At 39.3% G+C, this 72,089-nt stretch overlaps 1 pseudogene; it reads right to left on the reverse strand.

Annotated features, from left to right (window-relative positions):
• Positions 1–5,363: 5,363 nt before the first annotated feature.
• LOC137245990 (DNA repair endonuclease XPF-like) lies at positions 5,364–29,666 on the reverse strand (annotated as a pseudogene).
• Between the last annotated feature and the right edge of the window lie 42,423 nt (positions 29,667–72,089).

Raw genomic sequence — 72,089 nt, forward strand, 5'->3', positions numbered from 1 at the left:
ATTTCGGCGTAAATGTCAGCGCCGAGTGTAAGCCGTATCGGTGATGAGCGGTAGAATTGCGGATCCGCCAGCCGCATGAACTCAAAGGGCGCGGCAATCTTGGGGTCCACATTGGACGGTGGACTCAAACGGAAATGGCTTTCGACGACGGCTGCTTGGGTTGTTATGCGCGTCGACGCTCCGAATTTGCCGCGCAGTATGAGGGTGCATTGTCCATGCCCTTGGCGCTCCAATTGTAAGTCGCGTACCAGCTCCGCATTGACGATCGTGCTGGTGGCGCAGGGATCAATAATGGCCCGAACCAGGTGTAAATGCCCGCGCGATTCGATTCGTACGATGGCCGTCGGCGCAATGGGCACGAAAGGCCGCATGATGGGCGATGGTGTAGCCTGGAGCAGCCGCCCTGTCCGGAAGCCTTCCGGCGTGTCGCGCGTTAGCTTCATTGTATTTTGGGCTTCAAGAGAGTATGGCGTCGATTTCTTTCGCCGTTGCTGCCTTGCGAGTTTGGACGATTTAGCTGAGTTTCGATGGGGTCCGACCGCACGGTGCCGCCAATTATTTTGTTGGTTTCGAGCTTTTTTCTCTTCCTCCGCCCTTCGTTCGTGCTGCAACAGCTGTCGGAAACTGCGCATTCCATTTCTGCTCGTTGACGACCTCATTTCCGCTTTCGCATGCTCTTTTTCCGCTCTCTCTCTTTGTTCTTCCATCTCTTCTTCTTCCACCTGCTGAGCCCAGGATTTAGCCGGTCCCGAGAGGTTGATTGACAACGCGTCGTCGGACGTGTTGTCTTCGCCATTTGTGGTCGTCTCGTCGCATACTCTCGACGCTCATCTAAATGAAGCGTGGTGTGGTGCTTCTCTTGGCACCTCTTGCAGCGATACTTGCTGTTACATTTGTCCACGCGGTGAAAGGGCGACAGACAGTTTGGACAATACTTATGCAGAAGTACTGCCCGCAACCTCTCTTCGGGGGATTTTTTTCGATATTCGGCACAGATCCTAAGGCTATGATCCCTGCCGCAGAGCTGGCAAGCAACGTCGAAACGTTTTGCGCCTCCCTCTGACTTGGCCAATAAGGTTTGGTAACGGGTCATGATCTGAAAGAATATTGGTATCATTGATCATGCCCAAATTGAGGTTGGCGGAATGTTGTTTTGGTGGCGTAAACAAAAAAATTATCTCTAATATATTTTCGTGGAGGGTGGGGCCGTGTGTAGAAGTCCACGAAAGTGGGGAAAGCTTCTGACCGCCATTCACCTGGGAATGGCCAGAGCGATTCTTTTGCATGCGGTTCAAGCAGCTCACTACTGCCGGTCGCTTGCGGCCAAGTATCCTCTGGGTAGCCGCTAAACACCCGTTTAGCGGTGAGCTAATGTGAGAAGGCGACAACCTGGCTAGGCCACTCTGACATAATCGGTTTAAGGGCTAGCCGGGGGAGATTTCATCGGCAGCGTCTGTACACCTCTAGGTGCGGCTGCAAGCGGGCGTCTGTCTTGGAGCAAGCGGCTCGCTATATAAACGTGCCAAGTAATATTTTCACCTCCGTTGAGCGGGTTGTGCGCTGGGCTTGGGACCCGCCACGTAAAACCATACTCCAATGAAATATAACAAGCCTCGGATAAATACACTCTCTATTGATGACGACCATGGCAAACGTTTGAAGGACAATGAATTGAGGGCATGCACCTGGAACGTCCGCTCCCTGAATGGGATTGGTGCAGATGCCCGGCTGGTTGATGTCCTCGTCAAAGCAAAATCTGACATCACCGCCATCCAAGAAATGCGTTGGACGAAGCAAGGAAGAAAGAAGATCAAAAATTGTGACATATATTGGAGTGGCCATGCGAATAAGCGCAGTTTCGGCGTCGGATTCGTGGTGGGAGAGAGACTTTGTCGCCAAGTGCTGGCGTTCACGCCTGTGGACGAGCGTCTCGCCGCTATTCGAATAAAAGCAAAATTTTTTAATATATCATTCATCTGCGCCCATGCGCCGACAGAGGAGAAAGACGATGAGGTGAAAGACACTTTTTATGAACAATTAGAACGCACATACGAGCGCTGCCCCCGTCATGATATAAAAGTCGTGCTTGGCGACTTTAACGCCAGGGTGGGCAAAGAAGGTGTTTTTGGCCCTACAGTCGGAAAGTTCAGCCTACACAATGAAACTTCTCCTAACGGACTGAGGCTGATTGACTTTGCCGGTGCTCGAAACATGGTCATATCAAGCACGAGGTTCATGCATAAAAAGATACATCATGCTACATGGCTGTCTCCTGATCGAAATACTCCCAATCAGATCGATCACGTTGTGATAGACGGACGGCATGCCTCCAGTGTTTTAGATGTGCGAACCATCCGAGGACCTAACATCGATTCGGACCATTATCTCGTTGCAGCCAAAATACGCACCCGCCTCAACGCGGCTAAAAACAAGGAACAAAAAACACAAGGAAAGCTAGACGTCGAAAAGCTTCAATCACAACAGACTGCCAATGATTTCGCAACTCGACTCTCACACCTGCTCTCTGAGGGCACAACTCATCCTGAAGGAATACAGGAGCAGTGGGAGCATATCTCCAAAGCACTTCATACTGCCGCCGAGGAAAAAATTGGTTACCGGCGGCCGCGAAAAAACAGCTGGTATGATGAAGAATGCCGCGTTGCAACCGAAAGAAAAGACGCTGCCTACAGGGCTACGTTAAAAGCGAGCGCGACAAGAGGAGTGTGTGAACGCTATCGTGAGTTGAAAAGGGAAGCGAGACGCCTTTTCAGGAAGAAAAAAGCAGAAGCAGAAAGGCGTGAGTGGGAGGAGCTTGAGCTGCTAGCCACCAGGAATAACGCCCGAAAATTCTACCAAAAAATACGGCGACAGACGGAAGGTTTTAAGACCGGGGCAAACTCCTGTAGGAATGAAAACGGCGACCTCGTAACTGATGTCCAGAGAGTGCTTAGATTATGGAGGGAACACTTCTCTGCTCTCCTAAATGGAGGCAGCAATTCACCGCGCAGAGATGAAGAACCCGATCCCGCAATCGATGATGATGGAATATATGTCCCCCCGCCCGATTATGACGAAGTTAGAATAGCAATAACCAGATTGAAAAACAACAAGGCCGTGGGCGCTGATGGATTGCCTGCGGAGCTATTCAAGTTCGGCGGCGAGGAGTTGGTAAGGCGCATGCAGCAGCTTCTTAGCAAAATATGGGCGGACGAAAGCATGCCCGACGGTTGGAATCTAAGTGTTCTTTGCCCAGTCCACAAGAAGGGGGATACTGCAAAATGCACCAACTATCGTGGAATCAGCCTTCTTAATATCGCATATAAGGTCCTTTCAAGTGTATTGTGCGAAAGATTGAAGCCCACCGTGAACCGGCTGATTGGACCTTATCAGTGCGGCTTCAGACCTGGTAAATCTACCATCGACCAGATTTTCACAATGCGCCAAGTCTTGGAAAAAACCCGTGAAAAGAGAATCGACACACATCACCTCTTCGTCGACTTTAAAGCCGCCTTCGACAGCACGAAAAGGAGCTGCCTATATGCCGCTATGTCTGAATTTGGTTTCCCCGCAAAACTTATACGGCTGTGCAAAATGACGTTGAGCAACACCATCAGCTCAGTCAGAATTGGGAAGGACCTCTCCGAGCCGTTCGAAACTAAACGAGGTTTCAGACAGGGTGACCCCCTATCGTGCGATTTCTTTAATTTGATGCTGGAGAAAATTATACTAGCTGCAGAACTTAACCGCACTGGAACAATATACTATAAAAGCGTGCAATTACTGGCATATGCTGATGACATTGATATCATCGGCCTAAACACCCGCGCTGTTAGTTCTGCTTACTCCAAGCTGGAAAAAGAAGCGGTAAAGATGGGTTTGATGGTGAATGAGGACAAAACGAAGTACCTGCTGTCATCGAGCAAAGAGTCAGCGCATATGCGCCTTGGCAACCACGCTACTGTTGGCAGCCATAATTTCGAAATAGTAAAAGACTTCGTTTATTTGGGAACCAGCATCAACATTAGCAACAACATCAGCACTGAAATCCAGCGAAGAATCAATCTTGCCAATAAATGCTACTTTGGACTAGGTAGGCAATTGAAAAGTAAAGTCCTCTCTCGGCGAACGAAAATCATACTCTACAAGTCACTTATCGTACCCGTCCTCCTATATGGGGCAGAAGCATGGACCATGACAACAGCAGATGAAGCGGCTTTGGGAGTGTTCGAGAGAAAAGTTCTTCGAAAGATTTATGGACCTCTACGCGTTGGCGATGGCGAGTACCGAAGAAGATTTAATGATGAGCTGTACGAGATATACGCAGACATCAACATAGTCCAGCGAATTAAAACGCAGCGGCTGCGCTGGCTAGGCCATGTTATGCGAATGAAAGATGATGCTCCGGCCAAGAAAGTGTTTCTATCGGAACCCGCCTATGGAAGCAGAGGTAGAGGGCGGCCCCCACTCCGTTGGAAGGACCAGGTGGAAAACGATTTAAACTCCCTTGGTGTGACCAATTGGCGCCGGTTGGCGGAGCGAAGGAGCGACTGGCGCGCCTTGTTGGACGGCCATAACCGTTTAGACGGTTAAGCGCCAATTAAGTAAGTAAGTAAGTAATATATTTTCGCAGAAGAAAAAAAAAATTTTTATTGAAATAAAATTTAATTGAAATAAAAAATTAAAGGCCATAAGTAAATACTTATGCGCGCAAAGAAAGGAAGAAAAAAACAAATTTCGCACGCATCCATGCGATGTGGCTGTTGCTTTAGCGCCTTTAGTACATTTTATAATTTATTTTATGTCGGTAGATGTCGCCGAAGTAGTCCTAACAAGTTATTTTTGAATTGTGGTGAACTTTGTTTTCACAACAAGTGGCCTGCCACCACACGGAACGGTTAGAAACCTGGCTGAAAAGGTATTACAGAGTATCACTTCCACCATTCAACATTATTTTTGACGTGTATTGTCGATAATGTTGAGATTCGTGGAATTAAGTTTTTTAAATCTCGACCAAATGAATGATTGATCGAGATATGTAATACGCGACATGTGTTGCGTGTAGCAACGCGTAAGGCATAATGTCGGTAACACAGTGCATTGACAGTCAGAAATGGAGTGTAGAGATTTTGACTAGCAGATGTCGCTCTTCCATTTCCTGAATGAAAAAAATGTCATTCATTTAACACGCGGCGGTGAGTACACTCATAGACTTGGTTATATTTTTATTAATTAATTGAGTTTCTTCTTTTCTTTCCAGATTTTCGCTTCATGGAAATATGTATAAACGGCCTTTTCGAATTATATATAGCATATTGGGATTATTTGTGCCATTCAATTCGACACGAAAATATGTTGGCTTTATATTACTCCCAAGAAAATGTGTTTTTGCTTTCTATTGGTTTGGCAGAATAACGTTGCATTTGTGCACATTGATTGTATAAGCGTCCGGGATTTAGTGAACCAATTAAGTCGGAGATTGATTTACGTTCAACACAAATATCTGTGTGAGTATATAGTCGCCAATCGTGATAGTAACTTGTTGCACCTCCATGCCTCGTTTATGTATTAAACATGGCAGATCAGAACGGAATTCACGCATATCTACGATAATTTGGCTGAAACAAAAGGTATGAGGCTCGCTTGACCGCCTGCTTCACGACCAGCCGCATTAGCCGCGTCCACGCCTTCAGTTTCTGCATAGGTTCTATACAACATGAAAGCTTCATCTGTTTTGCCATCTTGGTACTCTGGTATAACCATTACACGCTTCGTTTTAATAATCATTCTAAATGCTTGCTTCTCACGTCGCCAGCTAGTCAAATACGATTGTTCTTCTACGGTGTGCGCATGTAAAGGGAAGGATACATGCGTCCGATCTTTCGGAGCGCGCCGTTGACGCGCTTCCCATCTTTCAAATTGTCTTATTGCGGCCACATTACAATGATACATTATAACATACTGTGGTTGTATTTCATCGAGTATGCGATCGAGTGACATAGCACCCTCTCGTTCTGGTTTGAATGTTTGTATGCAGATTAGTGGTTGTTTACGTGCCGCCACAGCCGCAGTTATATCCAGGTGTTCTAGCTGTGGAAATGGCTCGAAACCGAGGTATCCATAATAGAGGTCTCCGTAGCCCCGCTTGCATTTGCATCGGCGCCAGCATAAGTTAAAGTTTCGTCAGCATCACTTAATTGTGTAATAGTTAGCATATAACTTTCTTGAAAATATTTTGCTGCAAGATCTTCATCACCATTAGCTTCAGTCAACAGCTGCGTCAGCTCATCCATAGGGGTACTTTGTTCTGAGTCCGAAGCTTCATTCTTTAGAACGTCATTCTCTTTCGCATTTGGTTGAGTGCTATTCCTCTTTTGTGTGCTTGTGTTTTTGCCGCTGAGAGTTTTCTCAAATTGCGTTAGTGCATTTACCATTTCCTTAACTTATAGCAATCAGCTAGTTTACCGATTGGTATCTCATGCTGCCTTGCAGCAAATAAGAGAAAGCGTTCACCACCTTGTGTGAGAAATAGACGCAATTGAAGGCAGGTACGTGTATCATGACAAAGTATTACGACTTTGGGTGGCACTTACGCAGTCGGGACGTGAACGTTTCATATCGCCCGGTATTTCAACTTTGAGTATTTCAGCTAAAATTTCCATTTGGGATAGGGTTCATGTTCAAACTCACCTTGTGCATTGTAAACGCGCTCTCTGGTTAAATTGAATATTTGCTCAGCTGAATCTAAAAACGTCCAACCCGAATTACGAAGCGCATACTCTGTAGTGTGATAACGTTTGGTTAGTGCATACGCGGCCACTGCATCATGATATGTATTGGAAATCATAAGATTGCGTAAAATTTTCAAATCAGCTACTATCAATGTAGTCTGCGAATTCAATTGATGCCAAATACAATCCAGTTGCGCTTGCTGTATATTATGAAATTTTTTGTTATACAATTCTCTACTGTGATCTCTTCCAAATCTTCCGGTCTGTTTATACGCTTAATTTCACGCACTAACAATTCATTATATTAAGCAGATGTGTTTGTATTAGCGTCATGGGAACAACTCAATAGTTTGTGCCTCATGAGGCTTCAGTGATTGTTGTACAATAGCATGAAAACGCGTCCAAATAACTAATTGTTTTACAAACAGATTACGCATAGTGCACTCAATATGACTAAATCCACTTGTGAAAGCTTCGGCGCTGTTGGAAAATGCTTTATAAAACCAGTTTTATTACTCATACGATACGAGACGTAAAGCAAATGCTTCTTGACAGGATTCAATAATGGTGTGTGCGCGTAGCACAACGATGCCCGTTATTAGCTCACTGGGTGAACGACGCTTTAAAAGATCAACCCCTAGAATTCGTGTGCCTATGAATTGAATGCCGTCTTCCAAGTAAACGCGTTCTCTGTCCGTAACTGTGTACGCTACTTCATGTACATATTTCTGTTCCAATTTAGATTTATAATAATGCTCCTCCCAATCTGAACAATTCATTACAAGCACTAAATTGCCTGGATCGCTGTACACCTTTAATGTATTTGTAAGTACGCTATCGTAGTGCAAACCCTTTGCGCAAACTAGCAAACCATCAGAGTTCACCATATCCAAAAAAAAAAATCAGCTGTTCATACTCGAGCCTTTGTACATATATCCTTATGTTGGAGGTATTCTTCAGCGGTCATCATATATGCTAAAGTTTCATCATCGTCTTGGAATCCAGATTCCTCTTGATTTGTAATGTTGTAAGATTTGCTAACCTTTTTTATTACACCGGCAATTTTGAACTCATGCTGACAGTTTGTATTAGATTAAAGATACAAAAATATAATTAAGTAGAACTAATGCAAAATTTTGTGATGAAACTTGACAACTTGAAATGGGCCTAATATAAAGGAAGTAAAATGAGGTAATTGGAAGTGTTTACGTTCTAAAGAGCAATTTGGTTTCTATTTTAATCCAAAATCTTGCACATAATGGAGCGCTGTCGAAAACAAGTTCCACGACTGATTTACATTGCTCAACCGAACTCAATAACTTAATCGTCAGCTTTCTATCGTCAAGCGATCTTTCACCACTTTTCTATATGCCACCGCTTTGGCATACGTCATACGAAGGCGAAACTTTGGGCACTTAAAAACGGCTTGCTATACCGGCAAAACGCTCATAACCATTGACAATTGATAAGGTGCTGTTGCAAGTTGTGCTGCTAAACATTCTTTATATCTAAGTGCCGGCCAGGACAACGCGCGCTAGAACCGGAGGTAGCGGGTGTCGATAGAGCCAAGTCTGTCCTACATTTGCCGGTGGATATCACACAAAGGAAGCGTAGGTGTGTATAAAATTACATCTTGGAGGTACTGAAGGCTTATTAATATAATTATATTCTTTTTTTCTGAGGGAAGATTGTGTAATCAACATGGCTAACTCATACAACTCTTTCGCTATTGCCCGACGATGGCAACGTACCAACGTCAGAAGCTGCAGTGCTGCATTATGAAATACAAGGAGCGGTTGAAGAGGGACGCTATTATATGGATATCGTTCAGGTGAGTAGTAGTAAATGACGATTCGAAATCTCTCGCGGTAATGAGCCATAATGTTGGTCAGATACGCCGTCATCTCGTTGCAAAGATCCTGAGCCAGATTAATTTGTTGATTTCTTGCATTTTACATGCTCTCTACGCATAACTTTTTTCCAAAAATTAGAAAAGAACCATGAATTTAAATAAAATGGCCCAAGTCGGGCATGCTTCAAATTGACCTCAAGTTGTTAAGTTACCCGAGATGGGTGCAGCTTTTCTTCTTTTCAAAAATTCTTTATCCCGATTTACTGAAAGAATAAACGAAGTCAGCGATGCCAAATTCTTTAGTAGGCTCCAGGGGTTTAGCTACTCTCTTGAAATGATTCTCAAAGCATACTTAAGTTGAAGATAGATGTACGTATGAGTAGGGTTTGAAAATGCATTTTATTTGCTTAACTATAAAATAGCGTCTGAAATGTTGATTTTGATGCTTAATACTTCAACACCCAAGTCTCCCGGTTCTAGTATGTTCCAAATAGTTTGCGAAATTTCTTTGGTTGGAATGCAATGCACATAAAGGATAGTGTGCAGAAATCTGAGTTAATACCCTTTTGTGTTAGTCACTTTATTTTAGTTTAATGTTCCGCTTTTAATTGTCTTATGTGGAAAATATTAGGATATTCAAATTGGGATTTAAGTTATTCGGACCTGTTCTCCGGAATCGAAAGTATTTAGCCCATTAAGCACAGATCATTACATTATTTTCCCCACAAATAAGTTTTATTAAATTATTCATTTTATTTGGAAGATTTCTTACAACGTTTTGCTGGACTATTTGTTTATTTAGTATAATAAATCTCAATTTGAAAACTCCTATCAAGAATTGTCCCACCCAAGCAAAGCGATTCCGGTCGAAAGCAAGCCGACGTGTTCTCAATTTCGATCGATCGATCCTTTAGCGTCTTTTATGCAAAATTGCAATTGTCTTGTTGCCTCTGCATTTCCGAAAACCATTGGTGCTGGCATTTTGTTCAAATTTTTGCACAATTTTAATTTAACTAAAACCAAAATAAATAAAAACAGCTGTTTCGCTTTATTATCGACTCGATATGAAAACGATACGAAATCAGCTTCGAATCGATTTGTTTAAATCGGAACTGAGGACACCAAAAAGAAATCGACTCGGAATCAACCCCGCCTGACCTTTCAAAGCGAGTCGGAATCCAGAACAGGCCGGATTGCTATTCAGAACACCACCTTGTGTTTCTTACAGCCAACCCAATATAAACGCACGCAAGTAATTTTCTGTCAAAAAATGTCTCATGTACATACAAGTTATATGAGAGCAACCCAAGTTGAATTTGCTGCGTGAAAACCTAACTCGATTTCCAATTTTTGTTCTGCGTGACATTTAGATTCGACGTTTGCACACATGCTTTACATTGTCGCAACGCATGCTTATTTGGGTTAGGGCAAAGAACGCCGTGCGGTTTTATTGGGCCGGCTTGTTAAACATTTATTTGCACTTTTAAACCTTTACGACGTGTACCTTAATTTTATATTCGAAAATACTTTTAAGTTTGAATGTGTGGTTCATATGGCAATTGATGTTTGGGGTGTGATTGCTAATTCAATTGTATTCTGGGGCAGATAGTGAGTCTGCGTTAGGGTATGTTGGCCTTGTTCAGGGGAATGAGAGCAGGGTTATCGGTGTGTTGGCCTCGTTCGGGATGAATGAGAGCTGGGTTATTTGGAATAAAGGGATATGGACTATTAAAGTTCATTTTCCTTGTCGTTGGGCGGAAGTAGTACCAATTTCGCGATTGGTCTCGTAATTTGTCCCTTCATTGTATGAACGTCAACAACACGTACACGGTTATCGGAACCTGGGTGTGTGTTGACGACTCTCCCCATTTTCCACTCGTTCGGTTGTAGGTTATCCTCCTTGATGACGACTAGGTCCCCGGGTTTTAAGTTGGATTGTGGATGTTTCCATTTATACCGTTTCTGGATCTCGGTGAGATATTCCGATTTCCATCTTTTGCAAAAGGTTTGATGAAGGGCTTTCATCTTTTGCCATCGGTTTACAATTGAGGCAGGGTTTTCTCTACAATCGAGTTCAGGTGGAGCTAAAAGATGCCCGCCTACGAGAAAATGGCCTGGAGTAAGCGGCTCCAGGTCGGAAGGGTCGTTAGATGAGGGACTTAGAGGTCTCGAGTTGAGGCAGGCCTCAATTCGACATAAGAGGGTTGTAAACTCTTCTAAAGTATATTTATGGTCGGACGCGATCTTTTTAAAGTGTGTCTTAAAACTTTTTACCCCCGCTTCCCACAAACCTCCCATGTGAGGAGCGCTTGGCGGTATAAAATGCCATTCTAAAGTGTGATGGCTATATTTATTCAATGTTCCGTCCCTTGCTTCACGCAGAAATGCTTTAAACTCGGATCGTAAAGATCGAGAAGCTCCGACAAAGTTAGTACCATTGTCGGAGTAAACGTTTTTCGGACAGCCTCGTCTGGATATGAATCTGGCGAAGGCAGCTAGGAAGGACCCGGTACTAAGATCGTTTGTCGCTTCTAGATGGATGGCTTTCGTCGAAAAGCAGACAAACAGGCAAACGTATCCTTTTGAAATTCGACATCCCCTCCCTCGGTAGGATTTTATATCGAATGGTCCCGCGAAATCTACCCCAGTGTTAGTGAAGGCCCTAGTAAGGGTGGTGCGCTCTTTCGGAAGGATCCCCATAAGTTGCGTTTGCGTCCGCTTCCTGTAAATAGTGCAGACTTTACAGTTGTGGATAACCGACCTTATCATGACTTTAACGCGTGGGATCCAGTACTGAGTGCGGATATGACGTAGCATCAGCTGGTTCCCTCCATGCAGGGTGGTCTCATGAGAGGATTGGACTATAAGTCTGGATAACCTGCAAGTATAAGGAAGAATAATGGGATGACTTTCATTATGGGACATGTCTTTCGATGCCCCAGTCCGCCCCCCAGTTCGAATGATGCCTTCGTCATCTATATATGGGTTCAGGGGTAAAATCTCACTCTTCCCATTTATTAGTTTTCCTGACTTCAAATTTGCGTACTCTTCTTGATAATGTTGCCTCTGGCATATTGTTATCAATCTTCGTGTTGTTTTTTCTATTTCGTCAGGAGCTATTGAATGAGAATCCCTTTTAAAAGAGGCTTTAGTTGTTGGGTGCGTATTCTGGAAAAACCGAAGAATATAGGATATTATCTTGTTTGGTTGATTTTCCGACAGGGTGGATAAATGATGTATATTGGAACGATTTTCCGTCATCCCTTGTCAAATTTGGTTTTGAGACAAACCGGTTTCGGCGTTGTGCCATCATCAGTGTCGATTTTCGTTCTGATCTGTTGTTGTCATTTGTCCTGTATTTATAGTTCGTAGGTATATGAGCAGGTATTGTCAAATTGATGCTTGTGTATATTTAGTTATGTGTATGTGCTGTGTGTTCGTTCAGAACCGAGGGTGGTTTACTAATCGATTTGTGTGGCTGACTGGGGTAGGTAGAAATCTGTGATTTTAGTCGTTTGACCTTCTTTGTCGGTTTTTTGTTTTGGTGTGTTAATTGTTTTGTGTTTATTTGTTGTTGTGCGTTTGTCTGTTGTACCTGTGTGATTAAGTTGTTTCCTGTAAACAAGTTTTAAAGGCTCGAATATTGTGTCAGAAATGGTGTTTATCTGTTCGTTTATTATTCTACCGTCGAATGTTTTCTGTTTGTAGATTTCCATGTTTTCGAGTACGTTGAGACGTCGGCCCTTTTCTTGTATGTGAAGAACCCTAACTGTTTTATTGATGTTTGCTGGGGAACATTCATTCTCGACCATGTGATTCGCGAAGTTAGACTCGGGTATAATGTTTGGATTCCGTATTTTTTTGTTGTAATCTCTAATATGTTCTCTGAACCTCGTTCTTATTTGCCGTCCTGTTTGTCCTATGTAACTATGCTGGCATCCGCAGGTAAGCTTGTATACGCCGTGGCTGCTAAACGGATCCTCTGAGTTAATGTTAGTTCTTAGTTTTCGCCCTAGATTGTTCGATGTTTTGAATGCTGTGTTAATGTTGTATTTTTTAAAGAAATTTGCCAATTTATATGTTGCTTTTCCAGTATATGTCATAGTCGTCCAGCTATTATTTTCTTTTTCATTATTTCTTTTTGGTTCTCCATTTGTCCTTCTGAGCTTATCTACTAGTGCTTTTTTATATCCGTTGTTTGCAGCGATATTATATATGACCTCAAGTTCTCTCTTATATGCCTCTTGTGTAAGAGGTGTTCTTTCAAGTCTATGTACCAAGTGCCTTAATGCTGCATTTTTATGATGTTGAGGGTGATTTGAGGTATTGTGTATTATTGTGTCGGTGGCCGTTGACTTTCTATATATGTCATAGTTAAATCTTTTGGCTTCTTTATCAATATTTATCGTGAGGTCTAGATAGTTGATTCCTCCGTCTTTTTCGGTTTCCATTGTAAATTTTATATTGCCGTGCTGTTTGTTGAGGTACTCCAGTACGAGCTCTTCGTTATTAGTAGTTAAAACGCATATTATGTCATCCACGTATCTAGCATAAAATGACACGCCTAATTTGGACTTCAGCTCCTGTATGTACTTTTCTTCCAGATTTTGCATGAACACTTCCATAAGAATTGCTGATGTGGGGCTTCCCATTCCAAGGCCGTTTGTTTGTCTATATATTTTATTGTTGAATTTAAAATAGTTTTGACGTAAAGTGGTTCTTAGCGTATTTGTGATTTGCATACTTTTTACTTTGTTTTTTGTGTTATGAACTATTGTTGAGCTAACTATGTCCAAAGTCTCCGATAGTGGTATAGATGGGTATAGATCTTTTATGTCAAAAGATACCAATTTGCTGTTTCTTGTTAGCTCTACGGTCTCGAGTCTCTCTATTAGTTCTGTTGTGTTAGCTATTGCATATTCGTTCCTTAGCTCCAGAGTGTCTATCAATATCGTTTTTAAATATTTGGACAGTTTGTAACATGGTGCCGATTTAAAATTAATGATGGGCCTCATTGGCGTGTCCGGCTTGTGGATTTTTGGTAGCGCAACCAGTGGAGGAGCCGAAGGGTTCATTTGGACCAATCTATGTGCCATGTTAGAATCTACTATATTTGTTGCATTTTTTATAGCAACTTTGATTTGTTTTTGGTATTCATCTGTGGGATCCTCTCTCATTCTACGACATTTCATTTCCTCTATGAGATCCTCGGTTTTGGATATATATTTCTCTTTTTCGATTAGCACAGTGGTGTTTCCTTTGTCCGCTTTCGTTGTGACAATATTGTTTTTCCTTAGTTTATGCCGTAGATTCTTTATTGTTTTCTCCTCTGTATTCGGTTTTTGTCCTTCCTGTGCTTTCACCTCCTTTCTTATGATTTCTCTGCACATGTGTCTTGCGTGCTCCTGTTCTTCCTGTGGTATCAATGATATTGCGATCTCCGTATCTACAATCGCTTGCTCCGTTTTTCTTACTGTATTCTGGTCCATGATATTGTGCTTCAGGCCCTTTTCGAGAAGTTGTGCCTCTTCCTTGGTAATGTCCACTGTTGTGAGGTTAACGAACTTGTCATGAAACTGGTGAGTGTTTTGGTTTTGGTTACCCTCTCGTCGTCCTGCCAGCTTGTCCAATTTTCGGTTCAGCGACCTGTATTTTTGTTGTAGTTCCTGATCGACCTCTGTCTTAATGCGGTCGAAGCATTCCATTAATACTGTCGTAGGTAGTTGTTCTGCCAATCTTAAATGGATAGATAATAACTCGGCATTTATCTCATCCTTCTTCGAGTATAAGCTTTCCAACTCATATTTTAAAAAATCCTTTTCCGCTTTTCTAACTGTTTTCCTGCTAGATTTGGTATTTGCCTTTATTGTTATTTTTGCGAATTTCGGAGTAACATTCAATTCCAGGCATTGTTTGTTGAACCAAATGCTCGCCTTTGCTTTATATATTTTCAGTAGGCGTCGCTTGTAAATTGTTAGTAGTCCGTTCGCGTTCAAGTTAAAAGCCTGACAAGCAATAACTGACTTATCTTGTTTGGTTGATTTTCCGACAGGGTGGATAAATGATGTATATTGGAACGATTTTCCGTCATCCCTTGTCAAATTTGGTTTTGAGACAAACCGGTTTCGGCGTTGTGCCATCATCAGTGTCGATTTTCGTTCTGATCTGTTGTTGTCATTTGTCCTGTATTTATAGTTCGTAGGTATATGAGCAGGTATTGTCAAATTGATGCTTGTGTATATTTAGTTATGTGTATGTGCTGTGTGTTCGTTCAGAACCGAGGGTGGTTTACTAATCGATTTGTGTGGCTGACTGGGGTAGGTAGAAATCTGTGATTTTAGTCGTTTGACCTTCTTTGTCGGTTTTTTGTTTTGGTGTGTTAATTGTTTTGTGTTTATTTGTTGTTGTGCGTTTGTCTGTTGTACCTGTGTGATTAAGTTGTTTCCTGTAAACAAGTTTTAAAGGCTCGAATATTGTGTCAGAAATGGTGTTTATCTGTTCGTTTATTATTCTACCGTCGAATGTTTTCTGTTTGTAGATTTCCATGTTTTCGAGTACGTTGAGACGTCGGCCCTTTTCTTGTATGTGAAGAACCCTAACTGTTTTATTGATGTTTGCTGGGGAACATTCATTCTCGACCATGTGATTCGCGAAGTTAGACTCGGGTATAATGTTTGGATTCCGTATTTTTTTGTTGTAATCTCTAATATGTTCTCTGAACCTCGTTCTTATTTGCCGTCCTGTTTGTCCTATGTAACTATGCTGGCATCCGCAGGTAAGCTTGTATACGCCGTGGCTGCTAAACGGATCCTCTGAGTTAATGTTATAGTAATATAGGATATAACCCGCAACGCCCTCGGTAGATCGGAAAACCTATCCAGAATATCAAAGTTATTTTTGACCGAAGTTGTATGAACTTTCACCCTCTTTTCCTCCATATTCGTATTGTAATCTTCTTCTTGTGTTGGCCAATTTTCGTTGTCTTCGTTGTCTTCGATGTATCGACAAAATAAACATCGATGATAAAAAACATCGGAAGAAAAACATCGATACATCGATGTTTACCGATGTTTTTTTCGGTAGAATTCAATTTAGGAATAACTACGTGGCTCTAGTGGGTGGGGTGATATTTACAGTCGCCTAGTTTTTGACATTAGCTCGCACACCCCGAAATCGAGGAATTTTTAAGAAAATCCGACCAGAAATGTATTTTAAAGGCCCCTTTACAATGTGCAGAGATTTTATTATATATGTATGCTAGGGCGGGTCGATTTAAAAATCGCTTATTGCTCTGTGAAAATCGTATTCTAGGAATCAATATAAGAAATTTTGCCGAAGGAACCATACCTCTAAAACGAATTCTGATGTCCCCCCCTTTGGGTCGAACTTTTGGGTAGGGGTAATTTCAATTCTACCTGCTGTGTCTTGTGGTGGCTTAAAAAAAACAACAGAAGCAATTTTACGATCTGAAATTGTGTCACAGTGATACCTTCATTTTTTAAAACGGTTGAATAAAAAACCCACACAACTATGTTTACGACATGCAAATGCATCACAGTGATGCCTTGGTTTTAAAAGTGGGTTGTAAAAACGCTAATTTCTAATAATTTTTTTTAATTTCTTTTCTATTACTAAGTTAAATTCAAATTTTCATTTACATATGTTCTGACTAAATAAATTTCTAAAGAGAAAAATAAACTCCAAAAAGAAAAAAATAGGCATTTCAAAGTGGGATTTTTCAAAATTTGCCCCTACGACCCAAAGGGGGGGACATCAGAATTCGTTTTAGAGGTATAGTTCCTTCGGCAAAGTTTCTTATTTTGATCCCTAGAATATGATTTTCACAGAGCAATGGGCGATTTTTTTACCTCCTCACAAATCGACCCGGCCTAATGTATGCAGTTACCGGCCAAAGTCAAAATAGACACTTTGTGGAGTTCGCACTTAATTTTTTAAAATAGCGCCACACCTTACTTTTGTTCGGCATATTGATTTCGGCAAGAAGCTGGTGGAAAACAGAAATTTTTAAAAATGTGCAATTTTGTTTTAATTTAATATTAATAATTGCAAATGATAGCAGTGCAAGAAACTTCCTTTTAAAAGTAATCAAAAAGCAGCCCATTATTAAATAAAAACAATGTTGGTCAAAGTAGCTGAAAATAAAAACTATTTCGCTGTTACCAAAGGTAATCAAAGGCGATGTAAAAATTAATTATTATCCACATAATAAAATTATTCCAAAAGCAGGATACTACTTCACGATCTACATATTTACCTCACGCCTTTGCACTGGCCATACTGCACTTTCGATAAAGATATTCACCTATTTATTTAGTATAAAATATTCATTAGAAGTCACATCATAATTTAAAACAATTGTTATTAATAACTTACCATTTTTACATCAGTTTGCAGCAACTTAACAAAAAAGAAAAGAACGGAGTCAATAAATGCAACTTTAGAGATGTGGATGTTCGAAACATCGTCAAAGTTGACATCGATGTATCGGCAATTTTTCGATATTGAGTAATTTTGAAACATCGATGGTAAACATCGGATTTTCATCCGATACTATCGATGTTTTAAAAACATAGATGTATCGTTTGCATCCCTAGGTGGGCCTACAGCGTGAAGTTTCTTAGATAGATCCCCCCACAATCGTTGAGATGTCGCCTTTCCTCGGGCACAATTTGGTATGATGTTTTTGGCTAGATTGGGGTGCTGCTGCATAAATTCTCCCATCATCTCCTTTTGCTTATAATTAAGCTTATTTAAATGCGTCCTTTGGCGAAACAAACATTTATTATTATAAATACTTTTAACTAATTTTATATTTATTTACATACATTATTAATCTCGAAATTTTCCTTTTTATAATTGTGGATTGATCAGAGTTCGATAAAATTTTCCTTTTTAGTTGTGCTAAGATCACTTTACTTTTTTAAAAACAAATTTAAAACGTAAGAACTATAAATTAATTCGTTTAATTTTCAAACTACAACCAATTTTAAATGCACTCGAACGTCTTTTTGCTATCGTATGAAATTTTTTGACGTTTACGATTTGTTGTGTACGTTCACTGAACACATAATACCGAATTTCGATAGCAGGTATTCATTCACGTATCACGTAATACCAAATAAGTACTTTTAAGAGACGAGTGTTCAGTTCACGAAATACGTAATTCGGGCCCAGAAACTCATTCGACGTGGTCGAACGAACATTTGCGACGGTAAGCTCCTGCTACACTGCTACAACAACAGCGGTATGCTCCTAAGAATGATTTTATGTTTAAAGTGTTGTTGGTTGCATAATGTTTGATTTTTAAATTGATGTCATTATTATATTGCTTTTAGAAGCTCTTTAATGTCTTTTAATATCCTTTTAAGGTGTGAAGTGAGTTCTTATAATTTTGCCTGCTATGAAACTTCAGCCGTTGTTGTTGTATTAACGATAAAGACGCCCCCTGAAGGTTTTGGGTAGTGTTATCATTGTTGATGGTCCTTTGTCGGATGTAGATCCGGTACGTTCCAGTAACAAAAACCATTAAGGTCTAGCCCGATCATCTCAGGATTGAAAATTACGAGGCGCATCGTATGCGTAACTATATTGACTCCTTCTGATGGAGAGAATCAACAAAAGTGGAAGTAGGGCACCATCCGTTGCCTCCCCCATTTAGTCCTGCTTGATTTGTATAATTTGTTTGCAATCATCAGCCATAGAGTCACTAGGGCTTGCTTGATACACATTTTAACTCAAATAGGTATGTACTTACTGCAACACTAAAAACAATACCAAAAAGCAAAGAAATATTACCTGTTCGATATATCATCGTATTCCCACCCGAACCGATGTATTACTTTGAGAAGCCATTCACCAGATGAAACTGTTTACGTATCATAGAATATACTACCCCAAAAATTGATCGATAAAGCAACCTGAACATGTATTTGTAAGTTTTAGACCAAAAAAATGCAAGTTTTAAAATGCGAATTATGAATTACTTGAAGTTTAATGTGTCTATAGCAACCGACATGTGCCGCAGTTGCTGAGGGCATGTGTATAAATTTCGATTATCTAAAGGTAACAAGTCAATGTCATGGAAGATAAAGCAGTCCCATGTAAATATTTTTAATGCTTCTAGGAAGCCAATATTCATCAGTTAAGCACGATTGAAAGCTTTTCCATTTGTTTGCTCGATAAGAAATTTCTATAAGCGATATGCTGTTTCATTAGGAATGGATGAATGTTTCGCAGGAAAACGGCCAAATGAGCGTAACTATCCCTAAACGGAACCACTATTGAAACGTGATGCTTCGGAACACAATCATTTGGCTCAAATGATCCACCTGGCTTTAAAAACGGAGCCAATACAGCTTCTACAATATCCAAGGACTCTAAAGTTGTTTTTGGAGTTATGGGACCTTCATCTAAAGAAATGAAAGTAGAGTATCAGGAATATATTTTAACGAATATAGATATTATCGTAAATTCGAAATAAAGTAGCTAATGCACTAATACGTTAAAGTTAGGGGTGTTGTTATAACATCGGTGTGACAATCATTGGCCGGAAATATCAGACCGATTCGCTGTGATACTTAGACCTGACTGTCATGTGTACTACATACATAACGTTTGCTCCTGAATAAAATAGTTAGCTTACTCTCATCGATCTTCGGTGCTTTACACGTTCTATTTAAAGAAGCAGCATAATGTGTCTTGTGTCCTTATAGGCCGCCAAGTATTAGGTATTGAATCCATATTTGATTTTCCATTGTCATAGCCAGTACTATTATTATCGCCAATTGATAAACTAGACAATTGGGACTCGATGTCTTGCGAAAATATTGTGTGATTAACGGACAACGATTCCTTTTTGTTAATTAACACATCACTGGAAATGTTATCCAATTTAGAAAACCTATGCATATGACGAATGCTATAAGAATAAAGCATATACTAAATTAAGGGGCACATACGAAAAAGCACAATCACCAAAATTGGCGGTTATTGATGTTGCATTGGCAGTGGTAGCCTCTGTGGTCCATCGTCGGCATCTAATATAGCTGCTGCGGATATAGAAGAGCCCTGCGGCTTAGAATCTGGATCAGATCTAAAACACCTTCATTAGTGGCATCAGTTATTACCCTGCCAACCAAAACTGCGTAAAAAACTGTATAATGACTGAGTAAAAAAGTGGATAAAAAAAATGGATAATTTTGTATAGGCAGTGCGCGGATTTTATCCACTTTCCCCTTGAGCGAGTCTTGTACGTGTGATCGCGCATCCTTCTTACATACCAAAGTGCCATAAAGAAAAATGCATACCCTACAAAAATTGTTGGATTACGTGTTCCATTTTCTTCATGTTGAAGTACTCTAACAATACTCCTTTGCAATGTGTTTGGGAACCACCATCAGCCGATCATTGCTCGTTTTTTAACGACCGTGATCACGACACGATGACGATCGAACAGAGTTCCCAAAAGTAAAATATTACATACAAATAACTGATAATAAAATTTTACTATGGCAACTCTGATAAAACGCAACCGCGCACTGGTTTTATGTATATATACTATAGTATAGAGAAATATTAGTTTCTTTATTCACGCAAATGCTTAATAACATAAGAATATTCGTAGTATAAAATATAAAAGTTGTATTGCCCCTCTTCATTTACTTTCATTTTAAATTAAATTCGCTTCGATAATTCTTTCCGACACAATTCCTCTTTAGTACTTTGGTATATGATCCTCTGTGGGTGCTGCATGGAGTACTACAGCGAAAGTACTTTGGAAAGTACTCTCACGTATGTACTCTATGGAATACTCACAAACAAAGCCAGAGTGGGATCACCAACTCCTCTCCTAGGATATCGCAATGTTAATTGGAGCACATTTTTTGTATGAATACAGATTAGTTTTGGAACACTCCTATACTCCTAAAGGAGTATTCCTTACACTATTTATGGAGTACTCGCGTTTTTTAAGGGTAGTTGCTCCTCTCTAACTTGAAAATTTCCCACAACACAGGGTTGTATTTTTGTAGGGATTCCATATCGGAAAAATTTTATGTCTAAAAAATGTGCAAAATGTTTGCTAAAATACCCAAAAAACACAAAAAAAAACTCCAAAGTACCCAAAAAATTTCCAAAATTTTTTTTATTTTTAATGAAAATGTTTATTTAATATTATAAAAATTCATTTACAATTGTTCTAAAAGCCGTTTTATTATAAAATGTTAAGAATACATCAGTTAAAAGGACTTTTTACATTAAGTGTGTCTTTATCGTACATAAATTTTAAGATAAACCGGTTTTAAAGTTATTAAATAGCATAAATAATAACTATTTGTAATCACAATTTTTTTTTTAAGTATTTACTAAATTATAATATTTTTTATATAAATTTAAAGAGAAATACAAATAACATTGAAATAAAATAATTTTGAATAAGAGCGTAATATTCGGATTTTTGACATTAAAATGACGTTTGTTTATTTATCAAAGTAATTAATTCGATAATTGATAAAGTATCAAAGCTGATTAGGTCGAGCTTTCAAAAGGGCAATTCCATTAAAAACCAATCAATCGATAAGCTAAATTTTTCAAATCAATTAATAATAAGGATTATTGAGATAAGTATCTTTTTAATTATATTATTTAATAAAGGAACTATTAGCTTTTTGATCACTCGATTTAATAAACTTTGATATTTATCAGAGAGCTAGTCAGTTATTTTTAACAAGTGAATGAAAAATACTTGTGTAACTTTGCAAACAAATTTCTTACTACAGAGGTGATCTTCTAAAATATACAAAATTTTGTGATACAAATTTTGATTCGATTGTCCGTACTATCAAAGGACAATAATTTAACTATATTTCTTTTGGTATATGCTTAAGCTTGAAACTCATTTGCAAGGAGTAAAAAACATACACTTTTCTTACAACTTTACAAAATTTACCAAGTTTTCCCTAGCTATATACATGTATCTCTTATTTTCCAGAAATTTTAAAAAATCGAATATAGATTTAAATGATAGTTGTACTGAAAGAAAAGTAATCAAATTACCTTTCTTTTGATATATACTAGCATTTATGACTCGTTTACAATGAGTGAAAAGTAGTCACTTTCGTTACAACTTTATAAAATTTCTCAACATTTTTACTAGTTACATATATGTGTATCTAAATTTGGACAAATTTTCAGAAATCGTTTATCAATTTTAACGATAGTAGTAACGAAAGAAAAGTAATCAAATTACCTTTCTTTTGATATATACTAGTCGTTTACAATGAGTGAAAAATAATCGCTTTTGTTAAAACTTTATAAAATTTCTCAACATTTTTACTAGTTACATATTAGTGTATCTAAATTTGAAAAAATGTTCAGAAATCATTTATCAATTTTAACGATAAAGAAAAGGAATCAAATTACCTTTCTATTGATATATACTAGCATTTATTACTCGTTTGCATTGAGTGAAAAATAGTCACTTTCTTTACAACTTTATAAAATGTCTCAACATTTTTACTATTTACATATATTTATTTATTTATTTAACAACAAACGCGGTTGTACATGTAAGACAGCAGTCTTTTAAGAGTACATCAACTAACATTAATTAACATAATAAAATAAAATTAAATAAAATGCATTAAACTTAAATTTAATTGAACTAATATCTAAGTAGAAAAATCAATGGGATAAGAGAAAAAAAGAGACGAAAAAGACAGAGATTGTAGTCCGATAGTAGGAAGTAGTTATATACAATCTCACTCATTATCTCGATTTAAAGTAGTTATGTATAATTTCCTTGTAGTTATTCCTGTTCAGCACGGATTTAACAGACTCTGGGATGTTGTTCCAGAGCCTCACAGCGTTGATGAAGAACAGTCTGGATGATGTCAGGTAGTTGTATTTCGGTATAACCAGATTATGAACCCTAACGGATTTTGTGGGATTTAAGTTTTCATACAAATAGTTTGGGGACTTCCATTCTAGTAATTTGAATATGAACATACAGTTTCTAGCAGCAAGTTAGTCATGAATACTACAACCTAGAATATTGTAACGAATTTACTTGCAAATCCTCTTATTTGCAATCCTCTGCTAAGTTCGAATCACTAAACTGTTGAATAAATAACTCCAATTTTTAATAATGCAAAATGGCCTTTATTAAAGTACTTCACAATAACACTCAAACTGTGCAACCAATAGCTTGCTTAATAACCAAACTGATTGATAGCTCAAATGAAACTCTACTATTCAAAATAATACTGCTCTTGCTCGCTAGATAGCGTCTTAGTCGAAACTGCTTGACAACTCAAATCAAACTGAATTCCAGCGCCTCTACAATTGCCGCCTTTTATACTCTTTCATTTCAACCTTCGCATCTTCCAGGATCTACTAGTCCAGCAGCTCTCAAACTTCTAAGCTGTAACTACAATTGCACAATTTTATAGTTTTTCTCATTGCATACTTATAGGAGTATCTCAGATATATGCCTGTGTTTGTGCATTAACTCTCTGCTGCTCGTATACGTACATGGTACATATGTGTAGACGCAATTATTGTTTCGTTTATGTAGATATATAATGATTGATCTATGGATGTGAATTCACGTCACTGCTTAGCATCGGCTTAGAGACGATAGCATCGCTCAGTGCTGCTAACCTTCGTTACACTGACCTCCACCTAAGTCTGATCGTCCCGATCAGACAAATCTCTCGATCTAAACGCCGCTAGCATCGCCAAATGTACCACTGTTCTATTTCGTGATTTCCCAATTGCTTTTATGCGGTAGATGACATCACTGATCGTCTTCACATCTCTGTACGGGCCTTCAAAACTGCACCGATATTTGGATGGAACACCTTTCCGCCGTACCAAATCTCCCTCCCGGAAACCTTCCGAATTATTTTCCTTGTCGTACCTGTGTTCCATTTTACTACTCATTATTCTGGATCGTTTTCTCTCACTCTGTTGCTTGGCCAATGAAGAACTACTTTGTAGAGCTTGTTCTTGACGGATTGGCTTCACATACTCAGTATCGTTCCGAAGTTTCCCAACAGAAGTGCGCGCTGGCTTGAAACCATCCTTGCATTCTTTCTGAAAAATTCTTTCAGTCATTTTAGTACATCCATTAGGGTTTGTCGATGCCGGTCTTTTTCTCGCAAGTACTTTTAATTTCGCTTTATTTGGCACATTCGGTCCATCAACCTTTCCTTTTGACTTTCGTGGTCTTTGTCGAGTCTTCTCCACCAGCACTCGCTTACTGCTGAATCCTTTTTCCAAACTGAAGTTAAGTAGCACATCTTGGTTCTCATAATGCATCACCCTTCTCTGCATATCGATTTTGATATCATGGTCAACCAAGAAATCCACTCCCAATATAACTTCATCAACAATCTCCGCCACAACGAATTTGTGTAAAACCATGACCTTCCCAATTAGGACTTAACAGATCACTTCTCCCCGGACTTGGTTATACTCGCCAGTGACCGTACGCAACCTCGCTCCAGGTAACGGTTTTACTCTCCTGTTATCCAAGGCAGATCGGATCAAGGAATGAGATGCGCCCGTATCTACAGTCAGTACACGCTCCTTGCCATCCACATTCCCTCTGACGGTAAGACTGCTTGATTTCCTTCCAATTTGCGACACAGATATCACAGGACATTCAAGATCCGGGGCAAGTTTTCGTTCTTTACATCCGACACGCTCTTGCTCATTTCCTCCAGCTTAGGACCAAAATCGCAATGACGTGCAATGTGACCGGACTTCCTGCACTTGAAACATTTAATAACTCCGGCATTCTTCTGTTGATCCCTTCAGTGCTTCCAAAATTGTATCTACCCAATCCGGTATTTCCACTTCTACACGATGAGCTTTGTATGCTGGTTTACTAAATAGTGAGGCAATTTCCTGAGTCAATGCATGTGATACCGTTTCTGCAAATGTTGGCTTTGGGTTTGCGTATGTGGCTCGCTTCGTTTCGACGCCCCGTATGCCATTTATAAAGCTCTGAATTTTTACCCTTTCGGTGTATTCCACGGGTGCGTCGGCATTCGCCAAATGTGCAAGCCTTTCGACATCTGACGCAAACTCCTGCAAAGTCTCATTAGCTTTTTGGTAGCGGTTTTGCAACTCTATTTGGTGTATCTGCTTCCTGTGTTCGCTTCCGAATCGCCTCTCTAGAGCGCTCATCAATTTTTCGTAGTTGTTCCGTTCTCCCCCGGGAATAGTCTGTAGGATTTCAGCAGCAGATCCTTTCAATGCCACGAATAGTGCAGCAACTTTATCTTCAAAACTCCAGTTGTTCACTGCTGCGGTCTTCCCAAACTGAATCTTAAACACCTGGAAAGGAACATAACCGTCAAAGGATGGTGTTTTTACCTTTGGATTACTCGTTGAAACAGCTGGGCGATTCATTTGCAACTCCTGTATACGACCTCTCAAAGCTTCTATCTCGGCATCAATTTTGTCCTCGAGCTGCACAATTTTTGTATCCTGTGTTTCCACCATTGATGTTACCCTTATTCCTGTGCCTCCAGCTGCGAGGATATGCGGGCCTCCTGTGCTTTCAACTGCTCAGCCAACTGAGATGTCATATATGTCTTTTGCTCTTCCAGTTGATTTTCCATCTTTGATGTAATCTGTGTCGACATTTCTGAAATACGTGTCTCATGTGATTCCAGCTGGGATGCCATATATGGCTTCTGTTCTTCCTCGGAATTTATTCAGCAATTCCTCTTCTGACACCAATTGTAACGAATTTACTTGCAAATCCTCTTATATGCAATCCTCTGCTTAGTTCGAATCACTAAACTGTTGAATAAATAACTCCAATTTGTAATAATGCAAAATGGCCTTTATTAAAGTACTTCACAATAACACTCAAACTGTGCAACGAATAGCTTGCTTAATAACCAAACTGATTGATAGCTCAAATGAAATTCTACTATTCAAAATAATACTGCTCTTGCTCGCTAGATAGCGTCTTAGTCGAAACTGCTTGACAACTCAAATCAAACTGAATTCCAGTGCCTCTACAATTGCCGCCTTTTATACTCCTTGATTTCAACCTTCGCATCTTCTAGGCGCTTCCAGAATCTACTAGTCCAGCAGCTCTCAAACTTCTCAGCTGTAACTACAATTGCACAATTTTATAGTTTTTCTCATTGCATACTTATAGGAGTATCCCAGATATATGCATGTGTTTGTGCATTGACTCTCCGCTGCTCGTATACGTACATGGTACATATGAGTAGACGCAATTATTGTTTCGTTTATGTAGATACATAATGATTGATCTATGGATGTGAATTCACGTCACTGCTTAGCATCGGCTTAGAGACGATAGCACCGCTCAGTGCTGCTAACATTCGTTACAATATCTTTCCTCCATTGGGATATTTGATCGCATTTCTTTAGACCATAAATATAACGGGTAACATTATTAAATAGGACATTAATTTTGTGAGCGGAAATTGAATCAAGCTTGCTGTAGACAAGTTCAGCATACGTTATGTGGGGAATGATAAGTTGTTTAGCTAATTTTCGCCTAGTTTCCTAAGGCGTGAACGACGCAGACATTCTCAGTCTACGTAAGGTACAATACACCTTACTGACAGTACCATTAATGTGATCACAGCAGGTCAGCCTAGAGTTGACGACAAAGCCTAAGTTTTTAGTTTTGTTTGTAATCTGTAGAGTACTATTACCGATAAACAGCTCTGGAATATCCTCAACATGCACTACTCTATTACATATTGGCAACACATATAACTAAGACGCATTAAGGCATAAATTGTTATCACTTGCCCATTGGGATATAGCTGACAGATCACTATTTACTTTAAAACATAAATCGTCAACAAGACCAATCCGACTAGACAAGTACACTTGGATATCATCAGCATATGCGTGTACATTAACATATTTACAAACTGAGAACACATCATTCAAAAATAAACTAAACAAAAGAGGTCCTAGGACAGACCCTTGCGGAACGCCCGCTGACACACCCTTAAAACTGGAATACGACTCCATTGACTTCACCTTTTGTACCCTGCACCTAAGATAGCTCATCATACGTTTCAAGGAATTGTTCGAGAATCCAAAATAATGCTTAAGCTTGGTGTGTAAAATATTATGATAACCATGTCAAATGCTTTAGAAAAATCCAGGAGGCATAGAAGTGTTAAGGATCCATCATCAAAATGTATCCTTATATCATCAGTTACTTTCAACATGACAGTAGAACAGCTATGCTTCTGCTTAAAGCCAGATTGTAGAGGGGATAATAAATTGTAGCGCTGAACATGTGATGAGCTTTGCGCTGCCATTAACGACTCGCATACCTTCGCCAATGCTGGTAATATATTTATGGACCTATAGTTACTAGGAGTTGTAGGCGTACTTTTCTTAGCTACTGATAGTATGACGGCTTTTTTCCACTCCTCTGGAAAACAAGATGTAAAGCAATGGCTTATTATGTGGGTAATAGTGCCCAGAATAAATGGCAGCACAAGCTTAACGAATTTTAGGGAAATGCCATCGTCCCTAACAGCGTCAGATTTGAAATTCAGTATTAATTGTATGACATCACCCTCACTTACACATTCAAACTTAAATTCATGTTCAAAAGCAGTACGAGAAGGTTCATTGCTTTTTCCTACTGCAAAGAAATCGTTCATTATATTGGGGTCTATGTCACATTCCGGCTTCAAACCACCATGAATTTTTAAGTTTTTTAAATTCCGCCATAGATTCTTAGAAGGAAGTGATGGATTCAATTTACTATTACAATATCTTCTTTTTTCTTGCCTTATGACAAGCGTAGTATAATTTCGAGTTGCTTTATATTGAGACCAAGCGAAATCTGACATAGTCCTCCTCCATTTCCTATACAAATTATTCCGAATTTTTAAGGATGTATTGACTTTGTTATTAAACCAGGGGCAAGATCGGTTTACTCGAGCCATACGTAGAGGAACAGCTTCTCAAATAAATCAGTCAAAGTTTTATTAAATGCTTTAAGTTTTTCATCTACAGAGTTGTAGAACCAACTATCATTCCAATCCACAATTGCCACACTTTGATACAACGCATTTACATTTATCGACTTGAAGTCACGATACATAAAACTACTTTGAAATGGACGACGATTGAACACAATATCTAAAGTACAAAAAATTAGGTCATGGTCAGAAATGAAAAATGTTTGGTCGAATTTTAAAATATGGTCAAGGTTTGAAGTTATAAAAAAATCTAAGGGACTTGGATTTGCATTATGGGCACATCTTGTAGGTGCTACTTCATTAACTATGGTAAGACCTGCTGCAGTTACATGATCGTTTAGTTTACGGGAAAAGGAGTCATTTGAAAGGAGGTTCACATTAAAATCACCACATATTACATAAAATTCATAGTCAATAATAAACATTGATATTTCCCTAAAAAAAAGAATCTAACGAACAACACTTACGGGGGTTATATACGCACGACACTAATATGCTTTTTGTACCATCAGAAACTTCAACTATGATAAACTCAGCATCCGAGGTATGGGATTTAGCTAGAACATGAAAGCTTAACGACGACTTGTAATAGATTGCAACACCACCCCCTCGTTGGTTACACCTGTCATGGCGAATAAGGCTGTAGCTTGGAATACTGTACACAACATCAGAAATAGTGGGAGTGAACCAGGTTTCGGAAACACAAACCACATCAACTAAAAAATCCTCAAAGACATTTCTAACGTAGTCCAGTTTATCACCACTAAGGCTACGGGCATTAAAGTGTACTACATTAAAACCACGAAACTGCTTCCATAAAATATCTAAAAAGATCTTAGAGTTATCATCAACACTGGGCACTTTTTTGCTAACTGGGTTTACCAACATTAAACTGTGTTTGAAGAGAGAGAACCACAAGTAAAAGTGCTCACTCCACATGCAAAATGAATAACATTGTAATTGTATTAAAGCAAAACACACAAAAAAAAAGTAATAAATAAACAAAATAATTATATGGGAGTAAATTAACAAGCTAATTCAAATGAGAATGATTATGATATTGAAAAGGGAAAAAAGAGTGTATAGAAGTAGGATTAAATGTAGAAATAAAGAAGATAAGACTGAGAGGAGTAAATGTAGAAATAAAGAATATAAGACTGAGAGAGGAGGTATACAAAAATGTATCCACGTATTACAATATAACTTTGTTACAGTACTAGCTTATTTGTGTGTTATGAGTGCGCTCTATTTCCAATAAGAGCATTAACCTCGGCTTTGCTGTTTACTAACTTGGGCTCATCGCTTGGCTTAAGACGAACAAACACTTTTCCACGCATCGAGAAGGCCGACGCCAACTGCTTCTTACGCCTTAGCTCTGAGGCATGTGCCATCACCTCTCGCAATTTTTTCGTTAAACTTTCATGCAAGAAGATTGATCCATAACCAGGCAAATCAATATCTGACAGCGCGAGCGATCTCTTTTTTGATTTGCAAAACAAAGCAACCGATTTTAAGAGTTGGTTGCGGTCAGTTGCAGAGAACAGTTTAACAATGATGGGACTGGCATTGGCGGGTTGCTTTTGGTTGTTATTGTTACTGCTGTTATTTATTGCAGCTCGCACTCGAAATGCATCGCACAATGGTGGTGTTTTGTGCTTAGCCACTCTGCATATTTTAGAAAACAATTCAGGCAAGCACTCACTACTGTCTGTGGGATGCCAGTTAAAATTAGGCCAGTGGCAACAGCGCTGCTTTCAAATGTATTTATCTGTGCCTGAGCTGAAATGAGTTCATTACGCAGAATTAGCACATCTGAGCACGCGTTTTCAACAACCGCCACTCTCCTAAATTGGCAATTTCAGCAGTCAACTCACCAAATTTCTGCATCATACGGTTTTCTGATTTCTCCATCACTTCAGCTAACCCTTTAATAATTATATGTCTCTGCTCTTCCATCTTCTCTTCGAATTTTTTCTCCAATCTCTCTAGTATAGATGCTGGTATGAGAGGGGTTTTAGGGGGGGATGCTGTTCCTTTTGCTGGATTTTTTCGCGCCATTGTTGTCTTTTTATTTAATTTAATTTTTGTTAGGCTATTAGTTTTATTAGGCTAATGTAAGTTCCAACACAAAACAAATGGATACCAAATAAAGTTCACAGCACAACCGAATACCGCCAAAACAAAAACATAGGAATATTACAATAAAGGTTCGAGGGTAAATGCAATTATTCTAGAGCGCGAAAAAACACGTCTTACTCAGTCAACATACTTGTAATATGTACCTAAATTTGAAAAAAATTTCAGAAATCGTGTATCAATTTTAACGATAGTAGCATCGACAGAAAAGTAATCAAATTACCTTTCTTTTTATATATACTAGCATTTATTACTCGTTTACAATGAGTGAAAAATATTCACTTTCCTTACAACTTTATAAAATTTCTTAACATTATTTCTAGCTACATATATAAGTTAAACTAATATGCAAAAAAATTGTTTTCTCCGTTCCCAGCAGATCCATATCACCGTAAGTGGTTATCATGCTGTTCCTTATGCTCCCTAAGATATATTTTCTACTGGAAAAATAGAAAAAATAAAAGACAAAATTAATTATTGATTCAACATAACTTTCAGAGACGGGCTTTATTTACCTTTTCCAAAATTTCTGCTTATTGAAGCTATGGTTGCATCCTGTGAATAAAGCAGGTTGAAGTATTTGATTTCTAAGAAGAAGAAAAGAAAAATAAATTCAAAATTAGAAATCAATTCAACAGAATTGTCTAAGTCTGAATCTTCCCTTTTTTTTACAGGTCGGGTTAACGAAAGACACTAGTGGTGAGGTGAATATTTGCATTGCCGAAATAAAATTAAAGACCAAAATTAATTATTGATTCAACACAATTTTTAAAAACTTGATCTTCCCTTTTTTTAAAGCTCGGGTTAAACAATAGCTTTTTGAATTGTGACAGTCAATTGCTGAGAAAAAAGGAAAAGTTTGTAAAAATATTCAACACAATTTTTTAAGAAGACTTCATGTTCCCATTTTGAAAAGCAAAAACAAATTAAACAATTAATTAAAAAATGTTAGTTCCAAAGTAGAATATATATATACATAATTTTACAAATAAATTAGAACTTTTTTAAATAAATATTATGTATAGTTTTTTTTTTGTTAATTCATATAATATTTTATTAAATATATATTAATACTAATTATATACAAAGAAATAAATAATAAAAGCAATGCAGGTTAATTGTGTACAAAATCAAAAAGGAAACGGAGAGACTTACAATAGTAAAAGGAAATGGTGAAATATATCTACAAACTACTATTTACAACGGCAATCTTAACTATATATAACCTATGCAAATTTATAAAATAAATTATGTAATAACGGAATTAAAATAAATCTAGGGCCTACAGGTATAGAATAATAATTAGGGACTAAATTTTCTTTGCTTATAATATGTATATCCTCATCTACAAGTTGAGCTACTAAAATACCTAATCCAGATGAGGACACAAGGGGATCTATAAAAACGTTTCCAACTTTTGTTAAAACTCGAACTACAAAACTATTTTCGTTTTGTTGGTTAACAATCTTTATAGAACCCAATGTACTACTTAAGAAGAAACTGTCCTTATCATTCTTAAAATTTATAATAACATTTTCATTTTTAAAAGTTTTACTACAATCCGTAAAATTTCTTCTTTCTTCTATTCTCAAAAACAATTACTGCAGTATCTTAGATGGATTGTGAATAAGGTTTTTAATGTATTGCATATAATTCTCAAACTTATATGCTGAAAAAAAATCTAACGGACCAAATTGTTTTATGCAATCGCTTAAATGCAAAAGGCCGTGGACATTGAAACTAATTAAATTCGCGCCAAAATAATTACTAAATAATTTAACAAACTCTTTTAACATTTCATTCCCAGCATTAGATTCTACTTTACAAGACTTCTCCCAGGAGAGAAGTCGAACAGCACAATGCAACAAAAGAAATTTAAAAGGTTATCCGGTATGCAGTCTTTCAAAACGAAAATCCCAGAATACAATAAAAACTGCCGATATTCTGTCGATTTCCAGTTGCTTAATTTGTCTAGATCACGGCTTCGTCTACAAAACTCAGAGGAAACGTAATTATTCAGAAGCATAAATTTTTCGTTCATTCTCGTTACGTTCCCTCTTTTAATAAGCAACTGGAGTAGTTTTCGTGTTACTCCTAAGTCCACTAAATGCATGGGTTCTAAGGGAAACTGAGAAACCATGCCAATATTTACTGATTCTACCAAAATCTCCCTCTGCTTATGGAATGACAAATCTAGCCTATTTTTAAATGAATCATCTATTCTTAGCTCGCCCACTTTTTGGGATATTCACACCCGATCTAAATGTTGCCCCATTTGCAAACGTTTCGAGCAGCTATTTCTTGCTATATGACCCCTTATCCCAGTTATAAATGACCAAGCTGGTGAACCGCAAGTAAATAGCTAACACTAAATTCCTTTAACAATTGCATATATCCCAATTTCACCCCATACTGAGCTAAAGTGCCTGTCTCCTCGCAAAATTCTTTTAAAAAATTATTTAGATCTGGGGGCTTATTCATCCCTGAATAACAAGCTATCATAAATGGTTCCGAATTCGGGAAATCTACAACGTGGCCCAAAATTGGCCATAATACCCTGTTAGAACTTTTGAAAACTTAACTATTCCAACATCTACTGAAATTCGCTCTAAACTTTCGAGCAAATCAAATTCTTTAAAGTAAAAATTATATTCAATCCCAAAATACAAAAACTTGCCCTTTGAAAAATGCATAACACTTACTAGTTCCCTGCTTGTACCCAGAACTGTTCTGGCATCCACTGACACTCCCATAGGTCCTGCTCCTTCCAAGGAGTTATCCAGTTTTGTTGTGCTCTTCTGCAGTGTGTTGCTCAAAAGAACTGGAAATAAAAAGTTATATTTTTTTGCATTTTTTTAGTAAATGGGGATTATAGTGGTTAAATAAATATATATCAATTCGAAGGTATTTTTAGAAGCTACTTTGGAATAGTAGTTTTGAAAATATTTCAATTTCAAAAAGCAATGGTTTGAACGTTTAACATGGAATTCCCCTAAAGCTTCTATTTGCACAAAAAAATATACCGTTGGAATCAATGGAAAATTCTCTTGAAAGCCCAATTTTGCTCTTTTCTTTATGACAAATGTATGTTTTATGCAATTGTTCCAACAAAATTTAAGTTATCCTTTTTAAAAAGATTAAGTAATAAAGCATTTTTAATTAGAATATTACGATCACTAAATGTCTTTTAATTACCTACAAATATATCTCGTAATAATATATATTTTACTAGCCTTTACCCGCGGCTCCGTCCGCAAAGAGAAAATTAAACATATGGGCTATTCACGTTAGCCTGTTTATCAGGTTATCTGCTTAAAAAAAAATTGTCTGTCTAATGTATTTTATTTTTGTAATAGAGTAACTAAATGAGCTGATAACCTGCTAGGGTCTCCAAATGATCGAAAGCCACGAAATGACCCCGACGGGATTACAAATAAGGTGAAGCTAATTATAAAAGCATGTTAATAAGGCATCAGTTGCGAATGAAGAGTTACAAACAAACATACAGATAAAGCTAAAAAAGCGAGTTAATAAAAACAATTAAAAGAGGGCGGATGGCGGGAGGAGACGGAGGGTGCCACTGCTCACTTTGTAAACCCTCGACTTATTTCAATGGTGAAGGTCAGTATACGTAAAGTTGTAATGTGTAAAAATAAACATAAATAGCTTCCATTTGATACCCATATTGTACAAACACATCCCCCAAATACATGATGTCAAGACCCTAGCCAGAATGGGATAAAAAGTATCCTATGTCCGTCTCCTGGTTCTAAGCTACCTCTCTACCAATTTAAGCTAAATCAGTTCATCTGTTCTTGAGTTATAAATAATACCACCTAACACCACTTTCTTTTATATATAGACTAATATTAAGATTACACCATACAATCTTCCTTGAAATTTGTCAGGTGCCTAGCACTGAACTCGTTTTGACATACACTATTATGCATACATGTGCAGGCGCATGCATATATATATTTTATGATAACACCATAAAATCTTCCTGAACCTTGTCAGGGGCCTTGCACTGAACCCGTTTTGACATACACTATTATGCATATATGTACAGGCACCTGCATATATATATTTTATGATAACACCACAAAATCTTCCTGAACTTTGTCAGGGGCCTTGCACTGAACCCGTTTTGACATACACTATTATGCATATATGTACAGGCGCATGACTATATATATTTTATGATAACACCATAAAATCTTCCTGAACTTTGTCAGGGGCCTTGCACTGAACCCGCTTTGACATACACTATTATGCATATATGTACAGGCGCATGCATATATATATTTTATGATAACACCATAAAAGCTTCCTGAACCTTGTCAGGGGCCTTGCACTGAACCCGTTTTGACACACACTATTATGCATATACGTGCAGGCGTATGCATATATATATTTTTTGATAACAACATAAAATCTTCTAGAACTTTGTCAGGGGCCTTGCACTGAACCCGTTTTGACATACACTATTATGCATATATGTACAGGCGCATGCACATATATATTTTATAATAACATCATAAAATCTTCCTGAACTTTGTCACCTGTGACACCACACAATCCTCCTGGTGTTTGTCAGAGACATAACACTTTACATATTTTGGTATTCATCATAATATATAGATGCGTCAGCGCAGTTGCATCTCTATATTATGTTGGACACCATAATATATTAATTTAAGATAATAATGCTCATTTTTTGGAGTACTTACGTATGGCGGCGATGAAAATGATGAAACCGCAGTTTTTTATGTAATATGGTCGTCTGCAGGTTTCGTTCCACTTTTAGGCACTCTTTTCACTTTTTTGTTTGATTTTTTTCACAATTAATAATTTTAGCAAAATTGCCAAAATCACGCTTGAACTTTTTGAAATTTTCCACCGTCAATGGCACGTCAAATAATTTTTCTTTATTTCCCTTGTTTTGGGATATTCATAAGCAAGACACTCATGTTGTTTCATTCGCACTAATTCTATTTATGGGACATTTTTTCCGCCCTCAAAAATATCCCAAAAACTTGAATTTTTTGACACCAAAATGTTTGATGGTGTTGGAATTTCAGCGGAAAATGGTTAAAAGTGGGTAGTCATGGTTGGCAGGGTATTGCTGCATCGCGTCTGTCACGTTAATATTGTTTTGAGAAATTGTGATAACTTACCCGCGAAATACGTTGCCACTCCGGCTCCCCCATGACCATCATACACAGCGAAAAATGAGGTATTTACATCCAATTTAAAAACGAATTTGTGAGCGTCCTACAAGTTATAAATTGTTTGCAAGTAAGACTAAATTTTTTTCTTTTGCTTTTTATTCTGATATTCCGAGCAAAATAAAGGAATGGGTTCCACTTTCATTCCCTTTTATTAAGACATTTACTCTTACTCCCGTGTGCACATACAAATGATATTCGTTAATGGTACGATAGATATGCTTCTTTTCTACACAATAGCTGGCATGTACGTTTACAGATGATATTTTTCCAGCTTTAGGTATGTATACTTTTAACTTTGCAGCATATTTGGTAATAAAATACAATGTAAAGTATTTGCATGTGTTGAGTAAACAATTACATGCAAAAGTAATTAAACGGAACAATAATTCTAACGACAGCATGACACTATTAATACTTGTCCAAAACATCAAGAGGGGTATCAATATACGCGTTTTGGCTCTAGCATAGCATAGATATTTTGCTCGGGTATAGTTTTGGTTTCCAAATCGTTGTTGGACCCACCCAAGTTAGTTTTTTGTAAGCGCTGCCGAAGGCCACTAATGCACAAAGGTGTTCTGCGGTTTTTCTTTAATATTTTTTGAACGAGCTAAATTTTTTTTCGCCCTCAGATTATCGCGTCCTTTGACACCTCTCTCGATATTTTTGGACGCGTATTAGCAGTGTCATGCTGTCGTATAAAATTACCAACAGAACTCATGTGAAAGTTCGTAAATCAACTTCAGTCTGCTACGACTACCCACATATATTTGGTTACGAAATATCAAATAAAGTATTTCTTTGTGTTGAGTAACCATGTAGAATTCACTAAAAAAGAACTTATGAGACAAGTAACGTTAGATTGAACTGGGCGGTCCGTGAAGACCTCACATAGACTGAATGGGTCCGTGGTGTTATTAGAAGTTTATTTAATGACCAAACTGAATAGCCTTATAAACCCAGAACCTATGTATCACTCCTAGTGCTGAATTCTGGTAAGCGCAGGCCGGGAGCACGATCGTTTCCTGCTCCAACCCGTGCTTCCTAAATCTGCTATCAATGACCAAGCCTAAGTTAAAGGACTGTGATGCCAGATGGCAGTGTCCAGTCAGAATACCCATCATGAGTCTACAGCCCTCTCTTTTTAATGATAGAAGCAACTTTGTTAGCCTAAGGTTGTAAGACCTACATATTATCTTCGACACTTTAGAGCCCGCAACTTATGTGACAGTGCTCAAATCAACTTAAGTTTGTCATGTATTCTAAGAGTTAAGTGTGATTACGGGGCGCTGAGCCCTAGGGCGTTACATAGATAAAATATCGAGAGAGGAGTCAAAAGACGCGTATTTACCTCGACAACAATAATCCGAAGGTGGGAAAGAGAAATCTTAACTCATTCAAAAGATATTAAAAACCGAAAAATGACCCCAAAACCGGGGTGGGTTCAAAATTAGATGCGTGCAAAATCCCTTTGTACCACATGAAAATTGCCAACTTCAACTGCAAATATCTGCGGACACAGATACAATTTTACTTTTTCGCCTTCGGATTGTTGTTATCGAGGTCAATACACGTCTTTTTACACCTCTCTCGATATTTTTGGATGCATATTAGCAGCCTACCACTCAAATAGAGTTTTACCGTTTGATATTTCATCACTATCTAGGGTAAACCCCAGGGTCAAGCGCCCCGTAGTCATACTCAACTCGTAGCATTTAAATGCGTATAGAATATTTATGATGTTATTATTAGAATTTATTAAGTTTTTTCCTTTAATTGCATACTTGTGTGGGGTTTCGCAAATATCTCGAGAAGTATCAGAGATGCAGGAAACGCGTCTCTGGGTACCACTTTCAAATTTTTGCGTCGCGTATTAGCAGTCGACCCCTCAACTATACTTTTACCTAAATGAGTTAAAAATAAAAATTTTTTTTTATATTAAACATTTTTCTTTATTTATTTATAAAAAAGTATATATATATAATTTTTCAATAAAACTATTTAATTTAATCCCTATTAGGGAAAGCCATTCTTATCATCCTACAGATTTCCTCTTCCTTAGTTGTAGGGTTTACTACATCTGCTAGGGTTGGTTCCCTAGTCATTCCTATAATCTTCTAGGTCACTAGTTTTTAAGGTGTTCTCATCCCATCATTGGAGGGGGTATTTTGAGAAGTCCCTCTGCATTCCAACTTACTGAAAATAGAAATTTCCTTCAGTTATATTAAAATTTTCTTTTAATTGTTAGCAAAATTTTTTTTTCTATTACAATAAAAATTTTCTTTCTTTATTTCTTGTTTCTTAAGTCTTAAATTTTTTCTTTTAGTTTGATTCTATCTGTAGTATTGGTAATTAAATTTAATATTTTACTTTTGGAATTGCTTAACTCCCCTCTTCCTTTTTCTCTATAATGGGGTAGGAATCTTTGGGATTTCTTCCTGTTTAATGTGCTTAATCCGTCGCCGATACTCTTCTATCTTAATCGGTGTCGGACCTTGCTTAGCTGCTTTACTATTTTTTAAAACTTCTTCGGAGATTTTTATAAATTCTCTAATTGTGTCTTCACACTTTTTAAAAACTTTATGAAAATCTTCTTCAGTTCTAATCTCTTGCATAGTAGGGAAATAGCTGCAACTTAAAAAATTTTTTTTTTACAAATTATTTGAAACTTTTATTCTACTCACATTGAAGGAGGTGTATGAGGACCAAACATTCCAATTTACTGATTTAACTGACATTTTTAATTTTTTATTTGATTTTTTAATATTTAATTAAATCCTTCTCTTTTTTTTCTAAAACAAAATTTTCATATTTAGCTTTTCAGTTTACTAAGGACCTTTTCTCAATTAACCTAGTCCTAGTTTAAAAAAAAAAATCCTAAGCAAAGAAAAAAATGTTTGCTAATGGTTTAGCGTCCATGAGCTGCTCAATTGATTCTAAATGCCACCGTGGTGTGATGTTTGCGTGCTCTGCCTACCACACCGTATGCCCTGGGTTCACACCCCGGGCAAAGCAACATCAAAATTTTAGAAATAAGGTTTTTCAATTAGAAGAAAATTTTTCTAAGCGGGGTTACCCCTCGGCAGTATTTGGCAAGCGCTCCGGATGTATTTCTGCCATGAAAAGCTCTCAGTGAAAACTCATCTGCCTTGCAGATGCCGTTCGGAGTCGGCATAAAACATGTAGGTCCCGTCCGGCCAATTTGTAGGGAAAATCAAGAGGAGCACAACGCAAATTGGAAGAGAAGCTCGGTCTTAGATCTCTTCGGAGGTTATCGCGCCTTACATTTATTTTTATTTTTTATACTTATAAAAAAATTGCTCCAGCTTGCTGCCAGTCAGGATTGTTGCCAGTCAATAGTTATCCGCCGTGCTGCTAGATATTTCTTTGTTTGCTAGTATGGCGATGTTATATTCCACTTCTTTTATTCGCCATTCACGTTTATTGTTGAGATCTTGTTGCTGTTATTTCGTTTTATTTTTCTCTCTTCGTCTGCTGCCCGTCCAGCATGTGTAAAGCAGTATTCCTCTCTATTATACAGCTAGACCTCCAGTCATTAGCCGTTTATTGTTGGATTGTTCTGTCTGCGCCAAGGCTGTTTAATAACATAGTACCATTTTTTGTTGTCCAAATGTCCTGGCTTTTTGCTGCGAAGGCTGGCTTTGCCCGCAAGTACGAATATTCGGTTAATTTTTGAGCGTGAAGACCAATGTTTGCTAGATAATAAAATTGTTCCTTTTGTCTTATTGGCAGGACTATTAAATTTTACTTTTCTTTAAATTTGGCGGGATCTCTTCCAGTCAGATCGTTTTAGCAGTTGTGCTGATGTTTGATCTGAACTGGTAGGATCGCCATGTAATATTTAACTAAATAAAAAGATTCTGCTTATATGTAGCGAACAAAAGTGATTGCCTTTATTAAAGAAATGCGTTTCTTTTTATACAAAATTATCTAATCTACACATACGTAATTACACTAATACTAATACACTAAAGGTATCTACATTCCTAACATATACATATATATTAGTACATAGTTTGACCTAATTTTAGATATTTTTCATTGTACAAATATTTTGGCAGGCATATTGACAAACTGTCATTGACGTTGGGTCACGCCATTAACAAATTGGTCAATGCGTCACTTAAATGTAACCGGTTATAGGTCTTGCTGTCGGCATTTGTATGTGATGTTGAGCTCCCGCTGTGTTGGGGTTAACATAATGTATATAGGTCAATATTGTAATATGAATGCAATATGACTGTGTGGGGTCTGCATAAAAAAAGCATTGGCGTAGAAGGGCATAATGCATAATGCTACAAACGCATTGGCATAAGAGGGTATAATGCCACAGTATTCTAAATTATGTACACTGACATTTAATAAATATCCAATATTTTGATATAATCATTGCACTTAAAATTACTCATGTTGATGGAATAATATAAGCAGACTAAATTTTTCTGATTGAACTCTTTAGCGCAGGTCGGAAATATATAGAAACTTTTAATTCTGAATTCCTGTTTTGTTCTGTGTGAGAAAAATTTAAAACCTCTCATCGAAGCATATCGCATAACATGAACATAAAACAAATTAGTCTCATTAATTCATTTAGTTTTCAATACAAGAATGCCTTTATCAGTGGACAACTCCGTCAAATTACTTTGAGATGTACGTGATTTGCAACAACTTTTTTAAGCTGAAACAGTGACAAAAGTCTATCGCGAAAAGTTTTTGATAAACGATCGAAATATCTACCCACCAAAACAAGATTTTCTGATTGACCGTTAGTTTCACCAACAATTAACGAAAACTGGTTTGTTTCAAGATCCAACACTTCTCCAAACTATCTGGTGAAGTGCCATTGTTATGCTACATTTTGTTGACATCAATTTTTTTGTAAGAAATCCATTGAAGTAAATTATATAAGGGTTAATGAAGGCGTGGAAAATTTTGTGGGCAGTGTTGAACATTTTTTCCTCACTGAAAACAGACAATCTTGATTACAGCCTAAAAAGGATCAAAATTGGAAAAAGGGACCAGCGGACCAAATGGGGTTGGAAAGGACCATTTTTGGTCCAAATGGACCAAAAGTGGCAAACGTGGTGGCTGACGGTCTGCTTCGTTATTGCTTGCGCGTTATGTTGCGTGTACTAATGTTTTGTGAGGGTGGTTTCTTTATGTTACCAATGTTGCTGTGTGTTGTCCTGACTTGTTGCCTTCCACCGTGCAGAATGTTGCTGGGCTACTTATTGCTGGGTTACTTACCAGTAATGTTGCAGAATTTTATGTTTATGTGTGCTGGTAGAAAATATGTTGTGTCGTGTTCATTCCGTTTGGGTTTTACCTTGTTTATGTGTTTGCGTGTATAAATGAAATATTCCTTGTGTTTTGCTCTGTTGATTATAGTTGTGTTTTGTTGTCGTATTACTACCCCCAATTTTGTGCCAAACCAATTTTGTAAATCCTTGTGTGTATAATTAAGTCTCTTGGAACCTGATCCTTGAATTCTGTATTGGTTTTTTTAGCTGTTGTTATTCCCTTTTTTCGTTCGTACTTGTCGCGGCCTATGGCTGCTTCGTGCATCTAAAGGAATACAAGAAAAATTTCCGTTTTGAAAGCATACTGCTTCTGATTTTCAAAAATATTTATCAAAGAAAAAAAAATGCAAGATTTTACACTTATATAATGCACACATTCCTTCATTCATTCATTTATTTAAATAAAAAGTTATTACAATGTGATTTAACATCTTTTATAGTACAACAGCAGCAAAATTGTAATGAGCTATATGTATCAAGTAACTAATAGACAGAGGTGTAAATATATTAATAAAAATGAATAAATAATATTAACACTAATAGTAACAATAATAATAATAACCTTAGTAATAACAATAGTAATAATACTTATAAGGCATCATTGATAACCTATAGATGGTCGGTCAGAATTTAAGTCCTAATTTGCGAAATAAGAAAATAAGATTTGCTTGAAATTACTTTTGTTTAACTTACCCCTAACGGAGTCAGGTGAATTCCAGGTTCTTATAGTGTTGACAAAGAACAAACTCGCAGATGCTATGAAATTAAAGGTAGGGACAATTAAATCACTGGTACGCTCAGACCTCGTGAAAACAAGTTTGTCAAACAGGTAAGAGGGACACTTAAAATACATAAGACAAAACAGAAGAATACAGCCTTTGGCTTTACCGTACTGGAAACTATCACATCCTAAAAGTTTATTTCTCGAGCTGGAGATGTGATCATATCTCTTAAGACCATAAACATACCGAATAATATGATTGAATAACACATACATTTTGTGGGCAGATTGTGAATCGAACTTATTATAGACTAATTGAGAGTATGAAATTATAGGTAGAAGTAGTTGAATCCGCCTAATGACAAAAGGTATAGAAGCACCAGTCAGCCTCAGACTTCTTAAGGAGGCATACACTTTACATACAGCTGAATTTGTGTGATCAGCACAGGGCAAGTTAGAATTAATCACGCAGCCAAGGTTAGTAATTTTACTAACAACCTCAAAGGCGTCATGTTCAAGTACAGCCGGGGCGAGGTCTTCTTCTTCTTCTTTTTCGCAATAGGTAGGACAAAAGATTTATTGGGATTCAGGCGCAGACTATTGCTTCCAGCCCAATTGGCAATCGACACCAGATCAGTGTTAAACTTTTGAGCAAGGTATCAATATTATTAAAGGATTCTGATAAATACAGGTGAATATCATCAGCATAGGCATGAAGACTTACATAGTAGCAAGACGAAAATATGTCGTTAATAAACAGGCTAAAGACAAGAGGGCCAAGTATTGAGCCTTGTGGATCACCAGTAGTAACTACTTCTAGTCCACAGATATCAGTACTGGACATTACTCTTTGACACCTACCAGCCGCATAAGCCTGACTGAATTTTCACTAAACCAAAAGTACCACCTAGCTTTGAACAGAGTAATAAATGATCAACAGAATCAAAGGCTTTTGAAAAGTCAAGTAGACAAAGCAGGGTCAGCTGATTTTTATCAAATGGCACGCGAATATCATCCAAGATATTTAACATCGTAGTGAAGCAACTTCGCCCAGCCCTGAAACCAGATTGGTATGAGGAAACCAAACTATTACTATGGGTATGAAGATTAATTTGATCACACAGAAGGCGCTGAAAGACTTTTGACAGGGCAGATAAGATGCAAATTGGACGGAAATCACAGGGGCTACACGTAGATTTTGTTTTCGCTACTGGTCCGACAGACGCAATTTTCCACAGGTATGAAAAGCAAGAGGTTGTGATGGCGTGGATGATGATGTGGGTTAAGGTACCAACAATAAAAGGTAGTAAAATCTCAGTAAATTTGATTGGTATACCATCCTCAACAGTAGCTTTAGATTTAATTTTGAGAACTGATCTAATCACATCACACTCGAATACAGAGACAAATTCGAACGGTGAGCCAACATAAACAGACGAATTACATGAAATAGGCGAGGCTTGGCTGGCAGAAGGAGAAAAACCTTTAATAAAGGCACTGTTTAGCAAACCTGCGCTCAGCTTACAGTCAGAGACATCACGGCAAATAGCAACATAATCCAGGAAATTTAACGATTCAGCAAATTCACGTTGAAATCCCCACACACTACAATATTGGTATTCTCCACAACATACAAAGACAGTACGTCGAATAAAGGCTTCAGACGTATATGCTTATACGTATATATCCAAATCTTCATCGCGTAAGATCTTCGCTGGCTGCTTGGCTTTATCACTATCCTTTCTGGCATGTAAGTAAGTAAAGACCGACTGCAACTTCCCCTCTCACCGAAGATTTGTTGCTGCTTCGAGAAGGATCGGGTGTTGCTTAGACAGGCTCTCAGAAATACTAAATTTTGCATGTATACCCAGTGATTCCAGGGATACGACGGTTTTCATACTCCTTCGATACTCGCAAACGTTCGGAGAGTTCTATTCCGATCCAAAGGAGAATAAAATCTGACCACAATCGCAACGTTGGCGCCTGCCCGGGATGGCTACTTGTGAAAAATTTCTCTAATTTGAGGCGACTGAAAGCCAGATTTTGTCCTTCCTTGTATGGGACACCGAAGATGACAGCGTCAGCAGCAAATTCAGGAGACGATCTCTGTTGCAGCCCTTGCACTAATTCCATCCTCATTCGCTCCACCTCAACAACTTACCAAGAAAAATCCAGCTCCAACTTATTTAAATCTGGTTGGCAGTAATTCTCAGAGATTTGTTTTTTCACTTTTTATATGTATATCGGCAACCCGCACTTTTAAACAAAACTTTCAATCTTTTGTTATTTTCAATAATGCGCCGTACTTTACACGCACTGTTTAAAATAAAACTTTCACTTTTTTACACTTGGTGCAAGCAGCACAGACCGCGACTTTCGACTTTTAATAATCAAACCGTGAAGCGAACCTCCTTTTATACCCACTTTTACCTTGCGGCGCTTATTGTGTAGTATTTGTGTAATGCAAGAAGGGAAAAATTTTGTATGCCATTGCATACACATCTGTGCATATACCCGGTTGCGTGAAAAGAACAATATTTCTTTTTAAATGTCAAAGGCTGTCGTTACAGGGTCGCATCTGCCGATGGTACCTGCATCATGGAACGTGCGCGTAAAAAAAAATTCATAACGCAGCCTTGGGTTTGGTTTGTGTATTGTGGGCCTACGTCTAGCCTCGACCCATTCCCTAAGTCGGGCTTCTTTATCCTTTTCCTACAATAATTCCTCCGGACATTTTTTCTATCTCACTTAAAATTTAACACATATTTACACAACTAGTATCAATGAGTCAGACGTATCACTGGGTTATAACTTACTATGCTAATATCACCGTTTGTTGTTCCTAAATCTTCATCAACATTAAATAAATAAATAATTTCAGTAAAAATTCTGTTCATATAGTCAAATCTATTCCTTCGTCATCCATGCATCAATACACAGCACAAATCACCTAACCAGATTGTGCATTCACGATTTCAAATTGATGTATATTGAACGATTTTCCATCACCCCTTGTGGTTTTGAGACATAACGGTTTCGGCGTTGTGTCATCATCAGTGTCGATTTTCGTTCTGATCTGTTGTTGTCGTTTGTCCTGTATTTATAGTTCGTAGGTACATGAGCAGGTATTGTCAAAATTGATGCTTGTGTATATTTAGTTATGTGTGTGTGCTGTGTGTTCATTCAGAACCGAGGGCGGTTTTTACTGATCGATTTGTGTGGCTGACTGGGGCAGGTAAAAATCCGTAATTTTGTTTTGTGTTTATTTGTTGATGTGTGTTTGTCTGTTGTACCTGTGTGATTACTTTGTTTCTTGCAAACAAGTTTTAAAAGCTCGAATATTGTGTCAGAGATTATGTTTATCTGTTCGTTTATTATTCTACCGTCGAATGTTTTCTGTTTGAAGATTTCCATGTTTTCGAGTACGTTGAGACGTCGGTATTTTGCTTTTATGAGAAGAACCCTGTTTTATTGATGTTTGCTGGGAAACATTCATTCTCGACCATGTGATTCGCGAAGTTAGACTCTGGTATAATGTTTGGATTCCGTATTTTTTTATTGTAATCTCTAATGTGTTCTCTGAACCTTGTTCTTATTTACCGTCCTGTTTGTCCTATGTAACTATGTTGGCATCCGCAGGTAAGCTTGTGTACGCCGTGGCTGCTAAACGGATCATATGAGTTAGTGTTAGTTCTTAGTTTTCGCGCTAGATTGTTCGATGTTTTGAATGCTGTGTTAATGTAGTATTTTTTAAAGAAGTTTGCCAATTTATATGTTGCTTTTCCAGTATATGCCTTAGTCGTCAAGCTATTATTTTCCTTTTCATTATTTCGTTTTGTTTCTCCATTTGTCCTTCTGAGCTTATCTACTTACTTACTTACTTACTTAATTGGCGCTTAACCATCTAAACGGTTATGGCCGTCCAACAAGGCGCGCCAGTCGCTCCTTCGCTCCGCCAACCGGCGCCAATTGGTCACACCAAGGGAGTCTAAATCGTTTACCACCTGGTCCTTCCAACGGAGTGGGGGCCGCCCTCTACCTCTGCTTCCATAGGCGGGTTCCGATAGAAACACTTTCTTGGCCGGAGCATCATCTTTCATTCGCATAACATGGCCTAGCCAGCGCAGCCGCTGCGTTTTAATTCGCTGGACTATGTTGATGTCTGCGTATAGCTCGTACAGCTCATCATTAAATCTTCTTCGGTACTCGCCATCGCCAACGCGTAGAGGTCCATAAATCTTTCGAAGAACTTTTCTCTCGAACACTCCCAAAGCCGCTTCATCTGCTGTTGTCATGGTCCATGCTTCTGCCCCATATAGCAGGACGGGCACGATAAGTGACTTGTAGAGTATGATTTTCGTTCGCCGAGAGAGGACTTTACTTTTCGATTGCCTACCTAGTCCAAAGTAGCATTTATTGGCAAGACTGATTCTTCGCTGGATTTCAGTGCTGATGTTGTTGCTAGTGTTGATGCTGGTTCCCAAATAAACGAAGTCTTTTACTATTTCGAAATTATGGCTGCCAACAGTAGCGTGGTTGCCAAGGCGCATATGCGATGACTCTTTGCTCGATGACAGCAGGTACTTCGTTTTGTCCTCATTCACCATCAAACCCATCTTCACCGCTTCTTTTTCTAGTTTGGAGTAAGCAGAACTAACAGCGCGGGTGTTTAGGCCGATGATATCAATGTCATCAGCATATGCCAGTAATTGCACGCTTTTATAGTATATTGTTCCAGTGCGGTTAAGTTCTGCAGGTAGATAATTTTCTCCAGCATCAAATTAAAGAAATCGCACGATAGGGGGTCACCCTGTCTAAAACCTCGTTTAGTTTCGAACGGCTCGGAGAGGTCCTTCCCAATTCTGACTGAGCTGATGGTGTTGCTCAACGTCATTTTGCACAGCCGTAAAAGTTTTGCGGGGAAGCCAAATTCAGACATAGCGGCATATAGGCAGCTCCTTTTCGTGCTGTCGAAGGCGGCTTTAAAGTCGACGAAGAGGTGATGTGTGTCGATTCTCTTTTCACGGGTTTTTTTCCAAGATTTGGCGCATTGTGAAAATCTGGTCGATGGTAGCTTTACCAGGTCTGAAGCCGCACTGATAAGGTCCAATCAGCCGGTTTACGGTGGGCTTCAATCTTTCGCACAATACACTTGAAAGGACCTTATATGCGATATTAAGAAGGCTGATTCCACGATAGTTGGTGCATTTTGCAGTATCCCCCTTCTTGTGGACTGGGCAAAGAACACTTAGATTCCAACCGTCGGGCATGCTTTCGTCCGCCCATATTTTGCTAAGAAGCTGCTGCATGCGCCTTACCAACTCCTCGCCGCCGAACTTGAATAGCTCCGCAGGCAATCCATCAGCGCCCACGGCCTTTTTGTATTTCAATCTGGTTATTGCTATTCTAACTTCGTCATAATCGGGCGGGGGACATATATTCCATCATCATCGATTGCGGGATCGGGTTCCTCATCTCTGCGCGGTGAATTGCTGCCTCCATTTAGGAGAGCAGAGAAGTATTCCCTCCATAATCTAAGCACTCTCTGGACATCAGTTACAAGGTTGCCGTTTTCATTCCTACAGGAGTTTGTCCCGGTCTTAAAACCTTCCGTCTGTCGCCATATTTTTTGGTAGAATTTTCGGGCGTTATTCCTGGCGTTATTCAAGCTCCTCGCACTCACGCCTTTCTGCTTCTTCTTTTTTCTTCCTGAAAAGGCGTCTCGCTTCCCTTTTCAACTCACGATAGCGTTCACACACTCCTCTTGTCGTGCTCGCTTTTAACGTATCCCTGTAGGCAGCGTCTTTTCTCTCGGTTGCAACACGGCATTCTTCATCATACCAGTTGTTTTTTTTGTGGCCGCCGGTAACCAATTTTTTCCTCGGCGGCAGTACGAAGTGCTTTGGAGATATGCTCCCACTGCTCCTGTATTCCTTCAGGATGAGTTGTGCTCTCAGAGAGCAGGTGTGAGAGTCGAGTTGCGAAATCATTGGCAGTCTGTTGTGATTGAAGCTTTTCGACGTCTAGCTTTCCTTGTGTTTTTTGTTCCTTATCTACTAGTCCTTTTTTATATCCGTTGTTTGCAGCGATATTATATATGACCTCAAATTCTCTCTTATATGCCTCTTGTGTAAGAAGTGTTCTTTCAAGTCTATGTACCAAGTGCTGTATTATTATGCTGTTGGGGGTGATTTGAGGTATTATGTATTATTGTGACGGTGGCCGTTGGCTTCCTATATATGTCATAGTTAAATCTTTTGGCTTCTTTATCAATATTTATAGTGAGGTCTAGATAGTTGATTCCTCCGTTTTTTTCGGTTTCCATCGTATATTTTATATTTCCGTGCTGTTTGTTGAGGTACTCGAGTACAAGCCCTTCCTTATTAGTAGTTAAAACGCATATTATGTCATCCCCGTATCTAGCATAAAATGACACGCCTAATTGAGACTTCATCTCCTGTATGTACTTTTCTTCCAGATTTTGCATGAACACTTCCATAAGAATTGCGGATGTGGAGCTTCCCATTCCAAGACGGTTTGTTTGTCTATATATTTTATTGTTGAATTGAAAATAGTTTTGACGTAAAGTGGTTCTTAGCGTATTTTTGATTTGCATAATTTTCACTTTGTTTTTTGTATTATGAACTATTGTTGAGCTAACTATGTCCAAAGTCTCCGATAGTGGTATTGATGGGTATAAATCTTTTATGTCAAAAGATACCAATTTGCTGTTCTTTGTTAGCTCTACGGTCTCAAGTTTCTCTATTAGCTCTGTTGTGCTAGCTATTGCATATTCGTTCCTTAGCTCCAGAGTATCTTTCAATATCGTTTTTAAATATTTGGACAGTTTGTAAATTGGTGCCGTTTTAAAACTAATGATGGGCCTCATTGGCGTGTCCGGATTGTGGATTTTTGGTAGCGCAATCAGTGGGGAGCCGAAGGGTTCATATGGACCAATCTATGGGCCGTATTAGAATCTACTATGTTCGTTGCATTTTTTATAGCAACTTTGATTTGCTCTTGGTATTCGTCTATGGGATCCTCTTTTATTCTACGACATTTCGTTTCCTCTATGAGATCTTCTTTATCGTTCTTGTCGGCCAACTATAATTTTAACATATCTAAACAAATATCGCCTAAACTTCTCTCACAATCGACAACATTATATATGTGATATATACTGGTTTTGCCAAGCAAAATAATTTTAATTATCGTACTGGTATGGAATCATTAATGGTTGTACCGATTTCTAAAGCATCAGCAAATCAGCGTGCAGGACGTGCTGGACGCACTGCACCAGGGAAATGTTTTCGCCTCTATACTGCTTGGGCTTATAAACATGAATCAGAAGGTAATACTGTACCAGCATCTTGAAAATGCTGTGCTTATGCCTAAAGCACTTGGTATAAATGATCTAATTCACTTTGACTTTTTAGATCCACCGCCACATGAAACGCTGTCTTAGCTTTAGAACAATTATACGCTTTGGGTGCTCTCAACTATAATGGTAAACTAACGAAATTGGGTAGACGTATGACCGAATTTCCAGTTGATCCAATGATGGGTAAAATGCTGTTGGCTAGTGAGAAATAATTTGGAAAAATTGCATTCCGAGTTTCAAATATTACTAACCAATGCGTATAATTTAGTTTGATTTCTTACTCGGAATTCCATACTTTGTGAACAGGATTATTAAATTTGAATTCCGTAATTTTAGGTACAAATGTTCCGTAGAATTGGTATTAATTCCTGCGATGCTTTCTGTGAATAGCGCAATATTCTATCGTCCAAAAGAGCCGATACAGCTCGTAAGAACTTCAATCATATGCATGGTGATCATTTTAGTTTGTTGCAAGTCTATAATCAATGTCTTAATTCAGATTATAGCACGCAATGGTACTAAATTATATTCAATATCGTTTATCCATTTAAAGAGGATCTAATAGCTGCAGTAAAAGAGCATCAGGTAAAATACAGCACAATTTGAAAAATTAAAAACTTAATATCTCATCTTTTAATTAAGGCACTATCCCGACCGTCTCGGAAACGATTAATATGACCACATTAAACCTTTTAGGCCATCCCGCCCCTTACCCTTAGTTCCCCATATATGTAACAGGATTACCCTCGCGTAGGCGAGGTTGACAATTGGGTTGCGTAAGTTTTGAAGCCACTGATACAACTTTGTATTGCGCTTTTCAACACCTTGAATCACATTAATGATGGTACATTACATAGAGAATTTTTAACGGAGCCTGATCTAGCGTCTTCTAGTATTATGATAATTCACACGGACATATTGTTTGGACTTGTGAAAGATATAAATAATAAATAAATTTGCGTGTAATTCATGTACAACTTCCTTTTTTCTTCTGTTTATTACTAATTTAAGTATTTCAAATTCCAGTTTAATTAATTTCGTGCACTTTGCATTCTTCTGTATTCGAAATTACGTATAGTCTGATTAATTATTAAATTCGTGGACTTATAAAAATAAATAAATGGATGATGATGTTTAGACCCTTTAATATCTTATCTTACATACATATCTTAGCTTACAAACGTTGATTTTACAAACGATGATTTATGCCTCAGCGATGCCCTCAGTTTGGCTTACATCCATTGAGCCAGCTGAATCATTCAACAACTTTTCTACCAGCTGCTTCCTTGAACGAGACTCAACTCTCTTTTGGCGTTTATTTGTCTCTTCTGCATTGGTTGAATATCTCGTTGGAAACGCAGTGGGTAGCAGCTTTGTGGGATTTTTGTTATATAAGTCTAAAATTTTAAATATTTATTGTAATAAAATGGATTATATATCAGAAATTTTATATACTCATCCATTTCATATTGCATATTTGTTTCGAAATCTTCGGAAATGAAAAGCACTTCACATATGCATGCTTCTTTGAGAATCACTACGTCCTTTTGGCGGCAAAAATGAAGCTATTTCTTAGCCACTATTGCATCCTACGGAAAATGGAAAGATCTCCATTTGTTTTCACTGGTTTTGCTGTTGTTGTTCTTACACCAAAACACAGAACAATGCATTTATAATAGATTTATTTCATCAAAACTCTCACAAATATACGTATATCAAAGCGCGGCTAAATGAAAATGAGCAAATCTTACGTCAACAAAAACAGCTGATCTAATGTTTACATGCGCAATGCGCAATCTTCTTGTGTGATTTGTGACTACACAGTAGGTCGTCTAAACGAATGTACACGATATACACAATGACATGATCACAACATTTAACATCTATGACAAGGACTACACATAACATGCAGCTACGCTGCGAACAAATCCTTGACGTGGTATATCCCTATCTTCTTGCCACTTACGTTGCCGAGCTCGTACCTTGCACTCCCTACCTCTCTCAACACAACACATTTCACCTGCTTTGGTCCAAGCTTAGCATTGAAGTTTTTAATCTCGGAGTTTGCCCAACTTTGAACACAACGTCCTTCGATTTCGTGTCATACGCCTTGTCGCTTCTTTCGTGCGCCAATTTCAACTCGATCGTTATGTTATTTCTCAGCATCTGAAATTTATCTTCTATTGGTACTACTTCACAATCAGCTTCCTTCAGCGCACTTAGTTCCGGTTCGGTTCATACGATGCTCCGTGTTGAATTATCGGTCATCCAAATACTGCCGCATATGTTGAAGTGTTTGTTGCAGTATGTACAACACTGCGTAAAGCGAATTCCGCATCGCTCACATACTTATCCCAATTCTTTTCGTTTTTCCTGAGAAATGACAGAACGATTTGCAGTGCGGAGATGTTAACCCTTTCAGCTGTGTTTGCTTGTGGTGAATAGTATGCCCTTCGGACGTGGGTTGTGCCATACTTTTCCAGGAATGATGTGATGGTGGCTTTCCGCATCGGCTTAAGGAACACAAACTAAGCAAAATGATCGACACATACAAACACATAAAAATTTCCGTGACAAGTAAGTGGGTAGGGACTCATAAAATAGATGAACAAATGTTGGAAAGGACGCTCAGTAATGCGTTAGGTTAGGTTAGGTTAGGTTGAATTGGCCGGTCCATGAGGACCGCACATTGACTGATTGAGTCCGTACTGTTACCAGAAGTTTTTTAACGACCAAACTGAAAACCCCTAACAAAAACCAGGACCTATGTTAAAAAATAACTCCGTCCGCTTGGCAAATACTAGAAGCTTTCTAGGACTTAAACCACTTGCTTCTTCTAGATCTGACAGCTGTATCACTCCTATTAGCTGGAGTCTTAGCCTGGCAAGTGCAGAGAACGAGCACAGAACGTGCTCGATCGTTTCCTCCTCCAACCCGCACTTCCTACATTTGCTATCACTGACCAAGCCCAATTTAAAGGCATGTGACGCCAGAAGGCTGTGTCCAGTCAGAATACCCGTCATGAGTCTACAGTCCTCTCTTTTTAATGATAGAAGCAACTTTGGTAGTCTAAGATTGTAAGGCCTACACATAATCTTCGACACTTTACAGCCCCTCGCTTGAACCCACGCCTTTTCCGCTTGGTCGATCATGTGCACCTCTCGCCTTCGCTTAATCTCGCCCACTCTAATTGGGATGTCTATGGAGCAAGCTTCAAGGGATGCGCCCTTTTTAGCTAGTTCGTCCGCTTTTTCATTCCCATCTATTCCCATATGCCCAGGGACCCAGTATAGATGTATGCTTCTTCCTGCCCCGATTCTCTTCAGAGACTGCTTACACTCTAACACGCATTTAGATGCTGTGCTATGTGAGACTATTGCATTAATTGCTGTTTGACTGTCAATATAAAAGTTAGTTAACATGGTTGCAGCTTAAGCTATTCTCTTCCAGGGGCTCTACTGTTTTGGTTACGGCTAATAGTTCCGCTTGGAAAACGCTACAGTAATCCGGCAGCCTGTATGATCTGCTTATTTCCGGATCAGCACAGTATATCGCAGACCCTACTCCTTCCACATGTATCGCCTCGTCCGCCATTTGCGCACCCTTGCGCCAACCGTCCACCTCTATTGTGGCCTTAAGATCTCCCTCGAAGCGCAGATGGGGAATCAGGTAGTCTGTTCGTCTTGTGATTGATGACGCTGTACTACTATGGCCATATGGTCGGCGCTCAAGATGCCCCGAGGCACCGAGCCTGGTTGCAGTTGTTAATGCTATGTTCTTTGCTACCAGGTCTACAGGTGGAATGTGCAGAATGGCATAAAGTGCAGCCATCGGGGTTGTTTTCAGGGCTCCCGCAATGCTAACCATCGATAATCTGTATACCCCCTCTAATTTTTTTAGGTATGTTGTTTTTTGTGTGGTTTTCCACCAAACAAGAACTCCATAGTATAGAATAGGGCTTACAATCGCTGTAAAAACCTAATGAGAAAGAGAGGGCGATAAGCCCCACATTCATCCCAGCATTCTTTTACATGCATAGAGTGTCCTTGAGGCCTTATTCACCCTCTCCTCCACGTTAAGCTTCCATGACAACTTACTGTCTAGGATGATTCCTAGATATTTTGTGCAAGGTTTCTCCTGTAAGGTCACCCCTCCTTACTTAGGCCTGGTAAAATTTGGGACCTTGTACCTCTTTCTAAACAAGACCATATCCGTCTTCTCCGCATTGACCTTCAACCCGACATTAGATGCCCAGGTATGCATATGCCAAAGCGCCCATCAATCAAAGAACAAATTATTGGAAGGCACCTTCCACTTATGACAATTGCAACGTCATCTGCGTAAGCCGTAAGTTTTACGGGTCCCTCATCGCATCACCTGAGCAGTTGGTTGATGACCAGCGTCCACAGCAGAGGTGATAGCACCCCTCCCTGCGGCGTGCCCTGCCCACTGATTTCGTGGCAATCCCCATGGTGACGTAATCTTCCTGCAATCTAACATGCACCCGATCCATCTGATTAAGGCCGGGTGTGCTTTAATGTAATTAAGACCATCCATAATCGCCCAAGATGACTCCTAGAGCATACTCTTATATTCCAGGGATTTCTCTATGCTTACTACCACCCTATCCAATGCGGTGTCTACGGACTTGCCTTTGGTGTACGCATGCTGTGTTGTGGAGAGCAGCTTTTCATCGACGTTGGACCTTATGTACATATCTATCAGCCTATCAAAGGTTTTGAGCAGAAATGATGTTAAGCTAAAATGTCTATAGTCTTTGGGATACTCGTGACCGATCTTCCCCGCCCTTAGTAGGAAAGCTACACGAGCAGTTCTCCAAGAGTGCGGTAGATGATTCAACCTTATGCACCCATCGAATATTATTTATGCCATTCCACGACCGCCATACTTGAATCTTGTAGCATGGCCGGAAATATACCGTCTGGGCCCGGTGATTTAAACTTAGAAAACGTTTTCACTACCCACTCGATCTTGGTATCGGTCACCAAGCCCGGCACTACCCGCTCCGTGATCCAAGTGTGAGCGATGTCTGCTGGCTCATCTAAACCGTCTCCCGGTGGGAAATCTCTGTCGAGAAGCACCTCAAGGGATGCTCTTTCTTTATTAGTCCCTGGACTACGTTTCCCATTGCTAGGACTTTTTTCAACCGTTCTGTTTCGCTGGAGCACTCTATGTCCGTACAGAAACTTTTCCATGAGATTCTTTTCGCCCTGGAAATTTCACGCCTGTAGATCCTCAGTAGATCCCTGTACTCGTCCCGACACGCTTCGCTTTCCGCGGTCTTTGCGAGCTTAAACATTTCTTTTACCTGTCTTCTTAGAAGGCCCAGCTCATTACTCCACCATGGCGGCTTTGCTTTTCCTCTGAATCTTCTTAGAGGGCAAGGTTTGTTATACGCAGTCATAAGCGTCCTTGTTAGGAATTCATTCGATCCCTCCAGTTCCTCCACATTGGCAACCTCTTTGGGTTGTCCCAGCTTTGTTTCTACCTGTTTCTGGAATTTAGTCCAGTTCGTTGACCTAGGGTTTCTAAAGGTTCCTTCCTTCTCTACCCTCTTTAGGGGTATGCTGAAGCTGATATTCGCATGGTCGGAGAAGGATGGTCTATCAAGGACTATCAAATCATACCTTGATATTTTACGCTCGGAGCTCAATTTAATATCCAGAATATTGCTTGATGTTGGACCAATGTATGTAAGGACATTTCCCCTGTTGGCTATCTGCAAATTGGTTTGCAGGATGTAACAAAATAGAGATTCGACTCGTTCGTATCTGTGTGGGTATGTTCGGATTCTGATTCTGCACAAGTCGCAGTGTATCCTCCGACTTCATCACGCATGGTATCCATACCTTAGCTTTTGGTACAGTGGGGATTTGCGCTTTATCCACCACCTCAAACCGTGCGTTCGTCCTTGCCTTTGAAGGTTTGGAACCACTTTCTCCAGCCACCGCAAGCCCGCACGCTATCATTTTAACACCATTATACCAGTTAAGGCAACATTTACCAAGTTGACCCTTACCAACGGCATGCACGCGCAACTTCATTAAATGCTTCATCATCGGTTTAATTGTAACAAACAACAGTCAGCAATAAGCACAGTAAACAACAGTCAGCAACGATCGCAGTAAACAACAATCAGCAATAGGGGCAATTTGGACAATAACAAGAAATAGGGCACACATGCAAATGCAACGTGACGTATGGCCAAGGATAGGTGTAATTTTAAGTTAAGACATTCATTGTAATTATTCTTAAGTTGAATCACAACCAATAAATATGAAAGCGGACGCAAGTCCGCTACCTTTTTAAAAAATATAAAACGTACTATAAAACGTTAATTTACCATCCCCCAATCAAAGGTTGGAAGGGGCTTACTTGGTTGTTTCGGCATCATCTTAAGCATTAAGCTAATAAGCTCCCTTTCCACAGATCTCCACCTTTCAGTAGTCATTTGTCCGAAAGGACTGCTACGATCAACCAGCGCCACAATCAGTGACTGCTTTGCCACATCACTCTTCTTCTCGGAAATGGCCGGCGTCTTAGTGTTATCTCCCTTTGGCACCTCCGAGAAAGCCGGTATCTTAGCATTACCTCCCTTTGGCTTATCTCCTACTTGCGTAGTTGGAACTTCCTTCTGACTGGCAGCTTTCGAGGTAGTTGCTAACTCGCTATTGGGGCCCATCTGTCTTACAGCTTTGGGCTTACTTGTCTTGTCTATGCGACTGCCCTGCCTCGCGAATCTAGGACAGGGTCCTTCTGCCTCTTGAAAGCAGGCTTGTCGCCTTCCGCCGAACGTTGGCTCTTCATTCTGCCGTTCGACGCTTCTTCCTCCTCGTACCGATTGCAGAACCGAGGGTTTCTCGCAGCAAGCCTTTTAAACCGCCTTCGGCCTTGTGGCGCGTACTTTTGGACAATATCTGTCGAGACTTCGTTGAGGAAGGTGACGAACTCTACTTCGGTAGCTCGCTTAGCACCAATGAAGGTTGTGCCGTTGTCGCTCATCATTTGTTTCGGGTACCCTCGACGCCCTACAAACCAAACGAAGGCAGCGAGAAAAGCCTTACTAGTGAGATCCGAACACAATTCCAGGTGGATGGAGATCGGAGCTTCGAAACTTTGATTTGAAACGGGCCAGCGAAGTCTACGCCAATAGTAGTGAAGGGAGGCGCGAAAGTGCATCGTTCGGGAGGTAAAGCTGCCATTATTTGGGATTGCGTTTGTCGCTTATGGATGGTGTAGACTTTACATTGGAAAATACATTTTTTCAGCTGAGGTTTGAGTCGGGGGGTATAGAATTCCTGCCTCATAGCTTGTTGCAGGAGGCGGAGGTATAGAAACCTTATATAGAGAGAAGTAAATCGAGCCTTTTCGGGGAGAATGATGGGAGGACACTCATTGTAGGTCAGGTCGGCGTTTACTAATCTTCCGTTGGCACGTAGAATCCCGTATGCATCCAGGAAGGGGTCAAGTGCCAGTAGGGGACTTCGCTTTCCGATTGGTTTTGAATTTTCGAGGGAAGCTCTTTCGGAAGCAAAGAATCTCGACTGAGTCAGACTCAGCAGACGGATTTTCGCGCGCATGACGTCGGCGTAAGAGAGGCTGCGATCGTTAGGGGTACGATTGCCTCCTACAGCATTTCTAAGCCGAGTTATAAATTTCAACATGTATGCTGATATGTGTAAGGCGCGGGGATAGGAGGAGAACCGTGCTAAGACATCTTCTGACTCTTCCGCTGCATGCAGTGATTCGAATCGGCGAGGTTCGGGGGGTACAATATTGGTGTTGGCCAGTCCTCGGGGGGTCGGGAAAGCCACTCTGGACCATTCCACCATAGCGATGAGTTAGCGAGATCGTCGGGGCTGCATCCTCTGGTTCCAATATCCGCGGGGTTGTCTTTGCGTCGCACATGTCGCGAAGGGACAATTCCAACGAGGTCTATAATCTGCGCTGTTCGGTTAGAGACGTATGTTTTCCACGAGTGGGGTGGCTTTTCCAACTAGGCTAGCACGATTTCCGAATCGGACCACATGATTAATTTTTTTTGGTTTAGGCCGAGATGGGGTTGGACTACTGCGACTAATTTGGCTAATAAGAGCGCTCCGCATAGCTCCAGGCGTGGCAAACTAATGGTTTTGAGAGGGGCAACTTTGCCTTTGGACACTATAAGGTGAGAGTGCAACTGAACACCGACGGTACTTCTTAGGTACAGGGTTGCGCAATAAGCCTTTTCTGAGGCGTCGCAGAATCCGTGGAGCTCAACTTGTTGATCGGGCGTAAAATTCATCCATCGGGGTATATGGATGGCTGAGATAGAGGGAAGATTTTGAGAGAACTGCGCCCATTTCGCTAGACGGATGGGTTTGACCTTCTCGTCCCATTCGGTCCCGTCTAACCACAATTCTTGCATGAGCATTTTCGCTTGGATCATTATGGGCGACAGCCACCCTGCGGGATCGAAAAGTTTCGCAATGGAGGAGAGGATTTGCCGCTTCGTGGCTGCAGTGGATGCCGGATTTGAGTCGACGGTATACGAGAATGCATCCGTTAGGGCGTTCCACTGCATGCCCAGGGTCTTGGCGGTGCTACTCTTTTCGAACTCGAGAAAGTTTGTTTCCAGCAGATCAGTTTTCGATATTTTTTGGAGGATGTTGGGATGGTTTTCCGTGATCTATTTTAGGGGAAAGCCGGCTGAATTGAGAGCGTCTATAGTCGCTGTTAGGGATTGCTCGGCTGATTGGAGATCATGACTGCCAGATAAAATATCGTCAACATACGTCTCGGATTTTAGTATTGGGGCTGCGCGTGGATGGGAATCGGCTACATCTTTCGACAGCTCGTGCGAATAGCCAGAAAAGGCGCGCAATTAACCCCAAAGGTGACCGTTTTTAACTTGTAGTCCTTTATTGGACTGTGTTCGGGGATTCGGAATATTAACCGTTGGCAGTCTCGGTCATCGGGGTGCAAGAGAATTTGGCGGTACATTTTCTCGACATCGCCATTAAACACATATTTATATGTTCGCCATTTTAACAACAGAAGTCGGAGATCGGGTTGGAGGGTTGGTCCGGTACATAAAACATCGTTGAGGGAGTGACCGGAACCCGACTTTTTAGAGGCGTTGAATACAACTCTGACTTTTGTTGTCTTCTTGTCTGGCCTTACGACTACGTGGTGAGGGAGATAGAATGAGCAGTATTTACCCAGGGATTCTATTTCATTGGGACTGCATTCTTCCATGTGGCCTAGGGACAGAGTACCTGGTCGTATTGCTGCTTGAGATCGCCCTTGTTTGAGAGAGTACGTTCCATGCCATGGAACTGTCGTAGGGCTGCAGTACGGGATTGATCTAGGTCGATATCGTTCGGGAATGTTGATTTAAATTGGAGCCGGACCATGTATCGACCGTCATCCATGCGAGTGGTGGTGCTTTGATAAAATTCTTCGCACATTTTATCTTCTGGGGTTTCCACTCGCGTTCTGGGTATTTCTTCGATTTCCCAGAATTGTCTTAGCTGTTCATTCAGCTGGACATTCGTCACTTCCCACGCTTGAGAGGAGTGTGATCCGACTTTTTCGGGGGTTTGGCCACTTATTATCCAGCCAAATATTGTGTTTTGTGCTAGCAGTGTGGGCGAGATCTTTTCTATGCCATTTAGCATGATTTGAGGGATGAGATCGCTGCCTAACACCAGATCGATTTGGGAGGGATTCTGAGAATTCTGGTCTGCTAGCTTGAGGTGTGACCATTTACGCATTTGGTCGTTATTTAGCCTGAGTGTTGGAGTTGCCTAGTAAGCCGAGGTAGCACTATTGCCTGGGCCTTTATTTTCACCTTGTGGTCATTTGAGACCAGGGCCAGTGAGCATAACTTGTTGGAGGTTTGTACTACTCCGCCTCCAATGCCCGATATTTCAAATAGGGAGTGAGTATATGGGAGGCCTAGCTTGATTTGAGCTTTTGATGAGATGAAGCTACGCTCTGACCCTTGATCCACTAAGGCTCTGAGCCTGAAGCAGTCCCATCGGTGTTCTATGGACACTATCGCTGTGAGGAGAATGATCTTGCTATCATTTTCTGCATGCAAAGATTGGATGCGGGCAGCGTTTGAGGTGGTGGGAAGTTCCTCGTTGGGATCTGTGTTGGCAACGTCCTGACTAGTTGCTACTTGAGCTGTTGTTTTCCGAGGGCCATTGGTTTTATGAGATACTCCGTCGTCGTGGAGGGTGGAGTTGTGGCGACCTTGGCAGTGGAGGCACGTTCTTGTGCTTGTGCAATCTTTTAAGAGGTGGATTTGGGACAGGCAGTATTCGCACATATTGTTTTCTCTCACGAATTTTTTCCGTTCAGGGATTGCCAGCTTTTTGTAATGCAAGCAGCTTTGTAGCGTGTGGGAGGCCTGTTTGCACATTCTGCAGGCGTAGATTTTTTGATGCTCGGCCACATGAGCATTTGTGCGATTTTGGGAGTAGTTGTTGTTCTGCGGGGGGTTGCGGTTTTGGTTAGGGGTTTGAGCCTGCCTGAACTGGGGAATTGTTTTGACTTGAGGGAGGCCTTGAGAAGTTGGTGGAGGGTGGATTATATCGGGGTTTGGCTTGTCGCCATTGATCCACCCTTTTCACTATCTCGTAGCGAGTAGTCAGAAACTGATCGATTTGGGACCAGTTCGGTAGGACTCGTCTGGAGCTTAATGATTGTTCCCAAAGCGCAAGCGTATTTTCTGGGAGCTTGGACGTTACTAAATAAATTAAAATGGGATCCCAACTCTCTGTCGAGACTTGTTGGGTTGCTAATATCTGGAGACAGTTATTAACGGAAGATTGCAGTCTTTGGATTTCCTCACTGTTTTCCGATTGAATCGCTTTTAGATTCATGAGAATTCGGATTTGATTGTCGACCAGGACTCTTTTGTTTTCGTATCGGGATTTCAGAGCTTCCCAAGCCAGAGCAAAGTTGTCATCGATAAGTGGGAATTGCTTTACTATCTGGCCGGCTTTTCCTTGGGTCTTGTACCTGAGGTGGTATAGTTTTTGGGCGCTCGAGAATTTGGGGTGGTTGATATAGACCGCCGTGAACATGTCACGGAAGGACGGCCATTGATCGGAACTCCCGTAAAAGACTTCGGTGTCACAGGCGGGTACTTTGAGATGCATTCCGGAACTTTCTTGGGGAGTGGTGGTTGTAGCGGGGACGGGATTGCTTAGTACCCTTAGCTGGAGCTGATCGCCTATTCTTGCCTTTGTGTCTTCATATGGTATAAGGCAGGCGCGGTATTTGGTGAAGGCTGAGGCCTTAAAGTCGTCGGGAAGGTCGTTGTCATCTGACTCTACGACAGCGTCATATGAGCTCTGTAGCCTTTCCCAGAACACATCGATATTTTTGTCTTTTATTTTTAGGGATGCCTCGGTGTTATCTTGGATGTCGGTTGTACCGAACCGAGCGCAGTAATCCGAAAAGAGATCCGTTTCGGATATAAATTTACTTTCGACCACGCTAGCCATTCTGAAGAGGGACTTGCTTAATTTTATTTTGGCTATTTTGGTTATTTTGGAGATTGCCGAGGGTTTATTTATGCGGGAAAACCAAAGGGATAAGTTTTCCTATTGGTCGAGAGTATAGTAGGCTAAGCTCAGTTAGACTTAATTGGGAGTAGTCTAGGACTGGTTGGGATGACCTGCAGAATTTGCTGCTGGGTATTTCAAACTATGTGGATGTGGCTGAATTTTTTGCTGGGTATCGCAAATAATAATGCAGACGTGGGATATGTATTTAAATTATACCGCAAGGGACACAAGTATAAAAGGGCAATGAGCTAACTTTGTGCAAGTGTGTGTGGGATTTGCCTCGACATTTTTTAATGCACCGCTTTTACTTACAGGTGTATATGGGGGCAGGAATGTATATATATATATATAAATGTATTTTTGGCAGGAAATTATAATTCTGGCGGGAGAAATTTGGATTTGGCGGGAGCCACCAAAATTTATCCGGGGGATATATTTTAATATATGTATATTATGGTACAAGGGGCTGGGTTCTTCTATGGCGACGAAGGACCACTAGTTAACTGAGGCTTACCTGGAGATTTTGGATAATCCTGGTTGGGGTGACCCCTTTGTGGTTGTCCGGCGGTAATGGCGCTTTGACGGCGGGGTGGCGATGCTGGAGTTGCTGGTGGTTGACCAATATCGTGGCTCTGCGATCTTTCGGCCGTTTACGTATGGTTTAATGTAGGTATGGTTTTATGTAGTTGCGGCGAATTCCATCTGGTGGATTTGCGCGGTGGAGGCTGCCACACGTTCATGAGGAGACCCAATAGGGAATTTAAAGGTAAATACAATAGATTGATTTTGAGGGATAATTCAATATAATACAATTCAATAATCGAATACAATACAAGAGACGGGATATATATATAAATTCATAGATATTCGATATAATATAATTCAATAATCGAATCATAAAAGAAGATACGGGTGATATATATAAATTCATACCAATACGTATGTACAAGAGGGTGATGGGACGGGTGACAGCCTATACCGCGTAAACAACACGTATCCATCCGACTCGCAAAGTTCCGGTAACCGTTCTTTGTTTTCGGTCACTTTCTTCCGTAGTTCCATGTATTCATCCAATTGGAAGTATTATGATTTAAGGTCAACGTCTAACATTTTGTGTCCAGTTGTAATCTCGTCCATGTTCATCCGGGATAACGCATCAGGCACTATGTTTTGGGTTCATTTACGGTGTGGGATCGTGAAGTTATACCCTTGCAGCTTCAGGCTCCATCTTGCAAGTCTACCAGCCAGATCCTTCTGGTTCATAAGCCACTTCAGTCTAGCGTGATCCGTTATCACCGTAAAAGGTAAACCTTCCTTCTGAACCTTTTTATACTAATTACAGCCGCGTAGTACTCTAGCTCGGTGATGCTATAATTCTGCTGCGCTTTCTTTCTAATCTTGGATGAAACACCTATATCAACCTGTCCTTCCAAGGAACCTTTTAAGTTGTTTCGGGGTACGTGGCTCGGGAAAGTCCCGCATTGCTGCTACCTTGCTATCATCCGAGCGAATGCACACATCCCCTACCACGTACTTCATTAAAACAAAATTTGCTCCTTTCAACGGTTATCGTCAATTTGGCAGCACGAAGACATTTAGCTGCTACGGATAACGAATATAAGTGATACGGAAAATCATCACAAAATACAAGCAAATCATCTAAGTAAACAAACACAGACTCTCGGAGGGAAGCAAGTATAACTTTATCCATCAGTCGACAAATTCGTTGTGTAGCGTTGCACAGCCCGAGTGGCATGACTGTGAAATGATACAGGGGTCTACCTGGTGAAAGCAGTTTTCTCGTGGACTTTCGCTCTAAAGGTATCTGCTAAAACGCGTCTTTCAAATCAATGGCAGATATGTACCTGGTATTCTGCAGACGGCTTAGTATTCCATCTATGTTAGGGAGAGGTTAGGCATCCTTATTGGTTCGTTCGTTCAGTTTTCGTGCATCCAAACATAACCGGTTCTTCGTTCCATTGACGACAAGTGAGACAGGGGAGTTCCAGCAGCTGTTGCTTTCCTCGATCACGCCCATTTCCAACATCCTGTCCAAATCTGCATAGATCAGTTTCTGTATTGCCGGAGAAATCGGATAATGCCGCTGTTTACCGGGGTTTTCATCTGTCACCTCAATAGTGTGCTGCTCTACATCAGTTGTGCCTAACCCAAGGACTGCAAATGAGGGGAACTGAGTTTTCACGCGATTTAAAGCCATTGCTTCATCAAAATTTAATACATGTTGTACCGCATCGAATGACAAGTCCCCTTCGGCGGGTGTGAGCTCTGACATGACCAAACTATTTGACCTAACGATCGGACCTCTACTGGATACGTTCAGCTGAAGGGCTTGCCAGAAGTCGATCCGTAGACAGACCTCCTGTTGTAACCCCGGCACTATAAGGAACTCCAGCTCTTTAGTGGTATTGCCCCATAATGCTGGAAAACTGACTACCCCTACGACTGCGGTTTCACCCCCGTTGGCTGTCTTAGCATGTTGGCCCTCAATCGGCAGAATCAAATGTTCCTTCCCTGCTAAGATTTTGTCGGAATTCTTCCCCAAGCACCGGAATCGAAGAGTGCTAGCGCTTCCTTCCCGCCGATCTCTGTTTTCGCAAAAAACCTATTGTCTATTTTATAGTTACGATTGTTGTACAAATTTTTTTCTTATTCGTTGAAACCTTTTGCGTTTTTCCCTCATTTTCTGTATTTTCATCAAATTTTTTCCATTACTCTTCCTATTGTTTAACTTTTCACAAAATATCCTCCTATGTGCCTCATAATAATTAATTTTTCCTACATGTAGACTTTCGCCTACAGGCTCATGTTTCTTTTCATTCGTATCATTCAAATCTCTGCAAAATTGTTATCTTCATATCTCTATTTAAGCATCCCCCGGGCGATGTGGAGTCTGGACAGAGTGCCCGGTCATCTCTGCCAGTGCTCGGTTTCCCGCTTCGGGCTTAAACACACAAAATGACGAGTCCCCACCACACGCAAAACATTTCATAAAATGGAAAGACGATTTACACTTAGTGTCTTTCACTGCTTCTGCTATGTAAAAATCTACCGGAATTCCACAGGAAAAACACAATATTAGGTGGAAGGGGGAAGGACAAAACATTTGGTCTTGGATGGGGTTAACACTTCTACTAGGGACGTTTTACGAAATACTTTCACTAGGACGATTGGAATTGGCTGGGACAGGGGATTTTGGCGGGTCTCGTGTAACTGATGCACCGGTTGGGCTCTTGCCTTTGCTGAAAGTTTCCAGCACCAACTCCTCCGGGCAATCTGTCCTTGGCTCCCCATTGACCCCTAACTCACAGACTGGTCTTGCCCTAGACCTATTTTCCTTTATGAGCTTTTGAGCTCTCTTACACTCCAGTTTTAACTCAGCTATTGTATCCGTGTTTGTGGCAAAAGTAGATTTGCCAAGTATGGTTTAAGATTCCTTTAATTACACTGGTTTACAGCCAAAATTCACCAGAAACGCCATTATGAAATACCTATGTAAAATCACCCCCTGATTCCGAAAATCAAGGTTATTTTTAATTATATGGTAACGTTTTTGATATATTTACGAATAACCGCTTTTTCAAAAAAAATAAAAAATTGGGTCCACTTAATCATATATATCTCAAAAACGAATTGAGCCATAAACTAAACTGTTCATACAACACTTTTTGCTAGGCCCTGCAGATTCAAAAACAATGAACAATCATTACGGATTTTAAAAATTTTTCTTTGTAAAAATATAAAAAAATTTCAACTTTGCGAGGAAGGATCTCGAAACTTTTTATTTTATTGCAGATTTTTTTCTCTAAGCTCTGTCTTATTACTCCACGAATTATTTCATTGCACGGTATTGGAAAGTCGTCTTCTACGACGTGAAATGTATGATAAATTAGAAGGTCATCGCCTTTTAAAGCAGCTTTGATTATGCCTAATGTACTGGTTATACCTTGACCAATGCCCTTTAAGTCTGTTATTTGTTTTGCATTTATTTTTTCATGATTAGTTATTTGATTCTTTTTAATTATGGAGATAACTGCTCCAGTGTGTACTAAAAAATTTGAAATTGAGTTATTTAAAGACGTTTTTGTAGATATATAGCTATTTAAGTGTAGATTCAGTACACATATTTTCCTATCTACTGATTTTGAAGTGGAGTTTCTTGGTTTTCCTGCTGATTGCAGCTACGCACATTGCGTGTCTGATTGCGTGTTTGATTATAGGATCTATTTTGGTTTTGCAATCTTCCTTGAGGATTATTATTATTGTTAGTATTCGCTCTAAAGTTATTGTTATATCTTGGTGTGGTCTAAATCTCCTACCTCCGTAACATCCACGGAAATTACTTCGGTATTGGTTTTGTTGACGTATATTTAGAATTGTGTTCGAGCTGCCCGTGATTTGCGTGCAGCTGTTTGTGAACTTTGAGATTGCGTCGTTCACGTTCCCGCCTGCATAATCATTTTCATTTTTCGTTTGAGCAGTTTTTACACATAAATTTGACTGCTGCTTGGGTAGCATATCTCGTTGCCAAGTCTGGTTTTAATCCGTCCGAGATATAAGCTCCTTCCAATGACCTAGTTATCTTTTCTATTTCTGCAGTATACTGGTTTGCAGTTTTGCTGCACTGTTGGATATTTAGTAGTTTTGCTGTCAAAACCTTTACTGATTCGCCTTTTATTGCTGTTCTCAATTTTAGTTTAATTTGTTCAATAGTAGTCTCGTTGCTAATAAAATTTCTTGCAGTGCCTCTTAGCTTGATCTTTATCATGGTTATCGCTAAGGCTTCATGAGTATCCTTGATTTGTTCTAATATATTAGGGGCATCTAAGAAACTATGCAAATTTTCGGGCTTGCCATCAAACTCTGGCAGCACTGATGAGGTAGTTTTGATAAATTCTACTACTGTTTGTGCCATTGTAACTTTTATTAGTGGTGTATGCAGTGGTTTATGTTCTTCCCCTGATGAAGTTTGACTCAAAGGAGGTGAAGGTGTACGGTTTCTTGACGATTCGGTTAGAACGGAGTTAAAGTCAATTTGGAGATTTTCTTCTATCGTAGTTGGTATGGGAATTTCAATGTTATATCTTGCTAATGAAGATACTTATTTATACTTTACTGTTGAAAAAATTTGGTGACCTTCTTTTTGGTGATCGTTAGTAAGTATGTGATTTACTTTACTGATCAATTTTTTACAACATTTAGAGCTTCTAATATTATATTTAAATGCTTTGCTATTGTTTCTGTTTTTATGGTAATATTCTTGTTTATGCACTTGTATGATTTATCGGCTTTTAATTTTTCTTCTGTTAATTTATCATGGATTCCTTGCCATGTATTCATCTCTATTTGAAATTTCCTTTAAACTCTTTGTACATTATTTAATTGTCTCAATTTGTTTTTTATGTAATTTTTTATTAAAATTGCAATTGCGACAATCAAAAATGTAGTTACACAAACAAAAATAGTTAACCATTTACCAGAAATTTCTTCTTTACTTTCTATACTCGCTTTTGGTTCATGCTTGACCAATTTATTTTCAAGGTTGTTTTCGCTATTTTCCTTACCAACTTCGTATCCTCTTAGTATACCATTTAATATGGTTTTCCACCATGCCGTGTTTAAAAATTATTAACGAAAATTTGTAAATTTTTTTTATTTATTTATTTATCAACCATCATATGACTTAATACGCTTTAATTTTAAAATTTATAATTTTGTATTTTTAAAAATTTATTTTTCGTTTGGGAAGACCATTCTTAACATCCTAGCTGTTTCTTCTTCCCTTGTTGTAGGGTTTTTAACATCTTCTATTGTAGGTTCCCTAGTAATTCCTATTGTCTTCCAAAATGATTTTAACCATTTCAGTTGTTTTTCGTAGTCTACCTTTCCTTTATCTATAATTACTTTATCTTCCCATGCAATGGGTATTTAGCTGGCATTCCAATTTACTCAAACAATTCTTTAATTTTTAAAAATGTTTAAAAAGATTCTTTTTCTTTCTTTAAGTCTTTAAATATATATATATTTTTTTTGTTTTTAATATCTCCTATTGTACAAAAAAAATTCTAGGCAAAAATATAATTTTTGCCAATGGTTAAGCGTCACAGGGCCGCTCAAGTTATTCTAAGTTTTAAATTATTTAAATATACTTAATATCCGCTGCCAGTCGTATTGCCCATTATGTCCTGTCATATAATATTAGTTGCTTTGTTGCCGATTTATATTACACTTCTTTATGCTCGCCGGCATTCCCTTCAATTGTGATATTTGTTCATTCGAGCACCCGTCAATAACTCCTTCGTTTTGTCCATCATACTTTTTGCTACAGCTTTATTAACATAATAATAATTGCCTTTTAAGGTGGGTTTGTTTTTCTTCAGTAGTATATTTTCCAAGCAGTTTTTTCTTCAAGCACATTTCTCGATATTGTGGAAGTACGTTTAGTAGATTTTCTATTTTTTTAAACTTAGCAGGACCTTTCAGATCTTTAGCCAGATCTGTCAGGATCTTTTCCTCCAGCAAGATCATTAGCAGTGTTGCCAATTTCTGATCAAGCTGGCAGGATTTTCCTCCAACTAGATTGTTTAGCAAATTTGCCAAGTTAATCTAGTTTGTCAGGATCGCCATGAAAAGGTTTATATATTTAAAAATAAAATATTTGCTCGCTTTGGTAGTCAGATAGTAATTGTCTTTATTAAAAGAAATTCTTTCCCTTTTATACATAATTTCTTAACCTATACATTCCTAATTATTCTAATACTTACGAACTAAAAATTTGTAGATTTGTATATATGTAGATTTGTATTAATGGTATGCATTAGGCTGGGTCGATTTGTGGGGAGGCAAAAAAATCGCTCATTGCTCTGTGAAAATCATATTCTAGGGATTAAAATAAGAAACTTTGCCAAGAAACCATACCTCTAAAACGAATTCTGATGTCCGCCCCCCCCCCCCCCCCCCTTTGGGCCGTAGGGACAAATTTTGAAAAATCCCACTTTGAAATGCCTATGTTTTTTCTTTTTAGATTTTTTTTTTCTCTTTAGAAATTTATTTAGTCAGAACATATGTAAATGCAAAAATGAATTAACCTTAGTAATAGAAAAGAAATTAAAAAAAATTATTAGAAATTAGCGTTTTTACAACCCCCTTTTAAAACCAAGACTTCACTGTGGTGCATTTGCATGTCGTAAACATAGTTGTGTGGGTTTTTTATTCAACCGTTTTAAAAAATGAAGGTATCACTGTGACACAATTGCAGATCGTAAAATTGCTTTTGTTGTTTTTTTCAAGCCACCACAAGACACAGCAGGTAGAATTGAAATTACCCCTACCCAAAAGTTCGACATCAGAATTCGTTTAGAGGTATGGTTCCTTCGGTAAAGTTTCTTATTTTGATCCCTAGAATACGATTTTCACAGAGCAATGAGCGGTTTTTAAATCGACCCGCCCTAGTATGCATATATGTAGATTTGTATTAATGGCATGCATATGCGTAGATTTGTGTTAATGGTATGCATATGTGTAGATTTCTATTAATTGTATGCAAAGTCGGCAGATTGATATTTATATGAACCATGTAAAATGTTTGTATGTGAATATTTGGGTAATTGACATTAACAAAGTAAGCAATGTAAATTAGTTGTGTGTAAATATTTTGGTGACAAACTAACATTGACGATCGGCAAGTGTATTGAACGGGGTGAGTGACTGAGCAAAAAATAGTGAACTGACAAGGGTTTCATATTCGGCAATCCATTGATGTTGGCTTACCGCTGTGTTGGGTAAATGTAATTTATTTCGCATAATATTGTAATATGATTATGCTATGACTGTGTGTGGTCGGTTCACAAAAATACATTGGCATAGAAGTTCATGATGCGTAATGCCGTAAATGTATTGCATAGGTGGGCATGACGCATAATGCTACACTCCGCATCATGGGCCATGTAGAAGGACGCCAGGATAAATCCCTGGCTATTCTTTGGCTCAACGGCCACCACTACGAGGTCCTCAGTAGTGTAATCAGGCAGCATGTATGAATGCACCTGTTTCCTTATCATTACTACAGCTCGCACCCGTCTTTCCGTTTGCGCATAGTAAATGCCAAACCCGCGCGCGCTAAGTCCAGAAACCTTTCCTCCCAATAAGAGCCACGGCTCCTGTATAAGCGCCACGTCAAACGAACCCTCCTCAAGGGTTAGGAGGAGTTCGCTCGACGCCACTTTACTGTGTTGGAGGTTTGTCTGTAGAACTCGCAGCAACATTGGGCTCTTTGTCCCACTCCAGCACCTTCGTGGTGCCCCCTTGCCCTTTTGGTTTTTTAGAGTATTCGAGGCCCCCTTCAGCCTCTCGTAACTGTTGTGCCGCGTGTTCCTCTGTGCGAGTCACAGCACCATTTGGCGGTTGGTCCTCTTCTAACACCTTCGTGGGGACGTCGGGGACCTCCACCTATCTTTTTTGGTCCTTTTCGACTTCGCCCCCCTCTAGCGTGTTAGGGCTTTTATCCTCGGGACTTCTTTTCCTGAGTCGCATGTAAATTTTGCCAGTGCCAAAGGATATTTTGCAAGCTGCGTGTACAAAATATCCTCCGCCTGCTTGTTTATTTGGAAGATGTAGAACTGACCTTCCTCGGTAGGCCAAGATACAGTAAGTACCTTCCAATCCTGTGTCGGTATGTTCTGATTCTGATTCTGTAGAAGTCGCAGTGTATCCTCCGACTTCATCAGGCATGGTATCCATACCTTAACTTTTGGTACCGTAGGGATTTGCGCTTTATCCACCACCTTAAACCGCGCGTTCGTGCCTTGCCTTTGGAGGTTTAGAACCACTTCCTCCTGCCACCGCAAGCTCGCGATGTTGTCGCACGCTATCATCTTTACACCATTATACCATCCCCCGAATCAAAGGTTGGAAGGGGTTTACTTGATTGTTCCCGCATCATCTTAAGCATTAAGCTAATAAGCTCCCTTTCCACAGATCTCCACTTTTCAGTAGTCATTTGTCCGAAAAGACTGCTGCAATCAACCAGCGCCACAGTTAGTGACTGCTTTGCCACATCACTCATCTTCTCGGGAAAAGCCGGAGTCTTAGTGTTATCTCCCTTTAGCACCTCCAAGAAAGCCGGAGTCTTAGCGTTAACTCTCCTTAGCACCTCCGAGAAAACCGGAGTCTTGGCGTTAACTCCCTTTGGCTTATCTCCTACTTCCGTAGTTGGAACTTCCCTCTGACTCGCAGCTTTCGAGGTAGTTGCTGCCTCACTATTGGGCCCAATCTGTCTTACAGCTCTTTTACTTCCTCTGCTTCGTACCCCTCTCCACTCTTCTACTCCGTTTTCATTTGTGTGCTTCTCCAACACGGAGTTCATTGAATCAGCACTATCTCGCTCCCCGAGTGCGACGCATCGCTTAATTCGTATTTGTCGTCCTTGGTTTGCGACTCAGTCCTTTCATCTTGGTCGTACGACCACCTGCCCGACAAGGCGGGCTCAGCGGTCCAGTATTATATAAGGGGAAAAAACCGACCTCCACAGCATCGCCCCTTACTGTGGTAAGGCTAGCAATACTTGCCGAGGTGGCCCCAGGCTGCAAATCGTCCAATAGCCACGGTCCGCATAACACCCTGGATTAGGGGGTTGGCAGTTCTCGGTCACCGACATCCCGCCGCCCTTCTATGAGGCGAAACGGCGCCTCATATTCGGGCGCTATGGAGTTCGGCTAAGCCCTCACACCAACGACAAGGTGCCAACCTTAGTGAGGGTTGCAATCGCCAATTATTTCATTTTTTTTTTTTTCGGGATCAGCCAAATACCACCGAGCCAGCAGTATCGTCAGGTCTAAGAGCTAAAACAGCTACCCGCAACGACAACAAAATAACAGAGGCCCACCTCAACGGCCTCCTGCTGCACCAACAACAACAACAAAAAGGCAGAGGCCCACCCAATTGCCTCTGGCCATACCAGCAACGACAACAAAACAGCAAAGGCCCACCTCAACGGCTTCTTGCTGCACCACCAACAGCAACAACTGTGAGTGAGTCCGTTTCAACTCAAGAACAATATACACAAATTTTATTTAATATTATAACAATTTAGAATTTGGGGGATAAAATAAATAAATATTGGTTAACTTAATTAGATAAACCAAGAAAAACAAAATTACTAGACTAGGAATTAATGAAATACATATATTTATCTACACATACCATTTAGCGATATTTGTTGAAACAAAGATAGGACAACTCAAAATATGAGAGGAAATTAATAAAAAAGTAATTACACATTGGAATTTAATAAGAATGAATTATATACATAAGAGTAAAATGAATGTTTTAGTTAGAAGTAAATAGAGTGTATGTTACTAGTTATCACAAGGGCATACGCACCTAAATATAACGTAATAGCATAAGTATTTACATATATTATGTAGCCTATATATATATGTATATAAATACATAGTTTTTTTTTGATGAATATTACGACCAAAAGCAACGAGTATAGGTACATAGTAACAAACGCGCTAAGCCGGTTGAGATCTTTAAGTTTTTTTTATTAGAATTATCTAGTATGTCTTTAACAACTGAATATTTATTAATTAAATTACACAACATTAGGCGTGGCAGTTACATTCGTATGCACATAAATGTAAAATTTTGTATTTGATTATATGTATATTAATCTTTTTTTTTTCTTCCTACAAATTTTTTGGTGAGAGTTAAATCTATTATCTTCAATATATACCCCAACCCATATACATAAATACATTTCTATACATACACAAATTAACATAATTGTAATAACATGTGTACGAATAAAGATGTTATGAACTAAACTAAATTTACTAAAAATCAAAATAAAATACAATTAAAATAAAATGCAAATAAAATAAAATAAGATAAAATAAAATAGAATAAAATAAAACAAAATTACACTAAAGTGAAATAAGATAAACTAAAATACAATAATAAACGTAGAATAGGATAAAATTAAAAAAAGGGGCTTTCCTATAACCAGTCGGCAATTCAAAAAAAAAACCTAAATATGAATATGAAATAGAGGAAGCTTTTAAATGGAGAGTTCAGTTACACGTCAGGATGTTATCTTAACTAATTTAGTTTTAGAAATTAATGTAGTCTGATTCTCTCAAATTTTGAAATGCACACAACACTGAGTTTTTTTTTATGCTTAGGATTTCCCTTATAATATTTGAAGTAAGTTTCTAATATAAGGTCAGCTTTATTTGTGACAATCAATTAAGGTGTTATATCTGAATGTTTGCAAGGAATATCGTCTTACAAAATCAATATCCAAACAGATTTAAAAATTGTTTTTTAGTTGATTGTAGCGCTTAAATAGGCATTTTTGACAGCTTTTTCTTTTTTGAAAAGCATGATAGGATTTTTCTGTTTATGGCGCAGGACAGCAAGGTTGGCAAAGCCCCGCCCAGCCGACATGACTAGCCACAGCGCCACTAGATCATGCCGACTGTCATCCTTGCTACTCCACCAAAGATGAGTTTCCATAACAAATAATTGTTGAAAGTTTATAATAACAGAATCTAAATGACTAAAAATTAACAAAAAGCCATAATATGTAAATAAAAAAATAAATGTAGGGCGCGATAACCTCCGAAGAGATTTTAGGCCGAGCTTCTCTTCCAATTTGCGTCGTGCTCCTTTTTAATTTTTCCTACAAATTGGCGGGACGGGACCTACTTGGTTTATGCCGACTCCGAACAGCATCTGCGGGGCAAATGTGTTTTCACTGAGAGCTTTTCATGGCAGAAATACACTCGGAGTGCTTGCCAAACACTACCGAGGGGCGACCCCGCTTAGGCAAATTTTCTTCTAATTGAAAAACCTTATTTCTAAAATTTTGATGTTGCTTTGCCCGCTACCATCACACCACGCGGAATGTACTGTGAAAGCGGAGAGCTCTGTTAGGGACATTTAAAGTCAACTGCCCAAGTAGTTCTGAGCAGTCAGTGGCACCAGATATTATGTCAAAAATAAACATTACATCTTGAACAAAACGTCTAACTTCAAGTGGCAAGACATTGATAAGCATGCATCTTGCATTGTAGGTGGCAGGGGATTAACA

This window comes from Eurosta solidaginis, chromosome 3 (genome assembly GCF_040869045.1).
Source record: "Eurosta solidaginis isolate ZX-2024a chromosome 3, ASM4086904v1, whole genome shotgun sequence".
NCBI classification, from domain to species: domain Eukaryota; kingdom Metazoa; phylum Arthropoda; class Insecta; order Diptera; family Tephritidae; genus Eurosta; species Eurosta solidaginis.